Source organism: Gracilinanus agilis, chromosome 1 (assembly GCF_016433145.1).
Source record: "Gracilinanus agilis isolate LMUSP501 chromosome 1, AgileGrace, whole genome shotgun sequence".
NCBI classification, from domain to species: Eukaryota; Metazoa; Chordata; class Mammalia; order Didelphimorphia; family Didelphidae; genus Gracilinanus; species Gracilinanus agilis.
Window position 1 is genome coordinate 476,029,064 of NC_058130.1, and position 72,089 is coordinate 476,101,152.

The 72,089-nt window shown below is 36.1% G+C and overlaps 1 protein-coding gene across 1 annotated transcript; it reads left to right on the forward strand.

The window, feature by feature from the left end:
- Nucleotides 1-25,730: 25,730 nt before the first annotated feature.
- On the forward strand, nt 25,731-39,443 carry LOC123231629 (serpin B4-like). The gene is made up of 7 exons (XM_044657907.1): nt 25,731-25,895; nt 26,428-26,499; nt 27,806-27,940; nt 28,856-28,973; nt 30,684-30,826; nt 35,392-35,547; nt 39,042-39,443. The coding sequence occupies exons 1-7, from the start codon at nt 25,731-25,733 to the stop codon at nt 39,441-39,443; spliced, it is 1,191 nt and encodes a 396-aa protein (XP_044513842.1).
- The last annotated feature ends 32,646 nt before the right edge of the window (nt 39,444-72,089 follow it).

The following is a 72,089-nucleotide window of genomic DNA, read 5'->3' on the forward strand; positions in this document are numbered from 1 at the left end:
CATTAGGCTTTAGGTTGGTCTCTCTGCCTCAAATTTCTCTTTAGTGCTGTCCATCCCATACTTAGGTACCAACATGATGCTTTTAAAGCATAGGACTGATCATATCACATCTCCCCCTCCCTATTCAATAAATTTCAGTGAATTCCTTTTACTTGCAGGATTAGATGAAAATTCCTGGTTGACTTTTAAAGGTGCAAGGATTTTAGTGTTCTCTTCACCCCCATTAAATTGAAGCTCTGGGAAAGCTCAAATCTCCTGAATTCATCTGTCAGTAAGACCAAAAGTAATAGTTGAACGTCTCTTTTCTAGAGTTTAGCTATCTTTCAGTTCCTTAGGAATCTTTCCCTCCCATCCTTCAACTTGAATGAATCAGCACTAGTCTCCAGGTCCAGACTCTTTGCTCTCTGCCTCCAATGTTTGATATTGCTCAATGCAGATAAGAAATGAATGGAAACTTACCAGACTACTGGTTTTGGGATCCAATTCCAACCAGAGCCTGAATCAGTGGACCCAATCTGTTTCTGCCATTTTCCCTGCTTGTTTTTATTGTAAATATGTACCCTCAATAAAACTGGTTTGCTTTACAGTCTTGTGTGTTCTACATTTCCTTGTATTGGACCAAATACCAAGTATTTCACAGCTTCCTAAATCCATTTTGAGGCAAAAGCCCTTTACAACTTGGTCTCTTCCTATCTTTCGTATAATGTTACATTTTAATCCTTTTACATTCTCTGCTATCCAAGGACACTGGCCTCTTTGCTGCTCCTTTATACTCCCATCATCACATTCAGTGCCCATTCACTAGTTTGTCCCCAAGACTGTAATGTTTCTTTTTCTCTCAGCTTCCCGGGGTTTCCTTCAAGGCACTGCTCAAATTCTGTCTTCTGCCAGAAACCTTCTAGTTCCTCTCCATGTAAATACTTTGCCTTTGAAATTATCTCCCATTATATACCTGAATATCTCATTAGGGGCTACTAGGTGGTACAGTGGATAGAGTGCCAAGCCTGGAGTGAAGAAGAGTCATTTTCCTCAGATACATATTAGTTGTGTTGTGAGGGTTATTTAGTTATTAATTTATTATTAGTGTTGGACCTAGCAGAAGGGCTGGAGGATTCCAAGATGGAATGAAGTAGTAGGAAGTGGGGCTGGTGCTCTGAGAGAGACTCAATTAGTGGTTGGGAAATAACTGTTGCTAACCCTGGGAGATCTCAGAGTTAGGGAAAAACTGCATCCAGATTCCCTGGGATCCTGAGAGGTGGAGGCTTTCAGCAGTGGACAATAGACCTGCAGAGCAGCACCAAGTGGGGAAGTGGTTTGTGATCTGGTGGACAGAATTGCAAACTCTCTCTCTCTACCTGGGTACCTTGGATCGCCTAGTGGAGTTGGCTCTTGGCATCCTATGACCATCCTTGGATTACTGTGAGACCCCAATTGACCCTTTAGCTAAGCTGACCAAACCTGGTTGGAACCAGGTTTGAAGGAGCTTTCCCTGTGACTTCAGTACTGCTTCCTTTGGGCCCTGCCTGGCTTAGGTCAATAGGATAGTGTAGTTAAGTCCTTCCCTGCCCAATGTGGTTTGCCCTTAGGTTTCAAGTGTAGAATCTCCTATCCCATCCTTTATTTAGTTACCCTCAATTAAACTGTTACATACTTTACCTTTTGCCTGCTGAGTGACTGTTGGGCCAACTGCCATTCCTTTGTCAGTTAAAAGCATGACATTGATGTTGTTTATGCAAATATAACTGTTTTTGCATGTTGTCACTTCTGTTAGAATGTGAGCTCTTGGAGAACAGACTCTGTTTTTTTTTCTTTGTATCCCTAGTACTTAATATAGTTCCTGATACATAGTAAGTGCTAAATAAATGCTTACTGACTTCTTAACTTCCATAGGGACACATAGCTCAGGGTATAGGTAAGATTTGAATGTAGGTCATTTTGACTGCAAGTAAAATATTCTACCCATCATGTTACATTATCATTTTTTTCTTTTTGAAACTCTTAATTTGTTTCTTAGAATCAATACTAAGTATCAGTTCAAAGACAGAAGAGGGGTAAGGGCTTGGCAATTGAGGTTAAGTGACTTGCCCAGGGTCACAAAGCTAGGCAGTGTCTGAGATCATATTTGAATCCAGTATCTCCCATCTCCAGCCGTGGCTTTCTATCTACTGGTCCGCCTTCCTGCTCCATTCTCTCATATCTTTAAGAGGGCTTTAGATTGTTTCTCTGCCATTGCATCAAGCACTTGCTAGTTGTATTTCCTCAGTTCCAGAGGTCCTATGTGCCCTAGTTCAATTGAAAATCCATACTTACCAAGGAACTTTATGTTAAAGCTATTTCAAAACTAAATATGCAAACATCCATCCAATACCTGAGGGGCATAATTCCCCTTTACACTACCTCAGTCTCTAGGAAGGGGAGGAGAGTTAGGTTCACACCTTGACTCAGCATGATACCACCAATTTCCAAGTTCAAAGCTCTCCTAGGTTTAAGTCTCTAATCTTGCCACCTTGGTTTCTTTGGTCTACTCTGCTGGGCTGGCTGCAACATCTGCCCTGGAATCCTACCTCCAAGAACACCATGGCTTGAGCTCTTGGGCTAGAGGACTCCACCTCTTACAATTAGAACTGAAGAGAATGAAAGAAATAGACCCAAATTCCAAGCCTGTTTTTCAGGGCTACAGGACCTAAAAGTGGAAGGGGCAGCTTTTATCCCCCAACCAGCTTAGTCCACAGTTTGTGTGTAGGATGTCTTCTTTCAGAAGCAGGCCCTTGTGTCCCTTACTGTAGTCTAAGTGAGCAGGGCAGAATCTGTGGGCTTCTATTCTTTTGCAATATGTTGCCTAAGTAACACAGAGTGGAGGTCATTAAAAGCTCTCACTCCTTCCCTTGATCCCAGTGCTCTAAATAAATATTTCCAAATATGAACTGGGAGAGGTACTTTGCTTAGTGTATAAAGAATGGGCACTGGAATCAGGAAGATCTGAATTAAGTCTATCTGTTTCACATACTAGATGTGTAATCTGGATCAAGTAACTTAAACTTCTAGTGTCTTATGCAATTCTATAAGCTTTTGTGTAGAATTTGCAGAAACACTGTCAACTCACACTGGTAGAAGATCTTCGCTGTGAATTCCATATGACAATGGAATATCAAGACTGGTTTGGGGGATAAAACAAACTAAAAAAAAGTGCTGATAGCCTTCAAGGCTATTCCTTCTAGGGAGAGAATTTATCTCAGCAAAACTTTGCAAGGTGTTCTTAACACAGTAAGTGCTTAGAGTCCTTGCTGAATGATTGAGTAATGATGCCTAATGCTGGGATAGGTGCTGTGTGTAATACAAGAGAGAGAATTTTATTTCTACAACCACTCTCATAGCTATCCTCTTCTTTCCACTTCTTCAACTACTGCCTTTGCCGAGGAACTCATTAACTCTCACCTGTATTATTGTAAAGCTCTCATTGGTTTCCTTGATTTTTATTCCTCTGTCTCCAATGCAGCCACCGCAGTTGCCAAATACCCTTCCTAAAGCACAGATCTCATCATGTTATTCCTCTGTTTTTGAATTTTCAGTCACTCCCTACTGATTCCAGGTTAAAATATAAATTCGCATTCTATGTTCCAGATAAACTAACCCATTTTTAATGTCCAGTACTTATAATCTTATCTCCTGTTTCTCATCCTTTGTAAAGGCTGTTGTCTATGGTTGGGCTCACTCAACAGTTTTAGAAAAAGATATTGAACTTCAACCTGATTCCCAATTTCTGAAACCATCATTCCTTGCCCAGTGAGGGCCTGGAGTGTTTCCTACTGCCACCTGCTGCTGAGAGAGAAATACTAATGGGAGAATTTATTTAGCTCTCTATAAGGATTTTCTGCTGAAAAGAAAAGGAGAGAGGACAAAAAATACTTAGTTGCATGAATACCTGTTGTTGAAAGGTGAAAAAGGAGACGAATTTTGCAAATGAGTAGGATTGAGGCAGCTTTAAGATAAAAGTTTTAAGATAAAATCTTTTCCTAAGAGTGTAGCATTACATGGCCTGAAACTGGAAGTGATGATACTACGTTTTCTATTGAGAAGTAAGTCCAGCTGAGCAGAGGAACAACCTGTAGGCAAATAATCAGAGACGTCACCAAGTGGATCAAATAATTTGGTCAGAGAGTATACTCTTACATAATAGGGTTAGCCATAAGATACTGAGAGATGTAGAGCATATGTGGTGTCATTCTCTTTAAATCTTAGGCTTGTTGGTGTGAGATAGCCTAGAGGATTAGTGAAAAGATCCATGACAGGCATATCATACAGATTTTAAAACTGCAAAGCTTTTCCCTTACTTTCTTATCTAAGAATCCTCAGTTCAGGGACCACTTTCTATAGAAAATCTTTTCTGAACCCACTGGCTACACTCTCATCTAATTAACTATTACTTATGTACCTGATTACATGTTGAATTTATAGCCCAATAACATGGGATATCTAGACTGCTCAGTGGATAGAGTGCCAGACCTGGAAGCAGCAGCTCATTTTCCTGAGTCCAAATCTGGTCTCAGATACTTACTAGCTGTGTGACCCTGGAAAAGCCACTTAACCCTGTTTACCTCAGTTTCTTCATTTGTAAAATGAACTAGAGAAGAAAATGACAAACCACTCTAAGATCTTTGCTAAATCTCAAATGTAGACCCAAATAGTTGGACATAGTTGAAAAATTACTAAACAATAAAGATAAATTCCTTGAGAGCAAAGCCTAGTCTATTGCCTTCATTTAATCAAAATTTAATAAAAGCTTGTTGAAAATGAAACACACAAAACAATCAATTGCTTGTAGGAGATAGTATAGGCTTAAGAGCTGTTTTGAATGAGACAGATTGATTTATGATACGGGAATTCAGAAAAAGAAGAAATTGCTGGGAATATTTCACAGATGGAGCAATGGAAGGGTTGGGCTTTTGGGGAAAGTCCATAGTATAATCCAAGGCATGAAGCACAACTTGTGGAAGAACAAATTAGGGTGTAGTCTGATAAAAGAATTGGGAAGTAGTATGAAACTTGATGAGTTCAACAGCATGAGATTGAACAAGATCTTTAAATCCAGGCTGTGTTTAGACTTGTATCTAATATTCATATGAAATTACATAGTGAGTTTATTGATGGATTATATTAATATATTATATATCATATAATTATATTGTAACATATACTTATATATACTATATTAAATTAGGAAATTCCACATAAGCTAGAAATCTGTCTTACAGAAGCTATGTATCTCAATCAATCATCAAGCATTTTTTTTAAAAATTTTTTAAACCCTTAACTTCTGTGTATTGACTTATAGGTGGAAGAGTGGTAAGGGTAGGCAATGGGGGTCAAGTGACTTGCCCAGGGTCACACAGCTGAGAAGTGTCTGAGGCCAGATTTGAGCCTAGGACCTCCCATCTCTAGGCCTGGTTCTCAATCCACTGAGCTACCCAGCTGCCCCTGGATCATCAAGCATTTTATTAAACATGTAGTAGGTGTCAACTAGGGATACAAAAGCATACACAAAATAGCATCTGCTCTTAAGGTACTATTGAGAACATGACATGTTATTGAAGTTTTATATGTTGTCTCTCATTGTCATTCTCTTTAATAAAATTATTGTTTCTATAATTTGTTTCTTGACTCATTCCTTTTTTAGAAGTAGATTAATTAGTTTCCAATGAACTTTTAATTTGTGTTTCCATGAACTCTTGTTGATTATAATTTTTATTGCATTATGATATGAAAAAGATACATTTATTATTTCTGTTTTTCTATGTTTGGTTGTGAGGTTTTTATACCCTAATACATGTTCATTTTTTGGTTTCATAACATATACTGCTAAAAAAGAAGGTATATTCCTTTTTTTATCCCCATTCGGTTTTCTCCAGGGAGCTATTAAATCTAACTTTTCTAAAATTTCATTCCTTTTCTCATCTAGCTGTGAGAGGGTAAGGTTAAGGTCCCCCACTAGTATAATTTTACTCTTTAATTCCTTCTGAAGCTCATTTAATTTCTCCTTTAAAAATTAGGAGGCTATACCATTTAGTGCATATGTTTAGTATTGATATTACTTCATTGTCTAGAGTACTTAACAGATGTAATTACCTTCCTTATATCTTTTAATTAGATCTGTTTTTGCTTTAACTTTGTCAGAGATCATGATTGCTACTCCTGCTTTTTTTTAACTTCAGCTGAAGCATAATAGACTGCTCTATTCCCTTACTTTTACTCTGTGTGTCTCCCTGACTTAAATGTCTTTCTTATAAACAACATAGCATAGGATTCTATTTTTTTAATCCACTCTGCTATGTTTCCATTTTATGTGGGAGTTCATCCCATTTACATTCATGACAGGTGATACTGACAAACATTCGAAGTCCTGGAGGGGTGAGGAGAATGAAACGTGGTGAGAAGTTGGTAGCAATTAGAGGCAAGTATATGACAGCTAGTATTTTATAGAGAAAGTGACATAGGCTAAGGGATTAGGTAAACTTTTAACATAGATAATGGTTGATAATGATTTAAAATCTTAGTAAGATGACTTAGTTTACCTCACCAAACCTTGGACAGAGTTTTCTAGAGGATAATAAATCAATATGTCAATGTGTAACCATCTAACCCAGTTTCTCAGGGAATGCATACATCAGTGTTTTTTTTGGAAGAACATTCAGTTTCTATGGGGAGGGGCAGAAAGGAAAGGTTTTGGGGCCTCATGTGAAGAGTGCTACATGTTTGGCTTTATCTAGACTATGGCTCTTATTACTGGGGGCTACACATTCATAGTTATAATTACCACCTGTGTATTCTCTTCCTTTTTACTTCCCCTTTCCATTCTGCTCTTTCTCTCTCCTTTTACTATGTTTTGTCTCATAAGTGTTCAGCTTTTAATTACGCCTCCCTCCATTCTCTCTCCCTAGTATTACTCTCCTCACCAGCTCCCTCCCCCATCTTATTCCCTTCCTACTTCTTCATAAGGTAAGATAGGATGCTATACTCTAATGAGAATGGTTGTTATCCCTCTCTGAATCAATTCTGAGTAAAGTTTAAGCAGTGTACATCACCACCCTCATTCTACTCTCTACTGTAACAGTTTTTTTTAATGGTTCTTTAGGTGAGATAATTTACCCTATTTTACTTCTCTTTTCCCTTTTCTCTCAGTGCAATCTTTTCATTCCATAAATTTTTTTGCATGTCATCTTAAACAGCTTATTCCCACATCATTTGTCTGTGTATACTTCTACTAACTGCTCTGATGATAACAATTTTAAGAGTTATCAATATCATCTTTCCATGTTGGAATATAAACAATTCAACCTTATTGAATCTCTTAAATTTTCTCTTATTTATCTTTATATATTTCCTTTGAGTCTGGTATTTGGACATCAAAATGTCTATTTCAGGCTATTTTTTCATCAGGAATGCTTAAAGTCTTCTATTAAATGACCACTTCCACCCTGAAAGAATATATTAATTTTTGCTGGGCAGGTGATTTTTGGTTCTAAACCTAGTTCCTTTTTTCTTCAGAATATCATATTCCAAGCCTTCTGATCCTTTGATGCAGAAGTTGCTCTATCAGGGCAGTTTTCCTTGATAATTTCATGTAAAATGATGTCTAGGCTTTTTTTTTTTTTTTTTTTTTTTTTGGATCATGACTTTCAGGTAGCCCAATAATTCTAAGTTTTCTTTCCTGGATCTTTTTTCTGAAATATTTCATTTTTTCTTCTATTTTTTCATTCTTTTATTTTGTTTCGTTATTCTTTGATGTTTCTTAAAGCCATTAGCAGTCATTTTCCAAATTCTAATCTTTAAGAATTATTTTCTTCCATGAGTTTTTGTTGAGAGCCATTGGATGTAGAGAGCCATTGGAGAAATGGGGTCAAATTTAGGGCCTGTTATCTGGATTCCCTACATGACCAATCCAGGCTGAGGCAGTCTTTGTGTTTGGTCCTAGTCACCTGAGCCCTGAAAAGCTCTGGTACCAGCAGGTAGGTTAATCCAAAAACAACTTGACCCCTCTAAGAGGCTATTAGGAGTCATTTAGAGAAACAGAGTCTGTAATAGATATTTTATCTGAATCTCATTACAAAATAATCAGCAAGTAAAACTGTGTGTATGGTTTTTTCTGCACTGCATGTCAGATGCAGATAGAATGGGCTATCTAAGGTAAAAATCTGAGGCTAATCTTTTGACTCATTTTTAGATCCCCACCTTTTCTCAATATTCTTTTTTTTTTAAACCCTTGTACTTTGGTGTATTGTCTCATAGGTGGAAAAGTGGTAAGGGTGGGCAATGGGGGTCAAGTGACTTGCCCAGGGTCACACAGCTGGGAAGTGGCTGAGGCCAGATTTGAACCTAGGACCTCCCATCTCTAGGCCTGACTCTCACTCCACTGAGCTACCCAGCTGCCCCTTTTCTCAATATTCTTATTGGAAAGCTTTGAGTCCTTAATCAGACCAGCAGCTACTGAGTTAACAATTCTCTCCTTGACAATTTCTCTCCTTGATAATTAAGAAGCCTGAACCCTAAAAAATATATTACTTAGATAAAGACTGGAGCCAGACAATTTAGTCCAGACTATCTGACCAGGTGCAGATCTGTAAATCAAGGCAGAACTCAATTAGTAAACATCTCCATGAAATATATTTCTGCTCCCAGAATTAACCCCTACTAATTGGTTGTTGGAATTTGGCCCTTGTCCTTGTACCTATATCTCTACTTTTTAGACTTTAATGGATTGTGTATGATTTGTAACCCCTTTACAGCTATGACTCTTTCTTTGTTTTCTTTGAAACCAGTATAAAATAAAGTACAAATCCCATAGCATTGGATCAGCATGGGCTAACCACTAGCTTGGCTGTTCTCAGTTTCTTTTTCCTGTCTTAACAATCTGATGCCATAAAACGCCACTCAGAACCCCTACCATATAGAGCTGGCTTTCTATAAGCTTTGGAGCCTCCTTTTTTCATTTGGTCAATTCTACTTTTTAAGAAATTCTATTTTTTTCCCCATTGGATTTTTGTGCCTCTTTTTCCATTTGGTCAGTTCTTCTCCTTTAGCTGTTATTTTCTTTTTGCATTACTTTCATTTCTCTTCCCTATTTTTATTCTGCCTCTCTTATTTGATTTTTGAATTCCTTTTTTGAGCTCTTCTAGAGCCTGAAGCTATTTTCCATTTTTCTTTATTTTTTTTTGTGTGTTTGCCTCAGTTTCACTGTCCCTTTTGAGTTGGTATCTTGCTCTTCTTTGTCTCCATAAAGTTTGTCTATGGTTAGGTGATTTTTTTTCTGTTTACTCATTTTCCCGGCCTTTTTTTAAAAAAAACTTTTATCTTAAAATTGAGCTCTGTTCTCAGGGTAGCAAGTGTACTTTTTTAAACTTTAGGTTTTCCTTGCTGCTACTCTCAGCTTCAGTGCTGGGTTTCTTCAAGTCTCAGTTTCCAAGGTGGTATGATGGCTTGTGGGCTATGAGCTCTGAAAGTCACCACTCATTGTTGATTCGGACTCCTGTAGGGATTGTGGACTGCCCTGCAGTGGAGCTTAGAAACTCATGACAGGCTTGGGCAGAAGTTCTGGGCTTCCCCATAGGCTAGAACAGGCTAGGTGCTAGGGACTGCCTTGCATAAACATTTGATGCCTTATTGCAGGCTTTCACTAGGGTTTTAAACTTTAAGAGGTGGGTGTGGGATGCTCTGCTATTGGTCTAGGCAGGGTCTTGGAGTCTCAAAGTTGGCTTGGGCCCAGGTTTAAAACTTGGAGCAGGAGGTGGGAAGTGGGTAGCTTGTATTTCTTGGAGCACAGTTTTACTTCTGTCTGTGCTCACCCTTACTACAGAGAAATAGATCCTCTCTGTCTACTTTTTATAATGGTTAAATTGGGATTTTGACTAAATAAGAGAATTATAAAAAAGTGGTTGCCAATTATTATCCCTTAAGTCTGGAAAATTATTAGCAACTTTTAACAATTTTGTTTAACTGGAATATTAGTAAAAAGAAGGAAATGTGGAAGGGAGAGAAGTAAGGAGACTGCCTAGCCTCATGTGTGTTTCTTGTAGACAACATATGGTAGGATTTTGGTTTCTAATCCACTCTGCTAGTTGCTTCCATTTTATGGGCAAGTTCATTCCATTCACATTCAGAGTTATGATTGTCATCTGTGTATTCCCCAACATTTTGATATCCTCTCCTAGTTCTGCCCTTTCTTCTTTTGCTATTTTCTTTTAAACCAGTGGCTTGCTTATAATCAATCCCCGTCATCCCCACCTTAGTTTACTTCCTTTTCTGCCCTTCCCTTTTTGTTCCCCTCTTATTATTTCTTTAGGGTCTATTAAATTCCCTTATCCTCTTTCCGTTCCTTTTTTTAATTCCCCACCCCAATACCCCCCTTGGTTTTTCCCTTCTGACTTTCCCCATAGGGTAAGATAGAATTCCCTATTCCAATGGATCTAGCTGCTCTTCCTTCTCAGAATTGATTCCACTGAGAATAAGGTTTAAGTATTACCTATTAACACTTTCTTCTCCTCCTTCTTATAATAGTATTCTTCCCCTCCCCTTCCCATGCACCTCTTTGTGTGGTATAGATTATCCTATTTTTCTTATTCCTTCAAGTTTCTCTTCTTGTCATCTTCTATTCCTCCCTTTTCTTATTTTTGCATATCTTCTTAGACCACTTACTACCCCAACCTTCTCTCTATGAATAATTCTTCTAATTACTATAATAGTGAATACAATTTTTGAGAGTTACACATAATATTTTTCCATTTGTATAGGAATACAAATAATTTGATCTTATTGAAGCCCTTAAAGGTGCAAATTAAAAACATTTTTCTTTCCCCTCTCTTTCTTATTTACCTTTTCATGTTTCTCTCTCTCTCTCTCTCTCTCTCTCTCTCTCTCTCTCTCTCTCTCTCTCTCTCTCGTTGCTGAATATCAAACTTTCCACTTAGTTCTGGTCTTTTCTTTACAAATAGTTGGAAATCTTCTATTTTGTTGAATGCCCATACTTTCCCTTGGAAACATATAGTCAGTTTTGATGGGTAGATGATCCTTGGTTGTAGACCCAATTCTCTTGCCTTTCTGAATATCATATTTTAGAATATGATATTGTGGTCTTTTAGTGTGGAGGCTGCCAGATCCTGTGTAATCTTGATTGGTGCTCCTTGATATCTGAATTGTTTCTTTCTGGCTTCTTGTACAATTTTCTCCTTGCCCTCTTGAATTTGGCTATTATATTCCTGGGGGTTGTCTTTTGAGGATTTAATGAGGGTGACCTATGGATTTTTTCAATGTCTATTTTGCCCTCTTATTGAAGAATATCAGGACAGTTTTCTTGGATAATTTCTTGTAGTATGGTGTCGAGGTTCCTGTTAATTTCTGATTTTTCAGGAAGACCAATGATTCTCAAATTGTCTCTTCTAGACCTGTTTTCTTGGTCATTCATTTTCTCAGTGAGATATTTCATGTTTCCTTCTATTTTGTAAGTCTTTTAACTTTGCATTATTAATTCTTGCTGTCTTGTAAGATCATTGGCTTCTACTTGCCCAATTCTAGTCTTTAAAGACAGTTTTTCAGCTATAATATTTTGATTTTCCTTTTCATTCTGCTCTTCATGGCTTCCAGCTGGTCATTTCTGGTCTTCAATTTGCTTATCATTTCATTTGATTTCTGAACCTCAATTTCTAATTGCAAAAGTTTGACTTTTAAACTGTTATTTTCTTTTTGAGCTATTGCCCACTTTTCTTGCCAGATCTCTTCCACCTTTCTCATGATCTTGGATTTGAACTCTTCAAGAGCTTGTGACGAATTTCCATTTTTTTTGGAAGGTTTGGATGTGTTTACTTGTTTGTCCTCCTCTGTTATCTCCTCTGGGGTCTGGATTTTTCTCTGTAAAAATTATCCAGGGTTAGTGCCTTTCTCTTGTTTTTTTTTTCTAGTGGTAGAAGGTTGTATTTCATTGCTGGCCATCACTATGCTGGTTTTTCCTTCACAGCCAAATGTCTGAGTAAGGAGGCAGGCTCTCTGTTTATGGAGCTATGGAGCAGTTTTTGCCTGAGGCTACTTTTCAAGTCTGCACAGCTTCTATTGTGTACCACGTCTATCTCTGTGCTCAAGGTCCACACCCTTTAGCCTCCTGGGGTCTCAAGTCTAGCTGCTCCCCAGGGTACATCCCTGGTGCTATTGGTCAGCTGCCAAGAACTCAGAGATTACCTCACACTTGCTCTTTGGCCTGAGGCTACTTTTTGAGTCTCCCTGTGACTTCCACTGCCTGCTGCCCTTCCCAGTTCCAAATCTTTGCCCAAGGTCCACACTCTTTAGCCTCCTGGGGTCTTGAGTCCAGCTGTTCCCAGAGGTACATCTCTGGTGCTCTTAATTAGCTGACAGGAACCTAGGGATTACTCCATGCTCCTTCTATTTCTGGTTCGCTGGCTTTCACTCTGGCACCATAGGTGGGGTGGGGGAGGTTTGGTCAGCTTGTGTTTTTGTGGGAGCTATTTCACCCCCTTATAGCATGGAAATGCCCAAATACCACATACTTTCAATGCTGTGCCCTATTGTAGAGTCCCTTCATTCATCTGGATTTGTTTTTTTTTGTACTTTTGATGTATCATATATGGTTGGTGGTGAGGAGAGTAAAGAGTCTTACTACTACTCTGTAGCCATCTTAATTGGGAAGTCCCTCGAGGTATGAAATTTTAACCTCTTATAGACCCTGCCCAAATTCCTATGAGTATGAACTATAAAATGTCTGGTCAATATCTTGGTTTGGAGAGGTTTGGAATATAAATTTTCCACAAGAATTTGAGTTTTTCATAATGGTATCACTTTGTGAGAACTTTTAAAAATCACCTTTTAATCCTTTATACTTGTTTAGCTAAAAATCATCTATCATTTTGGGGAATTGATATGTGAAGAATCTGCACTCTAGTTTTATATTTTTTTATTGCTTGGCCCCCCCAACCTATCCCTTCCCACAACTCACATTCCTAGTATGAAGGGTGCTCTCTTTTCAGAAAGGACAAACACTTGGCAAGCCTATAACCCTTTTAAGAAATCTGTGGTTAGCAGTTTGATGTGCAATCTGAGGGCATGGCTTCTTCACACTCATTGGACTTACCTCTAGAGGCTACTTGTTGGAATTCAAAAGTGGCTTTTTGCATTATTGTTAGTTTATTTTAAATATTAATTCAGCAGAAGAGGAGGCATGTTTTCTTTTCCCCAAGATATCAAGCAATTCAAGTTCAAAATGGGTTGGCATTATTCTTCTTCTCTGCTGCCCTTAATGCTGCCACTGCTTTAATCTCATTTATCTCTTTCTCATTGGCTCTAGAATTTGCCTCCCTTCGCTGTTTCCTAAGGCTTTCAATTAGGGTATTTTTCTCATCATTTCCCCTTTCTTTCTCCTGTGCAAACACATAAATGGCTTTCTGTTTTAACTCATCCAGGCTCAGAAGTTCCCAATCCGGGTAATTATCTATAAAGAACTTCTTAACCTGGGGAACAGCATTTCTTACAAATATTCTCTGTATGTGTTCCACGGTGGTATCCTCCAATATGTTAATACCCAGATACATCTCAGCTGCCTCAATAATTCAATCTAGGAATGTTGCTGGGGTCTCTTGTGCAGTCTGCCTGATTCTTTCAAATTCGGACCATGAATTTGGACACCATGAGTTTTTCTCCATGACTTTTATTAATGACTTTCTTGCCTGCTTTAACATTCTGTATATTGGAACTGAATTGAGGTCCAGTTCCTCCCAGGCTACTAGCCATGGTGTCATCCCCTCTGTGTTCCTGGTCTCTTCTATGAACTTATTTCTATCGTGGTTGGACAAGATATCACCCAACACATACCAGCAATCCTCAAAGTCAGGGTCATGTGCTTTGATAAATGCCTTAAAGATCTTTACAAACTTGCCAAAAATCGTTGTGGAAATTGGGGATTATCCTTTTTAAATTTTCTACATCCTCTGTCCTAAACCTAGTGTGCTGTCTAACGTGGAAAATGCCATCATCTCGAACAACCGGAAGGTCGCAAAGGGGAAAAAAGTTAACAGGCCTGTCACCCTTATTCAGTTCCTGTTGTTCTAACTCAGCCTTAGATTTAACATTTTTGCCAGAATTTCCTGTGTGTGAAAGTACAGCCACATTGCCAGTATTATTAGGACTAGGAGCTTGACTTTAAACACCACCATGTAGTATATACAATTCTAAATTATCCATTTTAATTTGCATCATCCATAATATCTGTTTTGTCTCTGAATCCCTACAACACCAGGTCACTACAACCTTACAACAATAAGTGACATGAAAAAACATCCACCTTAATTTATAAACAATATATCCAGTAAGAACAATGATTGGTGTGTGTGATATTACATCGAGAACATTAATAGTAAGAATGGGTTGGGCCATTTCAATACTTAGCATACCCCTACAATACCTAGGTATGAGTTTGAACCACATGTAGGGAATAGCTAACACCCCTTGCCATAACCCCAAGATGAAATAATCTATTCAATCTTCCAGCATCATTGTTCCCAGCATCGCCCAAACCGTCCAGTTGTGTACAATCTCAGTGGTATTAGTAGCCACAGTTACTGACTAATAACAATAATTAATAATAATAACCAATAACAATAACAATTACAATTAAACACAAACAACAGAGAGCAAAACAAAAAAAATGGTGAAAAACCCTTTCTCTGGGACTATTCTAGCCCTTATAGTACAATGGTTTCCCACAGAGAATTTATCTTTCACCTGGGGTGGGGGGTAAGCAGGTCTGAGTAACTCACCACTGGCTGAGAACTTTCAGCTCCCAGCCAATGGCTGTCCCCCTCCCCTCCCCCGGAATGTTCAGAGGCCCCTGACTTCCAGTCCAATCCTGTCTGCCCAGGATAGAACTTCCTGCCTGTCTCTCTGTTACCCAGTCATTTGGGAGTGACAAACTGTAAAGGTGAATTACCAGAGAAGTTAACTAACTTACCTGTGGGTTCACAATGGGGTGAGGGAGACAGGAATGACAGATGGACAGGACCAAACAAGGTTGGGAGACCAGGGTTTACTGCCAAGGAGGTGACTGCTACTGAAGTGGCAGGTGGGCCCAACTGCCATCCTGCAGTATCTAGTCTAGGCCTATAGAAACCAGCAAGTAAAACGCAAAGGTTTATAACAGTTTAAATGTGGGAAACAATAATAAAGGATGGGAATAAGGGATTCTACTCTTACAAGCTAAGTGCAAACCACAGCATCAAGGGAGGGACTTATCTACACTAAGACCTAAGCCAGGCAGAGCCCAGAAAATAACAGGACTGGAGTGGGAATCCTCACAGTAGAGTCCAGAGATGTTTTCAGGATGCCAGGAACCAACTCCTCCAGAACTGATGGTCCAAAGTAGCCCAGTAGGGAGAGGAAGTCTACAAGCTGTCCATCAGATTGCAGATCACTCCATGCTGTCATGCAGGATAGATGTCTTCTGCTTCCAACCTTCACCACACTCTAGGATCCCAGGGAATCAGGGTGCAACTCCACTAGCTCTGAGGTCTCCCAGGGAATCTGTTACTACTTGTCCCAAACACCATAAAGTCCTTCTCAGAGAGCAAGAGCCACTTCCTGTTTCCCCATTCCATCTTGGAATTCTCCAGCCCTTCCTGCTAGGTCTAATACTAATACTAAGCTAATAACTAAGTAATAATCCACCTCACAACAGTTACTATAGATCTGTCTTTAGAATCTTTTTGTTTACATGTAGGGTAAGAATAGGAAAAGGGTGACCTAGTTAAATTTTTTAAAAAATCTGTTGTAAAACATGAGAGAGAAGCCAAACTGAGTTTTTGTTTATTTTTGTAAACTTTTATTAGATCTCTCTCACTGGATCCTCATAAATGAACAGTTAAAAAAATCTTCATGACAAGCATGTATAGTCTAGCAAAACAAATTGTTACATTGATTATATCCCAAAATATATCTTATTATATATTTTAAGACCTTTTAGCAAGAGGTAGATGACTTGGTTTATCTTTAATCTTCTGGACTTATAGTTACATAAAAAAGATCTCTTTTCCAGGATTCTTATTTGTTATCATGGAAAGCATGTTCTTTGCATGCTAATAAATCTCTTCTTTCAGTTTGACTTCTATCTTATTTATAGTCACAGTCATTGGGCATCATTTTCCCTCATGTATATACCACTAAACACTGGGGAGATAAAGTTAAAAGATACAGCTACCTGCCTTCAGCACACTTACATTCCACTGGCAGAATAACTTGTGACTCCCTGTGTCCAAAACGAGTGATTGCATGCAACAGAAGTACAAATGAAGTTGGGAGTCTACTGAGAAAAGGATGGAGCTATTTGAACCAGAACAACTTGTTCTGGTTCAGATAAACTTTGAAATGGTAATTCTATGTATTCCATGAGTAGTCATTAAAGTTCTGTACCTACTTTAAGGAAAAAAATGTCTGATGATGTGCCTCAGGAATCTGTGATTGGTTCTGTGTTTGTACATTTTATTAAGGATTTAAATAAAGTAATTGATAGCATTTAACCAAATTTGCAAATGACATGGAGTTGTGAGGGGTAGACTCCCAACTTCAGATGTGACAAGTGACATAATAATCTAAAAATACAAGATTTGTTAACACTGACCACTACCAGAAGCCTGTTGGTCATAATCACATGTGACCAACCTTTTCCTAGAACTGAATTTAAGAATAATTCTGACTGCCAAGCTGGTATGGTCCAGTCTGGGTCCTAGCAGTTCACTGTTTTGTAAAGTTTATTTTAGCTGGTTCCTGTACAGACTTGTTTTTAAATAGAATGGGTTTGTTAGTGTTCTTTTTTATTGTAGTACTCTTACTGACTGCCCTGTGTCCAAAACGAGTGATTGCATGCAACAGAAGTACAAATGAAAAGGATCCAATACTAGTTCTCCATATTTTTTTGTTGAGTAGACACAGGTTTCTTTTTTTATGTTTTTTTTTTAAGTACCATTTTCTTTTAGAGAGTTACTTGCATACTTTTTTAAAAAGTTAGATCAATGTTTCTTCCAAAATGTTAAAAAGCATCACTTGCTTCTGCATTGAGCTTATGGTGTCAGCATAAAGGTGTGGAAAATCCATCCCAAGCTAGTTCAGTTATATGTATATTCATACTTTTAAATTTTTATGCAATCCAATGAATAAATGAGTTTAGATTTAAAATTTTAATAAAAACACGTTTATTGTAACAAGAATTATTATGTATTAATACTTCAGTTTACAACAAAAATTGACTTATGTTGCTGGAAAAAAACAAACCAAACAAAAAACAGTTTAGAAAATTGGGCTGAACAGGTCTCCTGGTACAAACAATCAAAACTTGTTTTCTACTAGGACAATTCTTAAAACACCTTACAAACATTGATAGTATATATTTTTCACTCATACTTATAAGAAGAGTCTAATGGTCTACACAGTCAGGGCCAGAGCCTTTTGGGAAGCCATAGATTGGCTCAACCCAAGGTATATATGACCAACCAATCAGAAGATCAGTCACATCCTCATCTTTCTGTGCCAGAGCCCATTAATGACTTTTCTGCCATACAATTATACCTTCCCTTTGAAACTCCCTTACTCTATCCCTTCCTGGTCCTAGGTGTGGGCCCCTCAGGTTAAAGCCTAACCCAAGCACTAAAAATAAGCAGAGAATCCAGTCCTACTCCCCAGTCTCAGCATCTCTGTTCCTTGCTCCCACATAATCTTATGGCTGTACTAGGTGAGCAGGTAGTGACTAAGATTGAGTAAGATCCCTTCCTAGTCTCCACAACCAGGCTTTTCATTTTTTTTTGGTATAATGGATAGTTAAGAATAGGGTATGATTACATTATTTACCCTTACTCCCCCCAACTTTCCTGTATTCTTGAACCTTTCTGTTTCCTAAGGATATTGCAATCCTTCTATTCTCCCATGTTCTCAACTTCTTTGTTATTCTGGACTCCTCACTGCAAATTCTTTCTTCAAAACTATCAGTGATCTCTTATGTACTTTTTATTTTGTTTTATTTTTGAATTTCTATTGTGCAGTAATATTAATTTTTTTTTAAATCTTTCCCATGGTTACATGATTCTTGCTGTCTCTCTCTCCTCTTCCCTTCCCCCTTCTAAAGTTGACAAGCAATTTCACTGGGTTATACATATATTATCACTCAAATCCTATTTCCATATTATTCATTTTTGTAAGAGTAATTTTTAAAAACCAAAACTCTAAATTATATACCCATATAAACAAGTGATGAATCATGTTTTCTTCTGCATTTCTACTCCCTCAGTTCTTTCTCTAGATGTGAATAGCATTCTTTCTCATGAGTTTTTCAGAGTTGTCTTAGATCTTTTAGTAGCAAAGTAAATCATATTTGATCATCTCACAATGTTTCAGTTACTGTGTACATTGTTCTCCTGGTTCTGCTCACTTCATTCTGCATCAGTTCATGGAGGTCTTTCCAGTTCTTATAGAAATCAAGCAGTTCATCATTCATTATAGCACAATAGTATTCCATCACTGTCATATACCACAATTTGTTGAGCCATTTCTCCAATGGGGGGACATCCCCTCATTTTCAAATTTTTTGTCACCACAAGAGCAGTTATAAATATTTTTTTATTTATAAATAGAATCTTTCCCATTTTAAAAAATCTCTTTGGGATAAAACCCTAGTAGTGGTATTGTTCGATCAAAGGATATGCATTTTTAAAAACCCTCTTATGTACCTTAAAAAAAATACCCTATGTATTGATTCCAAGGCAGAAGAGCAGCAAAGGCTAGGCAGTGGGAGTAAGTGACTTGTCTAGAGTCAAACAGCAAGGGACTTTCTGAGTTCATATTTGAACCCAGGACCTCCTGTCCCTAAGCCTGACTTTCAATTCACTTAGCCATCTGTCTGCCCCCTTATATACCTAATTTGATGGCCTTTTCTCAATCTTCATTCTTCTTACCTTCTCTGAAGCATTTGACACTTTTCCAGTCTTTACTTCTGGATTTTTACTGTCTCCTTTCTGCATCATCATGACACTGTTCACTCTTTGTTCTCCTATCTCTCTGATCATTTCTCCCCAATCTCCTTTGCTAGACGATCATCCATATTCCTCTCTCCAGCTGTGTATAATCCTCAAAACCCTGCCCTGCTTTTCTTTCTGTACATTATCTCACTTGGTTCTAAGGCAGAAGGGTGGTAAGGGCTGGACAATGTGGGTTAAGTGACTTGCCTAGGGTCACACAGCTGGGAAGTGTCTGATTTCAGATTTGAACACAGGACCTCCCATCTCTGGACCTGGCTCTCTCTCCACTGAGCCACCCAGTTGTACTCCACAAAATGGTATTTTTTAATGTGCATTCAGACTCCATCAATTCCTTCTATGGCAGTAGATAGCCTTTTTTTTCCCATCATGAGTCTCTTGGAGTTGTCTTGGATTTATGCATTGTTAATAATAATTAAATCATTCACAATTGATCATATATCATTGCTGTTACTGTGTTCAGCATTTGCCTGGTTTTGTTTACTTTACTTTATATCACTTCACATATGTATTTCCAGGTTGTCTTTTTTTATGATTTTCCTATTTGCCACAGTTTATGCCCTAATAGATTCCGTTATAATCATATACCACAATTTGTTCAGCCATTCCCCAATGGATGGAAATTCCTTCAGTTTCCAATTCTTGAAGGCATTAGTATTAAGGAAGTTCAGGAAAACTTCTCAGAGAAAGTAACATTTTAATTGGGACTTATATGAAGCCACAGACATCAGAAAATGGAGCTGAGGAGAGAAAATTCTAGGCATGAGGGAAGCCAATGAAAATGCAGGGAGGTGGGAGATGGGATGGAATCAGTGCCAGGCACTTTGTTACAGAAGAGGAGCCTAATGCCATCTAATACTTCTTTAGTTAGAAGTTTGACTAGAGAGTGTTTCACTTCAACCTGAAGTTTATGGCCATCAGCTTCATCATTGGATGATCATCTGCTGAGAACATTATGAATCACTCAATCTATCTCTGCAAGATCATGTACTTATCACTGGTTCAGTGTGGCTCCATTAGCATTGAGTAATTGAGATGCACCAGAGGTCTTTGGCCCATAAGTAATCTTCAGGATCATTGAATCACTTTGGGTTGCTACTATCAAGATAAAACTGAATCACCTTTGCCTTCCTGCTGAGCCAAGAACCCTAAATTTCTCTAAGCTTAGGTTGCATTTTGTTTTGATGGAATTAAATGCTGACTTCTTAGAGATGGATGAACTCTCCTGCTGGTAAACTCTGTAGAGTTCTTTTTGTTTAGTCACTTCTAATTTCCCCATCATTTTTGCCAAACCAATCTTGATATTTGTGAGTGTTTTGGCCCAGATGAGTAACTGTAGTGCTATGTACTGAGTCTCTCTCTCTTTTTATTAATTAATCAATTTGTTTGTTACCTTAAAGTTCCTGGAATTAAGAAATTGAGAAAATCCTTCTCTCTTTCACTACCCTGCCACTAGAGAAGCCATCATTTGAAAAGAAAATACTTGTGTATATATAAAACTATGCCAAGCCTGTTTTTATTTTTCAGTTCTTTCTCTAGGGGTGGGTATTCACAGTTATTCATTAAACAATTTTTTTTGCTGTATATAATGTTCTCTTGGTTCTGCTCATTTTGCTCTTCATAATTCCATGTAAGTCTTTCAATGGTTTTAAAAAATTAACCTGCTCATATTTCTTACTGTGCATGACACAACTTGTTTAGCCATTTCCCAAGTGATAGGCATCCCCTGAATTTCCAGTTGTTTGCCACCACAAAGCTGTTAAACATATTTTAGAAATATAGATTCTTTTATTTTTCCCCTAATCTCCTTGGGAAACAGACCTAATAATGCTATTGCTGGATCAAAGAGTATACACAGTTTGATAACTCTTTGGGCATAATTCCAGATTACTTTCCAGTATGGCTGGATCATTTCACAGTTCCACCAACAGTATTAGTGTTCTCATATTTCCATATCTCACTAACATTTGTCATTTTCCCTTGTTATCATTTTTAGCCAATCTGATAGGTGTGAGATGACATCTCAGAGTTGTTCTGATGTACATTTTTTTATTTGGTCTGATTTAGAGAAATATTTTTTGTATGGCTATATATAGCTTTTATTTTTTTTTATCTCCTGTCTGTTTATATCCTTTGACCATTTATCATTTGAGGAATGGCTCATATTCTTATAAATCTGACAGTTCTCCATATTTGAGATATGAGTCTTCCATCTGAGGAATTGTCTAGAAATTCCCCCTTCCTCAATTTTTTTCTTTTTTTCTAATCTGGGTACATTAGTTTTATTTGTACAAGAACTTCTTTCTCAATTTAATGTAATCAAACCTATCCGTTTTACATTTCACAGTGTATCTTGTTTATTCATAAATTCTTCTCCAGTGCATAAATTTGATAGGTAATATGTATCCTATTTTTCTAATTTGCTTATGATATCTCTTTTTATGCTAGGTCATGAATTCATTTTTATCTTATCTTGCTAAATGGTGTAAGTACTGGCATATACCTAGTTTTGACGAGACTATTTTCCAGTTTTCTCATCAACTTTTACCAAATAGGGAGTTTTTATCCCTAAAGCTTAGATTTTTACTTTTGTCAAATAAAAACTTACTATAATCTTTTGCCACTTTTTGTTTTATGCCTATGTTGTATCACTAGTGAACCTTTCTATTTCTTAGTTAGTACCCAATAATTTTGAAAACTGTTGCTTTATAAAAGTTTAAAAATCTGATAACTGCTAGACCACCTTACTTTATTTTTTTAAAATTAATTCATCTTATATTCTTGACCTTTTGTTCTTCCAAATAAATTTTGTTATTACTTTTTGTAGTTCAACAAAATAAATTTTTTTTGTAATTTAATTATGATGGCATTGAATAAGTAGATTAGTTTAGGTAAGATTACCATTTAAATAATATAGGCTCTTTGTACTCATGAATAATTAATATTTCTCTAATTATTTAAATCTGACTTTCTTTTTATAAAATGTTTTATAATTATGTTTATGTAGCTTCTGGGTTGATTTTGGCAGATATTTTCTGCATATTTTATTTGTCTGGTTTCCTTTAAATAGGGTATCTCTTACTATCTCTTCTTGCAAGACTTTGTTAGTGATATATAGAAATGCTTGTAATTTATGTGGGCTTATCTTATATTCTGCTACTTTGCTAAAATATTTTTTATCTGCCTTTTTAACTGAACCTCTAGAATTTTCCACATATGCCATCGTATCATATTCAAAAAGAGATAGTTTTATTACTTCTTTGCCCATTCTGATTGCTTCAGTTTCTTTTTCTTTTGTTACTTTTGCTGTCATTTCTAGTAAAGTATTGAATAATATTGGTGTTAATGGGCATTCTTTATTTCACAACTGATATTACTGGGAAGGCTTCTAGCTTATTCCTGTCACAAATAATATTTGATGATAGTTTTAGGCATAGTTTTAGGATGCTTCTTATCATTTTAAGAAAAAAATACATTTATAAATATATTTTCCAGTGTTTTAGTAGATTTGAGTATTGTATTTTTCCAAAGACTTTTTCAGCCCTATTGATATAATCATATGACTTTGGTACTTTTGATATATATATATATGTATATGTGGATATATATATATTTGATTATGTTAATAGTTTTTCTTATATTAAACTAATCCTATATTCCTGTATACATCTTGTTTGGTCAGGATGTATAATCTTTGTGACATACTATTGTAGTCTCCAAGGTAATGATTCATTTAAGACTTTTGCATCCATATTCATTAATAAATTAGCCAATAATTTTCTTTCTTTTTGTTTTTGTTTTTTTTTGTTTTGTTTGAGTTATCAATTCAGTAGTTGTTTCATAAAAGGAGTTTGGTAGGACTTCTTTGTCTATTATTCAAAATAATTTATTTAATATTGAAATTTGTTGATTTTTAAATGTTTGGTAGAATTCGTCTGTAAATCTATCTGGTCTTAATTCTTTTGCATTAGGAAATTCATTTTTTGCCTGTTCAATTTCTTTTTTTCTAAAATAGCTTCCTTTAGACATCCTGTTTCTTCTTCTGTTAGTTTAGGCAATTTATAGCTTTGTGAGTATTCTTCCATTTCACTTAAATTGTTAATTTTTTGCCACATAATTGGGCAAATTAACTCCTAATAATTGCTTTAATTTCATTATTATTAGTGGCTTATTCACCCTTATCACTTTTGATGATAATTATTTTTTTTCTCTTTTTAAAAGCATATTAACTAATTGCTTACCTATTTTGTTGATTTTCTCATAAAGCCGATTTCTAGTTTTATTTACTAATTTAATGGTTTTCTTAATTCAACTTTATTAATCATACTTTTAAGTTTTAGGTTTTCCAATTTGGTGTTTAGTTTGAAATTTTTAATTTGCCCTTTTTCTAGTTTTTAAAATTGTATATCCAATTAATTAGTTTATTCTTTCTCTATTTTACTGATATAAGCTCTTAGAGATATAAAATTCCATTTTCTGCTTTTGCTATATTCCATGGGTTTTGGCATATTGTTTTATTATTATCATTTTCTTTGATAATTATTGTTTCTATGACTTTTTTGTTAACCCTCTCATATTTGTGATCATCATTTAGTTTATAATTAAATTTTACTATTTCTATGGTCCCTTATTAAATATTATTTTTATTGCATTGTGATCTGAAAAAGATTCATTTAATATTTTTGCTTTTTTGTATTTATAAAATTTTTGAGCCCCAATATATGATCATTTTTTGTAAAGGTACCATATACCACTGAGAAAAAATATATTTCTTTCTATTCCATTCAATTCTCTCCAGATAGCTATCATATAAGATTCTCTTGATATCCTTGACTTCATTCTTTATTTTTTGGTTGGATTTATCTAGCTCTGAGAGGGGAAGGTTGAAGTCCCTCACTATTATATTTTTGCTCTCTCTATTTCTACCTGTGACTCATTTAGTTTTCCCTTTAAAAATCTGGATGCTAGAAGATTTGATGTATATGGGATTAATATTAATAATGCTTTATCAGCTATAGTACCTTTTAAAACATAATGTAGTTTCCCTGTTTATCTCTCTCTCTTAAAAAGAAACGAACAACCCTTATCTTCAGTCTTAGAATCAATACTGTGTATTGGTTCCAAGGCAGAAGAGTGGTAAGGGCTAGGCAGTGGGGGTTAAGTGACTTTCCCAGGGTCACACAGCTAGGAAGTGTCTGAGGCCAATTTGAACCATCTCTAGGCCTGGCTCTCAGTCTACTGAGCCCCATTTATCTCTTTTAGCTAAATTTATTTTAGCTTTATTTTTGTCTGACATCATGATTGCTACCCTTTCTTTATTTTGCATGGGCTAAAGTTTAACATATTTTACTCTAGCCCTTAATTTTACTTTGCACATTAAGTCTCCAAAAGCTGCTCACTCCTTTTCTCACCTATTGTTCCTAACTGTGCTGACTTAGCTTTCTTCTTCCAGCAATTACGCTTCCTCTTCCTCAGTTCCCACTTCCATAAGATGAAGAGATGGGATTTTATGACCCCTAGAATCCTCTTAATCTCTAAAAGTCTGGTTTGACATTCTAAGTATGTGATTGTAAAGTGTATATTTGAATGAGTACACTCAATGGAAATCATATTCAAGTGAACTTTGTCTTCAGAGTCAATTTATAAGGCACAGCAGAAAATCAGTCCTTTTTCACACTCTTGTTTTAAATAAAAATGGATATTATTTCATTTGGAACTAGAAGGTAAATTCTTAGCATCAGAACCAACCCCCATATCTTATAAGTGAAAAACGAGAGCCATAGAGAGATGAGGCAATTAATCACACGACCTTATATGACATCCTTCTATTACAATGTGATTCACATTTGCATGCAAATGTTTCCTGGACTTTTAACAAATATGAAGCTGAATCACTGAGGATATATATTACAACTTGGGTGGAGCTCAGGGTTTATATACCAATTACTATCTCTTGTCAGAATGTGGTTTCATAGTCACCCAAGGGATTGGTAACTTTGTGGCTGAAGAAAAGAAGGTAAATACTTTTATGCCTTTCTATTTATTGACTTTTCTTAGTAAAACTGGCCAAGGATGCCAAAAGCAAAAGATTGGACTCATAAAAAGCCTGGAGTTTAAGGGCACAAACAAGAATAGAAGCATAGTAGAAGGCAGGCAGGGACCACTAGGGGAGAATATAACTAATATGGGTCTTACATAGGTTTGCCTCATAGAAAAATGAGAAAGAAGGTTGAATTATGTTATTAAGAAGAAGCTCTTCATTCAGCAAGCTTCCAGCTTCCCTTTCTAATTGCTCTTTGAAATAGTGAGGGAGATGACTGGGTCTCATCTGCTTCACCAGTACCCTACCTTGAACTTCTTCCTTGCACTTGGACCAAAAATTGGGCCATAATATACTCTGGCTTATTTGATTCTTGCAGAAACCCCATAAAAGGTATTATCAATATTAATATTTCCATTTTATAGATGAAGAAACTGAGTTTCAGATGGATAAAATGAAGTCATAGAGCTACAAATATTCAGAGGTTTTTCTAAATCTAAGTCTAGCACTCCATTTAATAGACCTCCTTTTCATAAAAGCAGTTCCTTATTTTAATATTCAGGTTTTAGAATTTCTTGTTTTTTCTTTATTCTTGTTTTTATTTTTTAGGCTTCATCAGCTCTAAAATGAATTCTCTCAGTGCAGCAAACATCAAATTTTGCTTTGATATTTTCAAAGAATTGAAGAAGAATGAAAAAGGAAATGTTTTCTATTCACCTTTAAGCATCTCAGCAGCAATGGGCATGCTATTATTGGGACTCGGAGGTAACACTGCAAGTCAAGTAAAGAAGGTAATTGCCAATAAATAGCATCTGATTTCCTTTCCTCAAAGGCCTTTCTAGGTTGTTGATGCAGAAGAGGTGTTTTTAAAAAGGCTATATTCCAAAACCTATTTCAGGGTATTTTTGCATTAAGTCTATTATGGTATAATATAAACAACCATGTATATTTATATCGATTCTTTCCTAATTGCATTGGACTTTGATAATTCTAGAGATTTGTTTGCATTTTGTGATTATATACCAGATCAAAGGGAAATCAGACTGAAAATAAAATCTAGCTGAATTTAGAGGTCTAGATTTGGAGACTTGGGTTTATTGCTGATGTTTTCCCCACCTTATTTGTGTGTCCTTGGGTAATTCACCTATTGCTCTGGGCTTTAGATTCTTATTGGAAAAATTAGAGGAGCGCACCTAACAGTTTCTTTAATCCCCATCGAGCTATAAATCTGTGATCTATGTCCTTATAATACACATGCTGATAACTCAGTTTATACTTTTTCTTTCCATCTGGCCCCCCCAATGATGTTTCAAATCTCTTTAGGTCCTTCATTATGATGAAGTTGCAAAAATGAAAAGACCAAGTGTCAAAGAGAGTCCCAGCACATCACCAGGGGTAAGTTACATGATGTCAGGAAATAAGGCAGTCCCTACACTAGTTTTTCCAAATTACTCAGAGTGTCTGGAAAATTGGATTCCCGAACATGCCTATTTTTCCCTACAGAACAGTATCAGATAAGAAAATTATCCAGGTTCTGGGATCCTTCTGCTGACTCAGAGGAGGAGTCTCAGGGAAGAAGTTGTCTCTTTAGTGTTTCTTCCAAGTCCAGAGCTAGTTTTTCTTCATTTGAAATGTGGAAAATGCCCAACTTTGCTGTGGCAATAGGCTTTTGGTGTGGAAAAAAGATACTATAAGAGATCAAAGGCAAGCATTTCAAGCCAACTCTAAGCATCCCAAAAGTATGGATATGGAAGGATTTTTTCAACTTATAAAAATGATCTGGCTTAAATTTTATGCAGTTTAGAACTGGGACATTGTCTAAATAAACTCAAGTATACATCATTTGGTATCTTTGTAGGTTGAATCAACTTTTATGTACTTATAATAAACACTTGAACTAAATGAGAGTAACTCCTCCCTCATCTGTCCAACTTTGAAGTCATGCAAGGGTTGGGTTATAGTTTGAATTTCAAAAAGGAACAAGTTTTGACTCTTGGGTAGATTAGAATGGTGTAAAGAGGCTTAATGGAAAGAAATAGCTCTCCACTCTAGAGATCTGGGATTGAATCTTGCTTTTGACATGCAACAGCTTATTGATCATGGGCAATTCTCTCTTAATTTCTTCTTTATCTGTAAAATAAAGGATTGGACTGTTCCAAAAGGATGTGAATATTTTGTCAGACTGAATTGAGAAAAATGACTTTCCTGAGAAGTCAGTGACAGCCGATTTTACTCATTGTCAGTATCCAGTGGGGGGAAAAATTGGTTTTGGATTCTGAGGACCTGAGTTCAAATCCCTTCACTGGAATTATTTGTATGATACTGGGCAAATCACCTAAACTCTCTGGTACTCAGTTTCCTCATCTATAAAATGACCAGGTTGGACTAGATGGTTTCTCAAGTCCCTTCCAACTCTAGATCTATGATTCTATAGAATCACTGCAAGTTGTACATTGTCTAGCTTATGAAGAAGGAACACTGGAGATCAATTCCATTATAGAAAGCCTGGGAAAGTTAAATAACAAGTTAGAAAGCAAATATAGAATCAAGATTAACGTCCAGTCCCCTTTCCACTATATTTGTTTAATTCCTTGTAATTGAAAATATTTGGTGTGATACATATTCTCCCAGTCTTCCTTTAGGCTACCTTTATAGTATTCCTAGGCTGAGATTAACTCAAGAATCTTTCCTTTGTTTGAAGGCTGCCTGTGATAAACATGGAGAGTTTCATTCCCAGTTCCATGCTCTTTTGGAAGAAATTAATGAGCCCAATGATGACTATTCACTGGCCATTGCTAACAGTTTATTTGGAAACCCGAAATTTCCGTTTCTGCAGGTAACTTGTTCTGATGCTATTACTGATTTAGGTACTGAATATCTGAATATAAAATACTGAATACAAAAGCACATCACTTTATGTGACCCAGATAAGAGAGAGGGAAGAGGTTCTTATCTTTGTGTATGTGTATGTGTGTGCGTGTGTGTATGCATGCGTGTGTGCTATGGAGAACTTTGGTAATCTGATAGAGCCTATGTATCCTGCTTTAGAATAATATTTGTAAATAGAGTACATGAAATACGTGGAATTACAAAGAAAATCAATCATATTAAAAATTCTCAAAATATTTTAAAAATCATGACAGGTTAAGTACCCTTGTCTAGAATATATTTTTTTAAAAATTGGATTCATCATAAGTTGAGGGTCTGATGCAGGTTTTAAGGTACAGATTTCTGAGTCTGACTCTATGTTTGCTTTTTTCAAACCTGTTCAAGGCATTTGACTCAGGTTGTTCTAAAGTACTCACAACCCCAGAATCCTTTAAGTGCCCTATAGCTCCACAAATAAGTTCTACTTGAATTCACAGAGCTCCTAAGGTGGGATATTTCAAATGCCTAGAATCATAAATCAGTATTCTACAGTGAAAAGAGTACTAGATTTGGAGGCCAGAGAATCTCTGTTCATTTCTTACCTTTGTGTAACCCTGAATAATCACTTAACTTCTCTGTGCCTCAGTTTCTTCATCTGTTAAATGATAGGTTTGAACCACCTAAACTATAAGGTACCTACCAGCTCTAAATGTGTGATAATTGGAGTCATATTTTCAGATAGCTGAGCAGATAGATCTATGGATCTAGAGCTAGAATTCTATAGTGCTTTAGATTAGGTGCTTTTCCCCATGATACAAGCTGTTTGAATTCTGTTTCTAGCCAATTTGTGGATGTTAATTTATGTTTCTCTATTGCTTCAAAGTCATATTTAGATTGTGTAGAGAACCTTTATCAAGCAAGCCCAGAATCAATGGATTTTTCACAAGCTCCAGAAGAGAGTAGGGAGAAGATTAATTCCTGGGTTGAAGACCGAACAAATGGTAAGGAAGACAAAGAAGCATTAGTTTCCCCAGTATTTCAGAAGGATAATATGTGGGTAGGCATTAAATCTACTACTCAGAAATCTAGTAGAAAAAGTAATGGACTAGGGATTTTTAGGAAGACTGGGCTTTTTTGTTTGTTTGAAACTCTTACCTTCTGTCTAGATAGGAAGTATCTGATGCCAGATTTGAACCCAGGACCTCCCTTCTCTGGGCCTGACTATCAATTCATGAAGCCAATTAGATGTCCTGGGTTTTAATGGCCTTAATTCTTCCTTTTTACTAGATGAATAATCCTAGGTAAGTCACAATATTTTGGGGTCTTAGTTTCCTATTTAGAAATGAGAGATTCAGTAAGATAATATTTCAGATCCCTTCCAACCCTAAATATCCTATAGTTCTCTGTTCAGGAAGGACTGGTTATGACCTGGTTAACATCTGGCAAATGAGTGATATCAAAGTAAAAATCAAAGATACTTACATTTATATTTTTCTCTGGAATGTTTCCCTTCTGATAAACTCTTGAATATTGAAGAATCTCTGTCTCAAGCTGATGATCCTGCTTCTGGGTGCTGAGTAGGACCTTCACTTACAAGGGAAGTCAGTTATTCATGTCTTTTCCTAAGATTGGGGCTAACTGTTCTAACATTCCTAGAATCCCAAGTCTTCAAGTTTATATTTTGAACTTGACATAAGATAAAGATTCAAATAATCTCAAGGAGAAACTATGGCTATCAACAAAGCAGATTGACTATTAAGGGAGACACACATAACCTAGTCATGAGCACCAGTCAACAATGTAGTCCAGGGAATATGGCTTCAAGCCTGAACTCCAGGATCTCTCTCTTTTTGGGTTATCTTACTCACTCTATCAGCAACCACTTTGGCATATCAGAGTGGCTTTCCAGAAGGGTCAGGATATGCTGTTGAAATTTATTTCTGAGTATTCTCTAATCTCACTCCATCAGGGTTAGATGAGCTCTGACAGAGTTCTAGCAATACACTGAGTTGTTGCTGTTTCTTTTCTATTATATTATTAATTTGTAACTCCCATTCTGATTGTTCCTGCCACTGTTTCCCATTAATACCTAGCACCCTATTTCCATTTAACCAATTAAAATCAATTAGCTTTTACAAGGGGATATTTTCATCTAGGTTATTGCAAGAACAAAAGGACAAATATTCCCCCCCCCCCACCTGTTGGGGCACACTTTCCCTTTTATTACCTCTGGCTCTGGAGAAAATGGGTTCAGACTTGATACAGTTTCTTCATACCATTAGTCCCATCCAGTTGAAATCCTATTTTGGCATCACTGCTATATGAGCTCTTTAAATAATTCTCACATTCATCCCCTACCTTTCTAAATGAATAAATGTTTATTTTACTGAATAAATGTTGGTTGAACTGAATTGAATAGGCATGATCTTTGGTACTCCTTGTTGATATTGTTTGGTAATGATAGCCTTCTAAAAGCTGGGTTCTGAAATTTGTGTGGTCAGAGATTGTGGACAAATATTTTTCTTTCCTCCATCTTTACTACATAGAATTTGTTCATTATTTGGATGTCCTGGGTAGAACTACTTACCAATAATAGTTCTTGCCAAATGATATTGCAATCTTTGCTGGCAAAGTTCTTAGCACAGCTTTGTAAATTAAAAAAAAAATACTAAATGTAACCTTTACTCTTTTGCCTCTTCATTTACTTAAAGGAAAAATCAAGGAACTATTTCCTCCAGGAACTATTGATGCATCTACCATCCTGGTGCTTGTGAATGCCATTTATTTTAAAGGAAAGTGGGCAATGGAATTCAAGAGAGAAAGTACTAAAAAAGAACTTTTCATGACAAACAAGGTACTGAACAGTTATTTTATTATGGCTAAATTTTTTCTTTACTTTTGTCTTACTTTTATTATTATCTCTTATTTTTATATCAGCTTTATTTAAAATATATCAGTCTTTCCCATGATGTTCATCTTTGGTGTTTTATTTTTTGTCTAATTATCTGTAGTAAGAATTTTTGACATTTGTTTTTCTGACATTTTGCAATTCAGATTCTCTAACCCCCCTCCTTCCCCTGCTTCAAGGCAGCAAATAATCTAATATTAGTTATGCCAGTGCTTTCATGCAATACATATTTCCATGTTCCTCATTTTGTGACAGAAGACATATCACATATACAATAAAAAAACTCTTGAAGGAAATAAAATGGAAGATGGCATACTTTGATCTGCAGCCAACTCCAGAAGTTCCTTCTTTGGCTATGGATAGCATTTTTCATAATGGATCCTTTGTGGATATCTTAGGAACTTGCTATCCTGATAATAGTTTAGTCTATCACAGTTGATCATTGTACCATATTTTTTATTACCCGTGTTGCTCTCCTAGTTCTGCTTACTGCAGATTTGCATCAGTTCATATGAGTTTTTCTAGGCTTTTCTGAACTCATCCCTGTTCTTTATTTCTTATGGTACAATAGTATTCCATTACATCCACAAACCATAATTTGATTAGCCATTTTGTAATTGATGGACATCCCTCAGTTCCTAATTCTTTGCCATTACAAAAAAGGGATGCTAAAAATATTTTGTAACAGATAAGTCCTTTTCCCTTATCTATTGTCTCTTAGGGATACAGATGCAGTAGTGGTGCTGCTGGATCAAAGGGTATGCATAGTTTTATCGATGTAGTACCATATCACTCTCAGAATGGTTGTATCAGTTCATGGTTCCACCAAAGGAGCATAATGTCCCAATTTTCCCACATCTCTGCCAACATTTATCATTTTTCTTTTTTTGCCATATCAGCCAATCTGATAGGAAGTGATATCTCAGAGTTATTTTTGATTTGCATTTTTCTAATCAATTGTGATTTGGAGCTTTTTTTATATATGACTATAGATAGTTTTAATTTTTTCCTCTGAGAAGTGCTTGCTTAAATCCTTTGTCCATCTATTTTTATGGAGAATGCTTTACATTCCTATAAATTTGAATTAGTTCTCTATTTATTTGAGTGATTAGGCCTTTGTCAGAGATACTTACTTAGGACAATTTTGCCAATAATTTCCCTAATATTGAACCGTCCCTGCACTCCTGGTATAAAACCCATCTGGTCATGGTGTATGATCCTTGTGACACAATGATGTAATCTTCTTACTAATATTTTATTTAAAAGTTTTGCATCAGTGTTCAATAGGGAGATTGATTTATAGTTTTCTTTCTGTTTTAACTCTTCCTGGTTAAGGCATCTATTATATTTATGCCATAAAAGAAATTTGGAGGGATTCCTACTTCCCTTATTTCCCTCAAAGGTTTATATTGTATTGGAGTTAATTTTTCTTTCAATGTTTGGTAAAATTGGCATGTGAATCTTTCTGGCCCTGGGGCATTTTTCTTAGGAAGTTTTTTTGTAGTTTCTTTAGTTACTTTTCCTGTGATATTGTTTAAGGATTTTCATTCCTCTTTTGTTAGTCTGGGCAGTTTACATTTTTGTAAATATTCATTTATTTCACTTAGATTGTCATATTTATTGGCATATAGTTTGGCAAAATAACTCCCAATAATTGCTTTAATTTCTTCTTCATTGGTTGTGATTTTACTTTTTTCATTTTTGATACTGGTAATTAATTTTTTTCTTTATTTTTTAAATCAAGTTAACCAATTATTTACCTATTTTGTTTATTTATCCATAAAATCAGCTCCTTTTCTTATTTAGTAGTTCAATGATTTTTTAGACTATCAATTTTATTCATCTCTCCTTTGATATTCAGAATTTCCAATTTGATCTTTAATTGGAGATTTAAAAATCTGCTCTTTTTTTAGTTTTTTTCTTATTTATCTGACCAATTCATTGATTCCCCTCTCTCCCCTCATTTTATTGATGTAAGCATTTAGAGTTATAAAATTTCCCCTAAAAACAGTTTTGGTGGCATCCCATAAATTTTGGTATATTGTCTCCTTATTGATATTTTCTTTAATGAATTGTTGATTCTTTCTATGATTTGTTCTTTGGCTCATTATTCTTTAGGATAAGACTATCTAGTTTCCAATTAATTTTAGTCTTTCTATTGATATTTGTAGAATGTAATTTTTTTGCATTATACTCTGAAAAGGATGTATTTACTATGCCTGCTTTTCTATATTTAGTTTTGAGATTTTTATGCACAATTATTTGGATGATTTTTGTGAAGGTGTTGTGTTATTTAAATAAGTTCTAGGGTTCCATTTAGAGGTATTTGGGGCTCATTTGAGCCTTAAGATATGTAGATATATGACAAACTTCCTGTGGACATTTTGGGGACTTTGGAAACTACATTTCCCATGATTCCTCTTGTAAAAATGGAGGCAGACAGGAAATGTGATGATGTAAGAGAATGATATAAGACTCCTGGGTTCATGGGAGGTGGGCTCTTTGCTACCTGAGCGCGTTCTTTGGGGGACATAGAAAGGATTAGGGAAGGTATGGAACGTAATGGTGGAGGCGGGATTTTTGAAATAGCCAGGCGTGTGGTCTGATTTTATTCTATCAACACGGGCCTAAATAAAATATTAGTTATCCTCATAATATCAGCCTTTATCATTTTTAAAAATAACAGTGCCATGTACTACTGAGAAAAGGTATATACCATTCTATTTCCATTAAGTATTCTCCAGAGGCCTTTCATATCCAACTTTTCTAAAGTTGTATTTACCTCCATAACTTCTTTCTTGTTTATGTTTTGGTTGGATTTACCTACTTCTCAGAGGGGATGGTTAAGGTCTCCCACTAGTAACATTTTACTATTTATATCCTCCTGTAACTCATGGAACTATTCTTTTAAGAATTTGGATGCTATGCTATTTGATACATGTGTTTGATATTGATATTGTTGCATTGTCTATGGGACATTTTATTAAGATGTAATTCCCTTCCTTATCACTTTTTCATTAGATCAATTTTTACTTTTGCTTTATCCAGTATCATGATTTCTACCCTTGCTGTTTTTTAACTTTGGCTGAAGTACAATAAATTCGGCTCCAGCTCCTTACTTTTACTCTGTGTGTTTCTTTGTACTTTGAATGTGAATTCACATGCTATAGATTCTTGGAACCACAAATGAAAGTTGGATGACAGGCAAACACCAAAGGTGGATGAACAACACTGAAAAGAGCTTGATTAAAGAAAAGCTTTTAAAAAGAGCTTCACCAGAAGTGATTATGTTCCCTGTCTACCCCACATACCACACTGCTTTTTCTACTCAGCAAGCAGTACTCCTTAACTAATATTTAGAAAGAAAGATAAAAGTCACTTAAAAACATTTTTATATCCATAGCAGTTGAGACACAGAATTAGAATCTGAGAACTGAAAGGACCCTCAGAGGCCATCTTCTCACACTTGTTATGCCTAACCCAAAGTGTCTGATTGTTGATGATGATGATGATTTGTGGTAAAGCAAAAAGAGCAATGGCTTGGGAGTCAAAAGACCTGGATTCAAATCTCATCTCTGATGCTTATTATGCATATTACCTTGTGTAGGTCACTTGAATTTTCCAGATCTCAGTTTTTCCAACTATAAAATGACAATGTTGGACCAGATAACTTCACAGGGTTCTTTGTACATAGTTCCAAACTGCCTTCCAGAATGGTTGGCCAATGAACAATTCCACTGGGTTTTACATGTGTCATTGATCAAGACCTATTTCCATATTATTAATATTTGCAAGAGTCTACACCCCCAATCATATCCCCATCGACCCATGTGATCAAGCAGTTGTTTTTCTTCTGTGTTTCTGCTCCCACAGTTCTTTTTCTGGATGTGAATAGCATTCTTTCTCATAAGTCCCTCAGAATTGTCCTGGATCATTATATTGCTGCTAGTAGAGAAGTCCATTACATTTGATTGTGCCACAGTGTATTCGTCTTTGTGTATAATGTTCTCCTGGTTCTGCTCCTTTCACTTTGCATCAATTCCTGGAGGTCATTCCAGTTCACAACGAACTTTTAACAAAAAATATTTATTCAAGTGCAAAGGAAGAATAGTAATAACACATCATTCCAAAAATAATTCTAAGATTACTCTCTCACCAGTGCACATAATGTTTGTGAAAAGATTGTAACTGGATGGTAATGTCCATATTCTGTAGAGATTCTGTGGTTAGGGAAACTCGTGAATCTAGAAGTAAGCATTTCAATAATTCTAAGTAGACCAGTTACTCCTCAAAAGTTCTGATGGAATTTTACCTGATGTCCAGGTTTAATTTTAAAAGTGATCAGTGAGTTAATTTTATACAGCCATAGCCAAAACTGGATAGTTCACTGGAGACAGTTTACTTTTTGAAAATATACTGGCATTTTTATATTATTGAATTTTTAAACTGCAAAATTATGAGAGAAACAATGTATTTTTTTGATAATTGTGAACTTTTTGCATTTCTTGTAGGATACTAGCAAATCTGTTCAGATGATGAAACAGAAAGATTTCTTCAATATTGGATACATCCAGGAATGTCAGGGGAAGATAATTGAGCTACCATATACAAACAACCATCTAAGTATGTTTGTACTGTTGCCAACTGAAACTGATGGTTTAGAGAAGGTAAAGAAATGGTGACTTCCTTTTTCAACATATTGTCATATATCTTGGCAATTTTTTTTAAACCCTTGTACTTCGGTGTATTGTCTCATAGGTGGAAGATTGGTAAGGGTGGGCAATGGGGGTCAAGTGACTTGCCCAGGGTCACACAGCTGGGAAGTGGCTGAGGCCGGGTTTGAACCTAGGACCTCCTGTCTCTAGGCCTGACTCTCACTCCACTGAGCTACCCAGCTGCCCCCCCCTTTTTTTTTTAAACCCTTAACTTCTGTGTTAAGGTGGAAGAGTGGGCTCCTAGGTGGAAGAGTGGTAAGGGTGGGCAATGGGGTTCAAGTGACTTGCCCAGGGTTACACACCTGGGAAGTGTCTGAGGCCGGATTTGAACCTAGGACCTTCCGTCTCTAGATCTGACTCTCAATCCACTGAGCTACCCAGCTGCCCCCTTGGCAATTTGCTTTTAAGTTACTGAAAACACAAATAGGCATAATGACTTTCCTTATGATTACAATAAAGAATATCAATATTGAAATGTAGGTTAAGCATATGAGGGGACAATTTTAAGGTACAACAGTACATTGCCAATGAAGTTTCAATTTTTTAAAAAAGAAAATGAAAATCTTTAATTTATCTTCAGTACATAATGATACTATGGACTTTGAAAATCTTCCCCAACTTCATAATGAACTAACTGCCACCTGCTCATATTCTCCATATTTCAAGGGTTCTCAGCCTATTGGATGACCATGCCCACCCCATTTCTCAACCACATTACCCAAATATTTTTTTCTATTGCCTTCAACATGTCCCAAAATCCCAACCAAATGCTATCTACCCCTTCCACTATGCCCTCTGAATGCTTGTTCCATAGACAATAAACTTGTTCTCATCTTAAAATCATTTCCTTTCTTACTCCTTTCATCTTCTGTCTCTCACTAAAACCTGATTCTACTTATGACACAGATATACTGGCCACCCTTTCCAGTACTAGCTTTACATGAATTCATTCCCTTTGACTTTGAGATGGGTTAAGGAGGGGTAGTTGAAATATTATTTGTTTCTCATTACATTGTCCAGGTTCTCCTCATACCACAATTCGCAACCACCACGTAATATCCTGGTAACTATTGTTTTCAGACCTTCTGAACACTCCCCTTTTTTCTTCAATGAGTTCAATATACCCAGCTCACAATCTTTCTTTCCTGCCTAACTCTTGCTCTTATGCAAGGGGACTTCAATATACATATTGATATTCTTCCAAACACTCTACATTTCCAATTCCTCAACCTACTCATTTCCTATGTCCTGCCCCTACACACAAAGATGGTCCCACTCTTTGCTATCTTCTATAAATGCTCAACCTCCATGTTCACAAATTCTGAAATTCCCTTCTTTGACTATAGTCTATTGACCTCCTATTTTTCTCCCTGACATCCAGAAACCTTGCTTTTCATCCATACTATGTTCTCCAATCCCTTAACTCCTCTCACTTCTCCCCCAGGTCTTGTCCCTTGAACTAGCCAAACTGCCCTCCTTTATTCATTTTGGTTCTTGGTGAACCACTTCAATTATATGCTGTCCTTTTCTCTTGAGTCCTTTGTCCCCTTACCATATTATCATTTGTTTCTGACAAAGCTCAGCCTTTGGTCATACTCACCATTTGCTATCTTCTCTCCTTCATATGCTACCTTCTCTACCTTCACTCCAACATATATGCTGTGGAAAAAAGGAGAAAATCATGTAACTGTTCTGACTGAAAACAATACATATTTATGTTACATAAGCTCAACTGGACCCTCAGTGCTGCCAGGTTATCCTTCTATGTCTCAGTAATTAGTTTACTATCTCTCTCACTACAGAGGTTCTTACAAACTCTTATCACTCCAGAGATCTCTTTAGGTTTTCCCAGTTCCTGTCCTCTTAGCTGAGAACTATGCTTCCTCTTTTATTTAAAAAATATGAGGCCATTTGCTGAGAGCTGCCTATTCTCCCCTTCTCATATGTTCACTCAGATTCATTCTGTGACTATTTCTTCCTTCATCCTTGTTTTACATGAATAGGCAACTCAGTTTTTTGCCAAGGTCAACCTGCAGAGACTACCCATTACTTTTTATCTTTTCCAGCAGAGTTCCCCTTCTGCCAAACCAACTTTCATTTAAATTCAAATTCTCTTTGACCACTGACTGCTTCCCTATTGCTTACAGACATGTCCATATCTTCCTTATTTATTAAAAATCTCTCAAATTTGGATAAAAAAATCTTAATCTTTTTAGCCCCAATAACTATTATCTCATATCTTTTCTATCTTTCGCAGCTAAACTTCTTGAAAATGCTATCTCTAATAGATGTGTCCACTTCCTCCCCTTTCTGTATCTTCTTAGTTCTTTATATTTTGGCTTCCAACCTTACCATTTAACCAAGATTTCTTCCTCCAAAGTTAACAGTAAACTCCTAATGGTCAGATCCAATGGTCTTTTCTCAATTCTCCTCCTTCTTAACCTCTTTGCCACATTTGACACTGTATACCATCCTTTCTTCTTGTTACTCTCTTCACTCTAGGTTTTCTGACCACTATTGGCTCCTGGCTCTCCTTCTACCTATCCGACTGCTCCTTAGACTCTTTTGCTGATTCTTCATCCAGGTCATGCCCACTAACTGTGGGTTGTCCCAAGTTCTCCCTTCTCTTTTCTCTCTCTTTAGTACTTGGTGATCTTATCAGCTTCCATGGATTACATGATCATCTCTATGATAATGATTCTCAAATCTACTTCTTAAATCCTAACCTCTCTGCTGCTCTCCAGTCTTGAATCTGGAAATGCCTATTAGAGATCTTAAATTGCATTTCCTGAATAAAGACAATTTTAAATTCAATATGTTCAAAACAATTCACCGTCTTTCCTTCTAAACTTCCCTATTATTGTAGAGGTAAGTATCTAAATATCACTGTGGACTTATTGCTATCTCTTAACTCTCATAAGACACTTCATCCTGGCTCTGGACATTTTTACTTTCTGTCTCCCATGCCCGGAATGCTCCCCAATCTCATCTTGCTGCCTCCTTGCTTCTCTGGCCTCCTTCAGTTTCAGCTAAAATCCCCCCTTCTATAGAAAGCCTTTTCCAACCCTTCTTAATCCTAATGTTTCCCCTCTGTTGATTATTTCTTATTTATTCTAGATAAAGCCCATTTGCATGTTGCCTCCCATATTAAATTGTGAGTTCCTCAAGGGTAGGGACTGTTTTTTACTTTGTATCTGCTGCAGTTAGTATCAGTGCCTGCCACAAAGAAGGCACTTAATAAGTGCTTAGTGACTGGGAAATGTGAATAGAAATCAGATTCGTGAGTATAATTCCCAGTTCTGCTGATTTAAAACCTTCTTATTAATCATATCATTTATTCCCAACTCCCTTCTAATTAGAGTAGCATTCCTCCAGAAAAAGTTCATGGTTCAATTGATTAAAAACCTCCATTAACATCATGTCATTTATCCATTTTGTCTTTATAGTTGGAAGAAGAACTAACTTCTGAGAAATTAATGGAGTGGATAAATCCTGAAAATATGACTAAAAAGGAAGTTTTTTTAAGCTTTCCTCGGTTTAAACTAGAACAAACTTACTCTCTTGGTTCCACATTGGAAGCTATGGGAATGAGAGATATTTTTGATGCACAAAGTGCTGACTTTTCAGGAATGACAACCCACAAGGGCTTGTCTGTGTCTAAAATCTTACATAAATCCTTTGTGGAGGTGAATGAGGAGGGCACTGAAGCAGCAGCTGCCACTGGTATTGCAGTTGGATTAAGTGCTTCTCTTGCAGAAGAATTTAATTGTAACCAGCCATTCCTGTTCTTCATTAGAGACAACAGAAGTGAAAACATTCTTTTCTATGGAAGAGTTATTGATCCTTGATAGAGAGCAGATGGGGATGGATAAAATGTAAGCCCCTTGAGGGCAAGAACTATTTGGCGTTTGTCTTTCCATTTCTGCCACCTGTCCCAGTGCCTGGTCTGGATTAGGAACTTAATAAATGTTTAGATCAATTGGTTTACAAAAGCTTATTTTTGTGGTAAAAATACACAGGATTATTATGTTGAAATCACTGAACACACTAGTTTCTTCTCTTTTGCATGTCTTTTGCTTCCCAATAAAGAACTCTGGAATTATAATGTCATCTGTTTTTTCTTTGCATTCTATCTTGGTCATACTTTAGAAACAAAGCAAATGTTCTTTCAAGCTGAAATATATGAAGGACCTGGGCCAAATTTATATGAATTCTTTTTAAAATGATGGAAAAAATAATATCCATAAAGGAAATTACTATCTTTAGTTTCAGTTCTGCACGTCTTGACTTTAGTGGAATTTAATTTTAGACTTGCCCACAAAGACATTCTAATTTCTTATTGATTGCAATCAATGTCATCCCTTTAAGTTGTGCTTTTAAAAAGAACTCTGTCAGGGGCAGCTGGGTGACTCATTGGATTGAGAGCCTGGCCCAGAGACGGGAGGTTCTAGGTTCAAATCTGGCCTCAGACACTTCCTAGCTGTGTGACCCTGGACAAGTCACTTGACTCCCATTGCCTAACCCTTACTACTCTTCTGCCTTAGAACCAGTGCACAGTATTGATTCTAAGATGAAAGGTAAGGGTTTAAAAAAAAGCTCTCTGTTCTATTAAAAACAATAGAAAGCATAGGAATAAATGGGTCATTCCTTAAAATGATAAATATCATCTGTAATGGGATAAGTTAGAAGCCTTCCCAGTGAGATCAGGAGTGAAACAAGTATGCTCATTATCAACACTATTATTTAATATTCTATTAGAAATGTTAGCTGTAGCAATAAGAGAAGAAAAAAGAAATTGAAGGGATTAAAGTAGGCACCGAGGAAACTAAACTATCATTCTTTGTAGATGATATGATAGTATACTTAGATAATCCTAGAGAATCAACTAAAAAACTAGCTGAAATAATTAATAACTTTAGTAAAGTTTCAGGATATAAAATAAACCCATCTAAATCATCAGTATTTCTATATATTTCCAACAAAGTTCAACAGCAAGAGTTAGAAAGAGAAACTTCATTTAAAATCACTAAACAATATATAAAATACATGGTGATATATTTGCTCTGGCAAACACAGCAATTATATGAATACAATTACAAAACACTTTTTCACACAAATAAGTTAGTTCTAAACTTTTGGAAAAATATTAATTGTTCATGGATAGGCCGAGCTAATATAATAAAAATGACAATTCTACCTAAATTAATTTATTTATTCGGTACTATAGCAATCAAGCTACCAAATGATTATTTTATATAAGTAGAAAAAAATTAATAAAATTGATCTGGAAGAACAAAAGGCCCCAAATATCAAGGGAACTAATGAAAAAAATGTGAAGGAAGGAGGCTCTATAAACTGTACTATAAAGCAACAATCATCAAAACAATTTGGTACTGGATAAGGAATAGAATGGTAGCTCATGGGAGCAGATTAGAGCCACAATATGTAGGAGTAAAAGACCTTAGTAACCTAGTATTTGATAATCCCAAAGATCCCAGTTTTTGGAATAAGAACTCATTATTTAACTGCTGGGAAAATTGGAAAACAGTATGGTAGAAGCTGGGTATAGATCAATATCTCACACCCTATACCAAGATGTAGTCTCTCTGTCTCTGTCTCTTGTCTCTGTCTGTCTCTCTGTCTCTGTCTGCCTGTCTGTCTGTCTGTCTGTCTCTATCTCTCTATATATGTATAAATGCATATATATATATATATATATATATATGTATATATATATATATATATATATATGGTTTAGATATAAAGAGTGATACCACAACCACCAAATTAGGGGAACACAGAATAGTTTACCTGGCAGATCTTTGGAAAAGGGAAGAATTCATGATCAAACAAGCAATAGAGAGTATTATAAGATATAAAATGTATAATCTGGATTATAATAAATTAAAAACTTTTACATAAACAAAACTAATCTAACCAATATTAGAAGGGAGACAACAAATAGGGAAAAACATTTTTATAATAAACATCTCTGATAAAGGTCTAATTTTTCAAATTTATAAAAATATAAGCCGTTCCCCAGTTGACAAATGGTCGAAAGATATGAACAAGCAATTTTCAGAAAAGGAAATCAAAGCCATCAAAAACCACATAAAAATGTTCTAAATCACTCTTGATTAGAGAAATGCAAATTAAAACAACACTGAGGCATTACTGAATACCTATCAGATTGGCCAATATAACAGTAAACGAAAGTTATAAATGTTGCAGGGGATGTGGCAAAATTGGGACACTAATGCATTGTTAGTGGAGGTGTAAACTTATCTAACAATTCTGAAGGGCAATTTGGAACTATACCCAAGGGGCTATAAAACTGTGCATACCCTTTAATCCGGTAATACCACTACCAGGTTTGTATCTCAAAGAGATAATAAAAAAGGGGGAAAGACCTCTATGTTTGAAAATATTTATAGCAGTTCTTTTTGTGGTGGCAAAGAATTGGAAATGAAGGAGACGTCCATCAATTGGGAAATGGCTAAACAAACTGTGGTACATGTTGGTAATGGAATACTATTGTGTTATAAGAAATGCTCAGGAAGTTGATTTCAGAAAAAGTCAGAAAGATCTACAAGAACTGATGCAGAGCAATGTAAACAGAATTGGGAGAACATCGCATCGTACAAAATAACAGCAATATTGGATGATGATCATCTGTTAAAACTTGGCTACTCTCAGCAATGCAAAGATTTGGGACAATCCTGAAAGACTTTTGATGAGGAATGCCTTCCACCTCCAGAGGATGAACTGTTGAAGTAGTCTTTCACATCAATATATCTTTGGTCTTATTTGGGTTTTTTTTGTTATATATGAGTATAATCTTACAATGATGACCAATATTGAAGTGTGTTTTGTATGACAATAAAAAAATAAAAAAAATTTTAAAAAGCATTCTGTATATGGTAAGAAATGATCAGTAGATTAATTAAAAAAAATGGAAATACCTGCATGAAATTATGAAGAGACCAAACTTTGAGGGAAACTACTTTTCTCTACAGTTGTCAATTCTATAAAATTAAGCTATTTTTATGAAATGTAAAAATAACTGGACCATGAAAGGCACTGCTCTTCTGTTTCCTGAACTATTTGTCTATTATAGACAACTTTGGGTTTCCTCCTGTTTGGCCATGAGTTATACTCCATATACTCAGAAGATTTGAGGTGCTTGCAGGACATCCAAAAAGCAGTTAGTTGATGATGTGTGACTATATCAAAGAGAGGGACTAGGGCTTGATTTATAGATCTGAGAATTATATTCCTAAAGGTGATAATTGAATCTATATGACCTCATGAGATTGCCATGTGAGATAAAAAAGAAAAAGATAGCACAGAACCTTAGGAAACAACTTCTTTAAGTGAGAGTGAAATAAAGAACCAGCAAGAAAATTGCTCAATATGATAGTAGTCAGTTTTCATCCAGTAGAGGGCAAAAGTGCTTCAGCTTTGGAAGTCTTTTGCTTTGAAATATCAGGTGTGAGGTAAATTGTCTTTTGCAATCACTTGTTCATAAAAATGGAGCAATTTTAATAATGGTCTTTCCCCCTGAGAACCAGGAGATTTGTTTTGGTGACTTTTTGGTGTTTATATTCATAATTGACGGAAATTTTTATTTTTATTTGGAGACTAGAGAAAATAAAGATCTGCTTTGTTTCCCAACTAAGTTCAGGAATCCTTTGAAATTTATTCATAGACCCTGCAGGGGCTTCCTGGGTCACACAGACCGAGCATTATCAAGTCTTCTACATATTGAATTTAAATCTACAAGGAAACTTAGAAACTGCCAAATCCAATCAGTTCTTCATTTATAGATGAGGAAACTGAGTCACAGAGAGGCTAATTTATTCTTCCACATTCACTCAGGTGGTAAGTATAGGAGGCTGTATTTGAACCCAATCTTCCTAATGAGAAAACTTATACTCTATTTCTATCTTGTGTGACAACTTCCTAAAACTTAATCTCATCATATTATTTCCCTGGTTAAGAAGTTTCAGTTGCCTGTTGACTCCTGGATAAAATGCAAAACACATATCTGAAATGTTAAGATTTTCACAATTGGGCTCTAGCTTACCTTTCCAGATTCAATTCATATTACTTCCCATAACTCACTCTATCATCCCAGAAAAAAATTAGTCTAACCTCTAATTGTTAAAATTCTATTTTCTCCCTTGTTGTCTTTATCCAACTTGTCCCCAGGCTCTGTATGATAGTCCTTCCTTAATTCCTCCTCTTAGAATTTTTAGTCCAGACAGGAGGAAATACATAGTCAAACTATATTAGTGGAGTACCTCAACTTTCCCCTTCAGAACTAGATAACCCTAGCCAAAACATAAACATCTCAAGAAGTTAATAAAACAGATAGAATTCTATAAAAGTTCTATAAGTAGATATCTGGAGAAAATTTAATGGGGATAGAAAGGAATATACTTTTTTTCAGTGGTATATAACACCTATGGAAAAAATTAACCATTTATTAAGGGTATAAAAATTTCACATCCAAATGCAGAAATCAGTAATATTAAATGCATCATTTTTAGGTAGCAATGAAATAAAAATAGGTTCAATAAAATTCTATAGAAATATAGATTAAAATTGATTGGAGACTACCTAGCCTAATCCTAAATAATGAATAATTCAAAGAACAAATCATAGAAACAATAAATAATTTCATTAGGGAGAATGACAGTAATGAGACAAGAAACCAAAATTTATGAGTTGCAGCCAAACAATACTAAGGGGAAAGAATATATCTTTAAATGCTTACATCAAAAAAAAGAGAAAGAGGAGATCAATAAATTGGGCATGCAACTAAAACAACAAGAATATAGAGGTCCTGCTCTATAAACCAGAGATTTTCTGAGTGGCCTTGTAATGATTAAAAATGATAAAGGCTAATATTATAAGAGAAATTAATATTTTAATTGCCATGGCCATGTTGGTAAAATATATATGACCGCACCTGTATCTTTAAAAATGCCACCCATTTGTATCTCCACCCATCTTACTAGTCTCGCACACCAGAGAGAGCGTCTCAAGTCTGACGTCTGAATTTAAGTGGAGCTCAACGTTGGTTCCCGTTCTCTGACGTAATCAAGTCAGAAATTGGAAACCCATTAGGTCACAGGAAATGTAGTCTCAAAGTCCACAGGAAGTTTGTAAATACTTTTAAATGGCACCTCCCTGAATTCCAAACACACAGCTTAGGGTGGTTGTCAGATGTAAAGAAGGAAACAGATTGGAAGCACGGCTTGTTAGCTCAAAGTGCTCCAAGGTACAATGGAGTCACAGGTTTATTATATATAAAGTTAAAGATCCCTTTCACCAAAAAGCACAAGGAAAGTTTCCCACAACTATACAGCTTTATTTTTACCATAGACAAAACAAAAGCCTTAGAAGCTTCAAGGTGTAGATAAAACCTATGCTCACTTTCAACTATATTTGTTATCACCAAGCCAAGTCTGGGAACATTTTGGTAGGATGGAAAGCCCCTGAATTTTTCAGCTTTGATTGTCTCAAACAACTTTTTTGGGGCCCATTAGTTTATTCTAAATCTGTGCAAAGTGCCCCTGCTAAGGGTTCAGCCTTGGCTTTATGAAGCAGCTGCATTCCTGACCAAAGGGGAAGAATGTTAAACTCTTTACTGTTGGTTTGCTGAGAGCTTAAAGCTTTTTCAGTATGACTATGTTGCTTTTTAAGAAAAGGTGTAAATTATGAAAAGGAGTCAAAGGAGGAATCTCAGATTTTTATCTTAGATAACCCAATCCAGTATTACTCTGATAAGAGCAGTGGGTTCAACACATGGCTCTGCCAGGCTGTGTTGACCTTTTGATGTGGTCCAGATGAAAATATCTATTTGAGATTCTAATTTCTCTTAATGGCTTTCCACACAAGAACATGAACAAATTAAAAAAACCCATTGAAATATTAACATCAAAAGTAAGAGAACCATTGAACTAATGAATAAAACTTGAAATTAGTTTTTTTATGAATAAGACAATAAAATAGTTAAATCATCGATTAATTTGATTAAAAAACAAAGAAAACCAAATTACAGTATCAATGATGAAAAGTGAGAATTTACCACCAATAAAGATGAAATTGAAGCAATTATTAGAATCTCTTTTGCCCAATTGTATGCCAAAAAATCTAACATTCTAAGTGAGATGGGTGAATATTTACATAAATATAAATTGTTTAGATTAAAAGAGGAAATAGGTTGATTTTTTAAAATCTTGGAAAGAAGTACATGATGTAATGAAGAGTGAAATGAGTAGAACCATTATATACAGATTTAATATTTGAAGAATAACTTATGAATGTCCACCTCCAGAGAATGAATTGAAAAATAGAAACATGAAAGATGTAATCTATATATACATATTTGTTAGTGTAATGCAAAAGTTGCAAGAGGGTTTTTTTTTTTGCTCTTGCAGAGGGCCAGCTGAAAACTTCTGGCAGTTAAGCCTTAGAATTCTGAGAAAGTTCAGTTGGTCCCTGATGCTTGAGCAGAGTGCAAGGTCTAATCAGAACTCTGCTTGGCTTTAAGTTTTGCTTTGGTTTGTGCCTTGTCTTTGGATAATTTGAACCTAGCTAATTTCTCTGGACCTCTCTCTGACCTTCTCCATATAGTTTCCCTGTTTCCCCTCCCTGTTTTTCCGGGGCTCTGGGAGGCAGGGTGGCTTTTGGGTTTTTAGTGAAAAGACTTTGTGGGTTTAGTTTTCCCCAATAGGCAAGTAGGACATCCTTGAATTCAAACTATCCCTTTAATATACCCTCTACCTTAAAAGCAGCCAAATCTTCCTCAGCTGAGAGAGCAGGTTCTCTCTCAGTCTAACTCATTCCTGAGACCCTCCCCCATCTTGAGTTTTTCCCTAGTAGTTGTCAGAAACCCCAATCCCCTCTCTCCTTCCAGACCACCCTGAAACATTAATAAACCCTTGGTTACCTAATTAGACCCTCTGGAGAATCTTTGTGTTGAAGAAACTAGGCAAAGGTGAAGGGGAGGAATAATTATCTTTTATTTTCTGAGGGAAACTGGAGGCATCCATCTTGGGAGGAAGTAGTTGCCCAACACTTCCTCCCGAATCCCTTCAGTTTCATTGACAGGGAGGAGCCTTGTGGTTCCTCCTTTGAGGACTTGAGAAACTGACAAGAAAGCCCTCAAGTCAGATTCAAACCATTTCTGACTGGTCCTATTCCTTATGTCTGTAAAAGTACCTTTCCTGCCTGGAAGGGTTCAGTCTATTACTCCAATATCCTCTGTCTCTAGCCTGGGTGTCTAGTCTATGTCAGCTGCCTCTCCTGAATACCTCACCTGTACTCTTACCATCCAAACACTGCCTTGTACATTCCTCCCTAAACTCAGCTGTCCCTTTCATTCCTCTCTTATCACCACAATCACCTGTACACCTCCATCACTCAGCAAGGGAAGATCACCCCTGAACTTTAGTGTACCCCGCCTTTTTATCCATTACATTAGTCAGATGATGCCTTCTGTGGTATGGGGAGGAGACAAGGGACTGAGATACCTGGAAAGAAATTCTATTAATAAAAAAGAGGAAATAGAATAATTAAATAAATGTTTATTTAAAAAAATTGGACATGTCATCAATGGACTTTATATGAAAACTATTGGTTCCAATATGTTAACCACATAGTACAGAGGAGCCGTTTTGACTGACTGTGCAACCTGATCTGGGATGCATTCAAAAGGCACTAATAAGCTTAGGCAAGTTTGTATGCCCATCTCCTTCTGGCTTTCTGGCATTGAAGGAGGACAAATTATGGTGGGTCACCAGGAGTGGAAAGAACTTTTAGTCCTCATTCAATTGGAGCCAATCTGAAGTTGAGAATGTATGACTTTGTGTTTCTCTCTGTCTCTGTTTCTAGCTGTGTCTGTCTCTCTGTCTTTGTCTATCAGTCTTTCTTTGTCTCTGCCCCCCTCTATCTCTCCATTTTTCTGTGTCTGCCTCTATTTCTTTTTTGTCTCTTCCTTCCTGCTTTTAGGTGAAGAATATTGGAATGGACTATGACCTTTTGGCTTCAAAATGTCAGGAGAGGTCCAGGAGCTGTAGTCCATGTCATGATTTTCTAGAAGCCAAATAATGAGGAACACCTGAGCAATTTACCTGACCTTAGAGATGCAATGTATCCATCAATGTGTTAGTCTGCATTTGGAGGGCCCATGGAACTTGGAGGGCACAACGTTATGAAGAAAATGCTTTTTAAGCTTGAGCCCATATTTCTTCAGTCCCTAGGAAGTATGAGCTCACCTCAAATCTTAAGGGAAATGTTTATATTTGTGTTTTTGTAATAGCCTTTTAGAAAATATCCCTTTGTAAATATTAATTGCTGCTAAATGGAACTGGGGCACTAATCCCTGGCAGTTACCAATATGGGGTGGCAGATTGGGTCTTGATTCTACAGGATTAGAGAAACACACACACAATCTCTCAGGAGTACCCCTAGAACTCTGAGGAGAGTTCTGGACATCTTCATTCTGGAATGGTTAGTCCAGAGTCCAGCCATGAAAGACAACCTATATAAAGGTAAATAGAGAGGACAGGTATACATCATTTGTGTGGAATAACAAGTAAGCCAGTATGGATTGGTCAGAGGAGGGGAGCAATGTATAAGAAGATTGGAAAGATAGGAAAGGATCCAGTTATGAACACATTTAAGTGTTAAACTGCGGAGTTTATATTTTACCCTAAAGGTAGCAGATAACTACTTTAGTTTATTGAATAGCAGGTATAATGGAATCACATGATCAGACCTGCATTTTAGGTAAACTGCTTTGGTTACTGTGTGAAGAATGGTTTGGAGTGAAGAAATGCTTGTACAAAATAGGGAAACCAAATCAGAGTCTAGACAATAGTCCAGAACAGAGATGTTAGTCATTTGGACCACAGACTGCATTCAGATCCCAACTCTTCCCAGTAAGGCTAGAATCAGATCAAAACATTAATGGGAAATATTTCCAGAAATAAAATATTATATAATTTAGATAAAGTAATGATGTGATTTTATAATTCAACATGTGGCCTATACAGATCTTTATATATGTTTTAGTGGTTCATTTCTATTTGAGTTTGATACTACTGGTTTAGAAGAAAGACGATGAGAATTTTCTATGTGGATATAATGGTTCTAACTACAAGTCACTAGTTCTTACCTAAAGAATTTATAGTCTCCTCACTGTTTTTCTTTTTCTGCCTCTATTTTTATCTTATACCTCTTCAAAAGTCTACATTCCTTTAACCACCCCTTCTGAGTCCCTCCCTTATTCCCTTTCTTTGCCCTCCTAGTTCTAATTAACCATCTCTAGTAAGGGGTCTTCTTTTCTGCCCTCCCCTTACCCTCCAAGTTGTTAATTTATCTACCCTTTTAAAGGTCCCTTCCTTATCCTCTCTCCTTGCCCTTCTATTTTCCTATAAATTAGGAAATCTTACCTTTCTAGATGACTCAGATATGATGAGAAGAAGGTTCTAGCACTGCCAACCCTTCACTCTGTCCTCCCTTTCACTGTAATAGTTCTTCCATCGACACCTCTTTTGTTTGAGATAATTGTTACATTTACTTCTCCCTATGCAATTTTAATTTATTTTTTGCCTCATTCTATTATATTCACTGGACACCAAGACTTCTATCTACATATACTCTTTCAAACATTACTTTAAAAAAGCAATGACATCATGCATAAGGGTTACAGATAACATTTTTCCATATGAGAACTAAAGAGTTTGACCTTATTTAATCCTTTATAATTGGTCTTTCATGCTTTCCATCTTGTGTTTCTTCTAATTCTTGCATATCGAATTTTCTGTCAGTTCTTTTCCTCAAGAATACCTGAAAGTCCTTTATTTTGTTAAATATCTCTTTTCCCCCTTGTATTATTATATTCAGTTTTGCTTGCTAGGTTATTATTGGTTGTAAACCCAGATTTTTTGCTCTTCAAAATATTGTATTCCAGGCTTTTCATTGTTTAATGGAGAAGCTACTAAGTCTTACAATATCTTGACTAAAGTTCTACAGTTTTAAAACTGTTTCTAGTTTCTTAGAGTATTTTCTCCTTAATATGGGAGTTAGGTAACTTAGCTACAATGTTCCTGGAAGTTTTCATTCTGGGGATTCTTTCTAGTGGTGATTGGAAGATTCTTTTAATTTCCATTTTAACATTTAGTTCTAAAACTTCCAGGCAATTTTCTTTAATTGTTTTTTGAATGATAATGTCTACTCTTTTTTTGGTCATAACTTTCATGAAGTCTAACAATTCTAATATTATCTCTCCTCATTCTCTTTTCCTGCTCAGTTGTTTTTGTAAAAAAAATTTCAATATCTCTTCTATTTTTCATTCATTTGATATTGTTTTATTACTTCTTGTCTTAAAATGTCATTAGCTTCATCTTACCTAATTCTAATTTTTAGAGAATTATTTTCTTCTGTGAATTTTTAAATCTCTTTTTCTAGTTAAACTTTTTTGGGATGATTCTTCTTGCATTGCTTTTATTTTTTGTCTACTTTTCCTTAACCTCTCTCATTGGGTGTTTAACATCCTTTTTAATTTTTTCCAAGAACTCTTTTGGGCTCATATCCATTTTAAGTTTTTCTTTGAAGTTTTAGAAGTGTTTAACTTTACTGACTTCTAAATTTTAACCCTGACCTTCTCTATCAATATAATACCTCTCCATAATTGGGTTTTTTCCCCACCTACTTATTAAAAAAAACCCCTTTTTTTAGCCACTCATTTCTTTTTTTCTTTCATAAAAAAACAAAAAACTTCTTAGCTTTCATTTTATTTATTTTTTAAAATATTTATTTATTTAGAATATTTTTTCCATGGTTACATGATTCAGTGATCTTTTAATGCCAAAACCTCAATCATATCCCCATCAAACCACGTGACCGATTATGTGTTTTTCTTCTTCATTTCTACTCCCAAAGTTCTTTCTCTGGATGTGGACAGCACTCTTTCTCATAAATTCCTCTGGATTGTCCTGGATCATTGCATTGCTACTAGTAGAAAAGTCTGTCACATTTGACTGTACTGAGGTACAGTGTTTCAATTTCTATGTACAACTCTCTCCTGGTTTTTGCTCCTTTCACTCTGTATAATTCATGGAGGTCTTTCCAATTCACATAGAAATCTTCCATTTCATCATTCCTTTCATCATAATAGTATTCCATCACCTTCAGATACCACAATTTGTTCAGCCATTCCCCAGTTGATGGACATACCCCATCATTTTCCAATTTTTTTCCACCACAAAGAGCATGGCTATAAATATTTTTGTACAAGTTTTTCTCTTTATTATCTCTTTGGGGTACAAACCCAGCAGTGGTATGGTAGGATCAAAAAAAGGACAGGCATTCTTTTAAAGCCCTTTGTTACCTTCCATTTTAGAAATAATAATGTGTATTAGTTCCAAGGCATAAGAATAGTATGGGCTAGGCAATGGAGGTTAAGTGAGTTGCACAAGGTCACACAACTAAGAATTGTCTGAGGTCGTATTTGAACCCAGGACCTCCCATCTCTAGGTCTGGCACTCAATTCACTGAGTTACTTAGCTGCCCCCAGTCACCTATTTCTCAATTATTAATTTTATGGTAGGTTTGGACCCTGCTTCCAGGGCTTGGAGGAGGGGTCGGCAACGTATGGCTCTTTCTGCAGGAGCCATAAAGTCAATTTTTTTTCAGGCGCTGTTACAGGAGCGGCACTGTGAGCACTGTACGGCTCTCACGAAATTACATTTTAAAAAAATTTTAAAAAATGTGGTGTTTATGGCTCTCATGGCCAAAAAGTTGCTGACCCCTGGCTTGGAGGATAATGTCTCAGATTTCCGGGGTTTTTTTGTGATGTTCTTTCTTGAACTGTCTGCAGGACTTCTGATTCCTTGGTTCTTTCAGTTCCTATATTCCAGGGCCCAGTGTGGTCACATCTCAGTCTGAGAGATCGCAGGTTCTCCTTTCCACCCCTGACTATCAACCAAAGCCCTTGGCAATGCTACCACCTCAAACCCTATTCTCTACATTCACTCAGGTGGCTGTAAATGTCTGCCTACTCTTCCACTGTGGAACCACAACTAGGAACTTCACTCTCCTAGGAATGCCCACAAACAAAAAGGGCCCTCACTTTTCAGTCTCTGCACTCACCTGGATGTGCTTCCTCCCCCTTGCCTGCATTCAATCTAGTATTATATCTTGTTAGTGTACTGGGGCCCTTTTCTCTTCTCCTGATCAGCTTCTCAGCCCCAACACAGTAGGTGGTTGAAAGCTTTGTAGCTGAGGCTGTTGCTTACATAGCTGTCCTTAGGGCTTGTTATTTGTTGATTTGCATTATTTGCCTGAAAGTATCTGTACTTCAATCAGGTCAGAGAACCAGCCTGGGAGATCAGAGCTTTACCAGCATTCTCCCAAATTGCCCTAGACTGGATGACTATTTCACCCCACCTCATCTATTCTGCTGCATTAAGGTTTGCTCTTGAAGTATTAATTTTAATTATTTGGCATCTAAATTTATATCAAGTAAAGAGCTCAGCATATATTTTTTTGCATGCTAGCCAGTCTAATTCAAAAAATACTTTAGAATTGATGCCTTTTTCATTCTCTTAATATGCTTTTTCTATTATATCCTGCCCATTTTAATATCAAAATGTTCTTGTTTAGGTCTTTATATGGTTACATTTTTCTTTAGGTGCTTGTCTGGTTATCTTATAATAATAATAAGAGCTTATAAAAAGAAATATTCAATAAAGCAAAATCTTCTCATTTTCCAAATCTAAAAGTTAAATTCAGCTTTTTTGTGAGATTAAGAAAAAATATATGAATTTGGGACATAAATTATTTGGTGCTGCAAATCTTTTTAGAGATATAAGAACCAAAGATTTAATGTCAATTTAGTTTAGTGGAAATTATGAAGGAAATTTCAATGCTTAGTCTGCAACAGTTTAGAGGACTGGGATTAAATACTGCTTCTGATCTTTGTCTTTCAATTTTGTAACTGCCATCAAATTGCTTAACTGTTCTGAGTATTTGTTTTTTCAAATGTAACACTGATAATATGATGATAACCAATGGAGTTGGAATCACAGTATGTGGGTTTGAGTCCCAGCTCTGTCACATCCTTCATATGTGATCTTTGGCAAATCATAATGTTTCTGGGCCTCACGCAGATAATTTGAAAAATTAAATAGATGAAGTGCCTGGAGACTTATCCCAATAAGTGAGTCTGAACCAACAATGCAAAATGCAAAAGGATTTTTATTGTCTAGCTCTAACTAAGGTCTCTCATGGAAGGCTGGTGTGTGACCACGAGCTGTGCCGATTTGGGTTTTTATAGAGTGGGAGGCAGCAGGGGGCAGGATAGGGGGATGTCTTCAAGGTAGGCGGTCCTTTAGATAAGGGGGAGAGGTCTGGAAAGAAGGAATTCCTTCAGATAAGGGGGAGAGGTCTGTAAGCCAAAGGTCTGTAAGTTAGGAATTCCTACAGACAAGCCTGTTTCATTATAATGTTATACAGGGGTCTGGATTTTTAATTATGACTCTCTCTAGGTTCCACACTAGAGAATCTCTAGGATCCTTTCCAGTTCTAAAAGTATGATTCTGTGACTCTTAGAATTAGATATCTCACAGGGTTGCTGTGAGAAGAACCTTTGAAAATTTCAAAAATACTATGGGGATGTGAGATTTGGCTGTCTGTTTACAGATAATAACAAAAGTGATTATTTGTAAAATGCTTAAAGGTTCACAAAACATTATCCATTCTATTCTATTCTCTTTTAGTGACAGTGGCATTCTCAGAAGTCAGACTATCCAGGGGTGTTAAAAAGTGAGAGATTAGACTCATAAAAGACCTGAAGACTGAGGAGACAAGAAAAGATGGAAGCATAGGAGGAAGCAGGCAGAGAGCACAAGAGAAGAATTCAACTGGTGTGGTCCCTACTTAGTTTGCACCATGGCAGAATGAGAAAGAAGGTTGAATGATAGTCTTGGGAAGAAGCTACTCCTCATTCAGCAAGCTTCCAGATTCCCTTTCTAATTGTTCCTACCAAACAATTTGGGAGATAGCTAGTTCTCATCCCCTTCACCAGGTCCATAACCTGAACTTTCTCAGTACTCTGGGGAGAAGGATTGATTCTTTCAAGACCTGGGCTATAATATTCCAAGAGTCTAGCTTATATGATCATTATAGCAACTGTGTAAAAAGAAATTATAGGTATTAACTCATCCATTTTATAGATGAATAAGCAGAGTCTCAGATAGGTAAAATAAATAGTGCCAGCAAAGATCAGAGCATATATTTAAACCCATATCTCCCTGAATTCAAGTCTAGAATTCCATCCATTAGGCTATCTTCCTTTTTATAAGCACGGTATCTCATCTGGAGGTTCAGGTTTGGGGATTTCTTGTTTTGTTTTTCCCTGTTTTTTCTTTTCTAGGCTTCATCAGCTTGACAATGAATTTTCTTAGTGCATCAAACACAAAGTTTTCCCTTGAGATTTTCAGAGAATCAAAGAAGTATGAAGTTGAAAATATTATCTTTTCACCTTCGAGCATTTCAGAATCCATGGCCATGATATACATGGGAATCAAAGGTTGCACTGAAAGTCAAGTAGATAGGTAATTGCCAGCAGGGTCTTATTTCCTTTCCTCAAATGGACTTTTTGAATTGTTGGTAGAAATGAGATATCTTTAGAAAGGCTTTATTTCCAATTTTAATTCAGGATTATTTTGCATTGTCTATTATTATTCAATATCAACTAATGTCAGATCTGACTGAGGCTTGTTTGTATCAATACTTTCCTAATTGCATTTAGGCTTAAGTCAAACATTGAGATTTATTTGCATTTTCTGATGATATACAAGATCAAAAGGGAAATTCAACTGAAAATAAAATCTAGCTGCATATGTAGTTCTAGATTTGGAGACCTGGATTTATCTTAGTTCTGTTTTGTTTTCTATTTTTCCTATCTGTTTGTCCTTGGGTAAGTCACTTCGTTTCTCTGTGTGTCAGGTTTTTATCAGTAAAATGAGAGGGCTGGACTCAATGATTTTTTGGAGGACACAAGCAGGTTTGTGCAGATAATGCAACAGACAGATTTCTTCAATATAGGATTCATTGAGAAATCTCAGGGGAAGATAATTGAACTACCACATAGAAACAAAAATCTAAGCATGTTTGTGCTGCAGCCAACTGACCCCGATGGTTTAGAGAAGCTAAAGAAATGATTACTGTTCCTTTCCCCACATTCATCAAACATTTTCTTGGCATCAATTTGCTTTTAAGTTTGTGAAAACACTAGGCACAATTACTTCCCTTATGATTACAGTAATGGATATAAATATGGAAATACATGTTAAACACAAGAAGGAATAATTTTAAAATAAAAAACATACTGTTAATGAAAATCTCAGTTTTTTAATGGAAGATGAATATTCATCCATAGGACATGATGAAAGTATGGACTTTGAAAATATCTCCAAAATGTTCACTTAATTATGAACAAACACTTGTGAGTTCACATCTTCCATATATCAACAAATCTGAACCTATCTAGATCCTTTCATCCTCAATCACCATTATCTCAGATCTTTTTCTGTATTTTATAGCTAAACTTTTTGAAAAGGCCATCTCTAATACATACTTCCATTTCCTCTCCTCTCTGTCTCTTCTTAGTTCTTTATATTCTGGTTTCCAACCTTACCATTCAACCAAAATTCTCCCTCCAAAATTACCAATAGCATCCTAATTGATGGCCAAATCCAATGGCCTTTTCTCAATGCTCCTGCTTCTTGACCTCTTTGCAGCATCTGAAACTGTCGGCCATCCTTTTTCTCCTTGATACTCTCTTCTCTTTAGGTGTTTTGAAACACTACTGGTTCCTGGTTCTCCTCCTGCCTATTTGACTGCTCCTTAGTCTCTTTTGCTGACACTTGATTCAGGTCACATCCACTAACTGTAGGTTGTCTGGAATTCTCTCTTCTTTTTTCTCTCTTTAGTACTTGGTGATCTTATCAGCTTCCATGGATTAAATGATTAACTCTATGCTAATGATTTTCAAATCTACTTCTTAAATCCTAACCTCTATGCTGACCTCCAGTCTGGCATCTCCAAATGCCTATTAGAGATCTTAAATTGCATGTCTTGAATGAAGAAGATTAAACTCAATATGTTCAAAACAAACTTCACTGTCTTTTTCTCCAAAACTGCCTCTGCCTTCCAAACTTCTCTATTATGGTAGAGGAAAGAATCAATCATTATCAACTTGTCACTATCCCTTTCCCTGCCCCTCCCATATCCATAAGCCTATAGATTTCTCCTTTGCAACATCTCTTGAATATACTTTTCTCTCTTGTCTGATGCTGTCATTACTCTAATAGAATGTCTCATTATCTCATTGAAGGACTAATTTAATATTGACTGGTAAGTGTTGTGTTATTTGGAACCCTGGGGGTCCCATTTAAAAGTATTTTACAAACTTCCTGTGGACATGTGGGGGACTTTGAAACTACATTTTCCATGATCCAATGGGTTTCCAGTTTCTGACGTGATGACGTCAAACAACAGGAACCAACGTAGAGCGCGACTTAAATTGAGGGGTGGAGCTGGGGCTCATTCTCTCTGGCATAGTAGACCAACAAGATGGGAGAAGGTACTGGAGGCAGGATTTTTTAAATAACCAGGCGTGTGGTCCGATTTATTCTATCAAAATGGGCCTAAATAAAATATTAGTTTTCCTCATAATATCAGTCTTTATCATTTTTAATCCTTACAGTGTGTCTGAATCAGATCTCTATCCAGTTCAATGCAGTTTCCATTCTTCCACTAAAGTGATTTTCCTAAAACACAGGTCTGACCAGGTGACTCCCTTCCTCCATTCAATAAACTTCAATGGCTTCCTATCTCTTCCAAGATCAAAGAGAAAATCTGGTTTGGCATTCAAAGTTTTTTATAACATAGTTCACGTCCACCTTTGGAGTCTTCTTATACTTTATGTCTCCATACTTCTTCCTCATCCCTGCTTGTACTGTGATCCAGTAACACTTTCTTCCTTGCTGGTTATTCCTCAAAGAAGACATTCCATCTTGGCTCTAGGCATTTTTACTCTCTGTCTCCCATGCTGGAAATGATTTCCCTCCTCTTCTCTCTGCTTCCTAACATCCCAGGGTCCCTTTAGTTTCAGCTAAATACCACCTTCTATAGGAAGCCTTTCCCAACCCTTCTTAATTCTAGTGTTCTCCCTCTGCTTATTCTTTCTTTCTTTCTTTCTTTCTTTCTTTTTTAAAAAATGAAACCCTTACCTTCCATCTTGGAATCAATACAGTGTATTGGTTCCAAGGCAGAAGAGTGGTAAAGGCTAGGAAATGGAGGTTAAGTGACTTGCCCAGGATCATACAGCTAGAAAGTGTCTGTGGCCAGATTTGAACCTAGAACCTCCAGTCTCTAGGCCTGGCTCTCAATCCACTACCCAGCTGTCCCCTGTTTATTATTTCTTACTTGTCCTAAATAAAGTCTGTTTGAATGTTGCCTCCCATATTAGATTGTGAGTTCCTCAAGGGCAGGGACTATTTTTTTTTGCTTTTCTTTTTATCACTTGTACTTAGCACCAAGGTCTGGTATATAGAAGGCACTTAATAAATGAGTAGTGAATGAGAAATGTGAGTGGAAACCAGGTTTCGGCATGACTATAGCTTACAATTGTACTGATTTAAAACCTTACTTCCACTCATACAATTTATTTTTAATTCTCTTTAATTAGAATAAGATTTCTTCAGAAACAGTTTACAGTTTTATTGATTAAAAATCTCTTAATTAAAATAATGCCATTTATCCCTTTTCTTCTCTATAGTTGGAAGGACTGCCTTAAAATTAGAGGAGTTGATGAAGCCTGAAAACATGACCAGAAAAGGAGTTGATTTGAGATTCCCTCAGTTTAAACTAAAAAAGGTTTTGTCTCTGGGGCCTACATTGAAAACTATGGGAGTGACAGATCTATTCAGTGCAAAAAATGCTGACTTTTCAGGAAGGACAACTTCTCTGGGCTTGGCCATATCTGAAATCATGCATAAGACCTTTGTGAAGGTGGATGAAGAGGGCCTGGAAAGAGAAACACCTACTGGTTTTGATGTACTGAATGTTAGTGTTCCTGTTAGGGAAGAATTTAAAATGTGACCACCCATTCCTGTTCCTCTTGCTACACAACAGAAGCAACACTGTTCTCTTCTTAGGTAGAGTTGCTGCCCCTTAATAAATAGTAGTTGGGGACTGATAAGATGTAAGTTCCTTGAGGGCAGGAACCAGTTGACTTTTGTTTTACATTCCTGGCACTTGCCAAAGTGCCTGGCATGGATTAGGAATTTAGTAAATGTTCAAAATTATTGGTTTATATAGTCTTATCTTTATGGCAAAAACCCATAATTATTAAGTTGAAATTAATGATGAAAGATGCCAGTTTCTTACCTCTTTCACATTTCCTTTACTTTGCAAAAAATAACTCTGGAATTATAATGTCAAACAGTTTTTCTTAGCCCTCTGTCTGGGTCATATGGCCAAAATATAGCAGGTATTCTTTCAAGCTAAAATGTCCTGAGGGAACTGAGCCAAATTATTCCTAGTTCTCATTGAAATGGTGCCACAATCACACAAGGGAAATGAACAACTTTAGCTTCAGCTCTGTAGATCTTGACTTTAGTGGGCTTTAGTTTAGATGACCACAGAACTTAATTCCATTCCATATTAATGACAATCATTATTATCCCTTTTAGTTGTACTTTAAAAAAGCACCTTGTTACTTTATTATGTTGTCTGCTTACTCTTGTGTCATCATGATTGTGGCTCCTTGGCACTTGAATCCTTTTTTTCTGACTACTAGCTTTGATCTAGACACTCTGGCTTTTGGATATGATGTACATAGGAGTTTTCATTTGGAAGTTTATTTTAGAAGTGGCTGGTGGATATTTTCTATTTCCATTTTATCCTTTGGTTCTGAGATATGGGCACTTAAAAAAAGATTTCTTCAAGATGCTTAATAAATGTTTATTGATTGAAATAAGATATCTAAGTTCTTTTTTTTTATTCATGGCTTTCAGGTAATCTAATTATATTAAATTTTTTCTCTTCAAATTTTTCCAGGTCAGTTATTTTTCTTATGAAATACTATACATTGTCTCTTTTTTCTAGTCTTTTGACTTTCAATATTTCTTTTTGATTTCACAGAGTAATTGATTTTTATTTTGTCCATCTTACATTTCTAAGGAGTATGTTGCTTGTGCAAGATTTTGTACCTTTTGTGCCAAGCTATATTACCTTTCTACTTTATTCTTCCATAACTATAATTTCTTTCCTATCTTTCCTTTTACTGCTCCCACTTTATTTATCAAATTATTTTTTACCCTTATAAAATTCTTCCTTCATATATTCTAGTAATTGTAGTTGAATTTAGTGGAAGTAGTGCTTTTCTTTGAGCATTTGCTTGAAGATATTTGGGAATCACTCATTATTCTGGGTTTATATTGAGCATCTCTGTTACTGTTTTTTTAATGTTGGGGTTCTTTGTTTTCTTCTTGTTTTTTTAAAATTTAAATATTTTGTTTTTTTAGAAAAATTTTCCATGGTTACATGATTCTTGTTTTTACTTTCCCCTTCACCACCACCCCCATATCCAATCCACATTTTGTTATAAAAAATTAAGTAATCTGAGTGGGTCAATGAAGGCAATTTGGGTGTAAGGAAGGATAAAGGGAATATTAAGTGATTATAAGGTGATTAGAGGAGGAAAGAACATACGGGAAGGTATGTAGGAAATAAAGGAAATGGGGTATGTAGGAGAGGACAGCTCAAATAGGTTTATTCCCAGAGGCTTGAGACAGAGAATAGAGAGAGGAAACTAGGGCCAATAAGAAATGTTTAGGTTTGGCTGGAGAGGTTTTCTTGTTAGTTTCTAAAGTCTCTTGAGGGAGGAGTCGAGAGGGCCCCTCCCTGCCAGTCAAACTGATGGCTGGAGGAAGTCCTTGGGTAGGTACTTCCTGCCAAGATGGATGCCCCCAGCTCCCCTCAAGGAAATAGAAGAAAAATGATTTCTTCCCCTTGAGCCCTTGCCTTAATTTTCGACACAATGATTCACCAAAGGCTCTGAGTAGGTAACAAGGGGATTTATTAATACCAGGGTCAGTCAGAAGGGGAGAGGGGTTCAGGGTTTTCTAACTGCTGCTAGGGAGAGGGGTGAGGGTGGGGGATGGGCCACAGGAGAGGTTTAGACAGAGAGAGTCTGGTTCTCCCAGTCAGGAAGATTTGACTGCCTTTTAAATAAAGTCTTTATCAAATCATTAAATCTAAGGGTAACTTATTTGAGGATACTCTACTAGCCTATAGAAACTAAACCCACAATGTCTAATCACCAAGACCTCCCTTCCACCAGGACTCAAAGGAAATTCAGGGAAGGGGAGGGATGGAGATGGGAGATCAGGGAGAGGTCCAGAGAAATGAGATAGGTCCAAATTTCCCCAAGACAAGATAAGTACAGGCCAAGGCCGAAGCAATTAGGCCAAAGCCAACAGGTTAAGCCAAAGCAAAAGCCTCTAGCCATAGCGAAAGCCAGAAGGCAAAAGCCCCTGTCAGTTGGAACTTCACCTCTATTTAAGCTTCAAGTTCCAACTGACTTTCTGAAGATTCTAAGACTTCTAACTCATTTTTTGGTGACCATTAGAAATTACAGAAGCAAAAGGTTTTTGTTAGCCACCTTGCATTACAATTTCCACTGGTTTTAACATGTGCGATCAATCAAGACTTATTTACATATTATTGAAAGTTGCATTGGTGTGGCCATTTTGGGTTTACATCTCCAAACATGTCTGCATCAACCCATGTGTTCAATCAGTTATTTTTCTTCTGTGTTTCCAGTGCTGTAGTTCTTCCTGTGAATGTGGGTAGTGTTCTTTACCATAAATCCCTCAGAATTGTCCTGGGTCATTGCTTTGCTGCCAGTACAGAAGTCCATTACATTTGATTTTACCACAGTGTATTGGTCTCTGTGTACAATGTTCTTCTGGCTGTGCTCCTTTCACTCTGCATCAATTCCTGGGGGTCTTTTCAGTTCACACGGAATTCCTCCAGTTTATTATTCCTTTAAGCACAATAGTATTCCGTCACCAACATATACCACAATTTGTACAGCCATTCCCCAATTGAAGGGCATACCCCCGTTTTCCAGTTTTTAATGATTGCCTTAATTTCTCCTTCATTAGAGGTGAGGTCTCCCTTTTCATCTTTAATACTGTCAATTTGGTTTTCTTCTTTCCTTTTTTTTATTAGATTGACCAGTACTTTGTCAATTTTGTTTGTTTTTTTTAAGTACCAGCTTCTAGTCTTATTTATTAATTCAATAGTTCTTTTACTTTCAATTTTATTGATTTCTCCTTTAATTTTTATAATCTCTAATTTTGTCTTTAGCTGGGGATTTTTAATTTGTTCCCTTTCTAGTTTTTTAATTAGCATGCCCAGTTCATTGATCTTTGCCCTCTCTAATTTGTTAATACATGCACTCAAAGATATAAATTCCCTCCTCAGTACTGCCTTAGCTGCATCCCACTGAGTTTGGTAGGTTGTGTTATCATTGTCATTCTCTTTGATGAAATTATTGATTGTTTCTATAATTTCTTCTTTAACTAACTGGTTTTGGAGAATCATATTATTTAATTTCCAATTAGTTTTTGATTTGCCTGTCCATGTGCCCTTACTAATTTTTAATTTTATTGCATTATGAACTGAGAAGGTTACATTTATTATATCTGCTCTTTTGTATTTGTTTGCAATGTTTCTATGCCCTATTACATTATCAGTCTTTGTGAATGAAACATGTGCAGCTGAAAAGAAGGTGTATTCCTTTTTGTCCCTATTTATTTTTCTCTACATATCTATTAAATCTAATTTTTCTAGGATTTCATTCACCTCTCTTATCTCTTTCTTATTTATTTTCTTATTTATTTTGATTTATCTAAATCTGAAAGAGGGATATTTAGATCTCCCACTAGTATGGTTTTACTACCTATTTCCTTCTTGTGCTCCGCCAGTTTCTCCTTTAGGAATTTGGATGCTATACTATTTGGTGCATACATATGGAGTACTGTTATTTCCTCATTGTCTATACTGCCTTTTATCAGGATATAATTACCTTCCCTGTCTCTTTTAATCAGATCTATTTTTACTTTGGCTTTGTCAGAAATCATGATCGCCACTCCTGCCTTCTTTTTCTCATTTGAAGCCCAAAGGATTTTGCTCAAGCCCATGACCTTACACCTGTGTATGTTCACCTGCCTCATATGTTTTTCTTTAGACAACATATGGTACGATTTTGGTTTCTAATCCACTCTGCTATTTGCTTCCATTTTATGGGCAAGTTCATCCCATTCACATTCAGAGTTATAATTATCAGTTGTGTATTCCCCAACATTTTGGTATCCTCTCCTAGTTCTACCCCTTCTTCTTATGCTATTTCCTTTTAAACCAGTGTTTTGATTTAGACCAGTCCCCCTTGTCCCCTCCTTTGATTTACTTCCCTTTCCACCCCCTCTCTTATTATTCCCCTCTTTTTTTGAAGACCTAATGAATTCCCTCCCCCTTCTCCTCCCTTTCTTTTTTTGACCTCCCCACTCCCCTGCTGCCCTTGGTTAATTCCTTCTGACTTTCTCAGTAGGGTTAGATAGAATTTTATATCCTAGCGGATATAGCTACTCTTCCCTCTCAGAGTTAATTCTGCTGAGAGTAAGGTTTAAATATTACCTCTTAATGCTTTTTTTCCTTTCCTTCTTATAATAGTATGCATCCCCTCCCCTTCCCATGCCCTCTTTGTGTGGTATAGAATATCCTATTTTTCTTATTCATTCAAGTTTCTCTTGGTGCTGTCTACTATTCACCCCCTGTCCCCCCCCCCCCCATCTCATCATATACCATTTAGTGTTCCAACCTCTCCCTATGAATAATTCTTCTAATTACTATAATAGTGAATACAGTTTTTGAAGATTACACCTTACATTTCTCCATATAAGAATACAAATAATTTGATCTTATTAAAGCCCTTAAAAAGGCAAATTTAAACATAAGAGTTTCCTTTCTTTCCTCTCTGTTTCTTATTTACCTTTTCATGTTTCACTTGGTTTTTGTGGTTGGATATCAAACTTTCCATTTAGTCCTGGTCTTTTCTGTGCAAATACTTGGAAATCTTCTATCTTGTTGAATGCCCATACTTTCCCCTGGAAGTATATAGTCAGTTTTTATGGGTAGGTGATCCTTGGTGGTAGACCCAGTTCTCTTGCCTTTCTGAAGATCATATTCCAAGCCTTGCGGTCTTTTTGTATGGAGGCTGCCAGATCCTGTGTGATCCTTATTGGTGCTCCTTGATATCTGAATTGTCTCTTTCTGGCTTCTTGTAATATTTTTTCTTTTACTTGGAAGCTCTTGAATTTGGCTGTTATGTTCCTGGCGGGTTTTCTTTTTCAGGGTTTAGTGTAGAGGGTGATCTATGGATCTTTTCAATGTCTATATTGCCCTGTTGTTGTAGAACTTCAGGGCAGTTTTGCTGAATAATTTCTTTTAGTTTGGAGTCCAAATTTCTATTAATTTCTGCTTTTTCAGGGAGACCAGTGATTCTCAAATTGTCTTTTCTAGACCTGTTTTCTTGATCTGTCAATTTCTTAGTGAGATATTTCATGTTTCCTTCTATTTTATCAGTCTTTTGACTTTGTTTTATTTGTTCTTGCTGTCTTGAGAGATCATTGGCTTCTACTTGCCCAATTCTGGTATTTAGAGACTGGTTTTCTGTTATAATCTTATGATTTTCCTTTTTGGTTTGGTTTATCCTATTTTCCAGCTGTTTAATTTTGGTTTCCAATTGGGAATTTCTGTCTTTTAAACTGTTAATTTCCTTTTGAGCTATTTCCCACTTCTCTTGCCAAATCTCTTCCATCTTTCTCATGATCTCAGATTTGAACTCGTGAAGAGCTTGTGACCAATTTTCATTTTTGGGGGGAAGGTTTGAATGTGATTACTTGTTTGTTCTCCTCTGCTGTTTGCTCTGTTGTCTGCATTTTTCTGTGTAAAAGTTGTCAAGTGTTAAAGATTTCTTCTTGATCTTTCTCTTTGGGGGTTCTTGTGACTGGCTTGCCATTATTATTATTTATTTCTCAGTCAGAAGTCTGGGTGAGGCAGACAGGCTCTCTGCTTATGGAGCTATGGAGCAGGTTTTGCCTGAGTCAAAGCACCGTGCACTGTCTCTGCTTTATCCTCATGCCCAGGGTCTGTCTGCTATCTTTAGGTTCCTGAGGTCTCAGGTCTAGTTGTTCTCAGGGTCAAGCCTCCTGGTTTTCCCCTTGCTTTCTCCTCTGCTTGAAACAGTCTTAGGGAGCTGCTTCCATAGTCATGCACCCCTCTGCACTGGGTCCCCACTCAAAGTCCATGCCTCCATCCATGCCTGAATCTGCGTCCATGCCTGAGTTCAAGGTCTGTGTTCAAAGTCTGGTTCTTTAGCCTCTTGGGGTCTTAAGTCTTGCTGCTCTCCAGAGCAGGCCCTGGTGAGCTGCCAAGAACTTAATGAATGCCCCAAACTGGCTCTAACTCTTGTGTGCTAACTTTGGCACTGTAGGTGGTGTGTGGGGGAGGGGGTTGCTCAGCTCACATTTTAGTGAGAACTATTTCACCCCCTTATAGCAATGAAATGCCTTAATGCCACGTACCTTCAATGCTGCACCCTGTTGTGGCATCCCTTTGTTTGTCTGGATTTGTTTTTATGTCCTCTTGAGGCATTCTGTATGTGTGCGTTAGAAAAGGTTAAGAAGCTACTTTTTACTCTGCTGCCATCTTAACCTGGAACCTCTTCTTGTTTTTTTCCTTATTTTCCATGTGGTTTCCTGACTTCAGAATGGATATCAGGGCCAAGCTCTGTGTACATCTGGAGGGAAGGTATGGGCTGGTTTTGTGGCTGCTTTATTGGGACATTGAGTGTGATATTATTCCATGATCTCAGGGACTGCACAAACTTAGGATGTAAAACCATTCTTTGCTACTGGAGTGCTCTGTCTGATTTACCCCTCTGACCTAAGCTCTGTAAAGAAATAATAAACTGCTACTGGACATAGGTACTCTTAGCCATCTGGGAAGCTCAGTTGGTTGTGATTACAATGCAATAAATACCACATTCAGTAAAATGTTATGGAAATGTAGGTGAAAAATTATTAGAAGCTACATAATCTAATCTTAATGATTGAATGGGTTAAATTATAAACCATAGAAATATTTATTTATAGAGAATGACAATGAGAAAATATTCCAAAAATTTATGGATTGCAGTAAAGGCAGTACTTTGTGGAATATTTATAACACTAAATGTTTACATCAGCAAATAGAGAAAGAGCAGATTGATGAATTAGGGCATGCAACTAAAGAACAAGATAGAGAACAAATCAAATATCCCTAATAAAACATAAAATTTTAAATCCAGAAAATCAAAAGAGAGATTTATAAAATTGAAAGTAAATAAACCATTGAACTAATACATAAAATTAAGAGGTGGTTTTGATGAAGTCAATAAAATAGATAAACGGTTAATTTAGTTGAAAAAAGAAAGAAAAAACAAATTATCAGTGTCAAATGTGAAAAAGATGAATTCACCAACCATGAAGATGGAAGTAAAGCAAATATTAGGAGTAATTTTCATTAATTATATGTGAAAAAAACCCTAATTATTTAGGTGAAATAAATGAATATTTTAAAAATATCAATAACCCAGATTAATATGAGGAAATAGAATACTTAAATAATCCTATCTTAGAAAAGAAATTGAACTAGTCATCAATGAGCTTTGTAAGAAAATATTACAAGATTGATCTGGACTCATAAGTGAATTCTACCAAATATTTAAAGAACAATTAATTACAATACTATGTAAACTATTTCGAAAAATAGGCAGAGTTCTACCAAATTCATTTCATGACACAAATATGATGCTGATATCTAAACCAGAAAGATCAAAAACACAGAAAGAAAATAATAGATCAATTACCCTAATGAATATTGATATTTTAAAATTTTAAATAAAATCTTAGTAATGAGATTACATCAATATATCATAAAGACCACAAACTATGACCAAGTGGGATTTATTTCAGGAATGCAGGGCTGGTCCAGTATTACAGAAACTATCAGCATAATTAACCACATCAGTAATGAAACCAACAAAAATCATATGATTACCTCTAAATTCAGCAAAATCTTTTGACAAAGTACAACATTTGTTCCTATTAAAAACAGTAGAAAACATAGGAGTCAATGGAGCTTTCCTTAAATAAAAGTAGTATCTCTAAAACCCTCAGCAAGCATTTTTCATAATGAAGATATAAACTAGAAGTTTTCCTAATAAGATCAGAGATGAAGGAAGGACATCCTTTATCATTATTACTATTTAATATTGTACTAGAAATTCTAGCTGTAGTAATAAGAAATAAAAAGAAATTGAAGGTATTAGAATAGGCAATGAGGAAATAAAACTATCACTCTTTGTAGATGATATGATGATATGCTCAGAGTATATTAGAGGAATAATTTAAAAAGTAGTTGAAAAATTAAGAACTTCAGTAAAGTTGGAGGATATAAAATAAACCCAGATAAATCATCAGATTTTCTGTATATTGTTGACAAAGCCCAAAAGCAAGAGATAAAAGGAGATATTCCATTTAAAATAACTGTAGGTTATGTAAAATTCCCAGAGTCTGCGTGTTAAGACAAACCCAGGAATTATATGAAAACAGTTATACAACAATTTTTACACAAATAAAATCAGATCTAAATCACTGGAAATTTATTCATTGCTCATGGTTAGGCTGAACCAATATAATAAAAATGACATTTCAACCTAAATTAATCAATTAATTCAGTACCATACTAATTGAACTAACAAAAATTATTTTATAAAGTTAGAAAATAATAACAATATTCAATGGGAAGACTAAAAGGTAAAAAACATCAAGGGAAATATTAAGAAAAAATGTGAAGGAAGGTAACCTAGTACTACCAGATCTTGCACTGTGTTACAAAGCAGTAGTCATCAAAACAATCTGGTACTGGCTAAGAAACAGAGTAGTGCATCAGTAGAATATACTAGGTACACAATACATGGTAGTACATGACCATAATAATAAAGTGTTTGATAAACCCAAAGACCCAAGTTTTGGGAACAAGAACTCATTATTTATCAAAAATTCCTGGAAAAACTGGAAAGTGGCTTGACAGAATCTAGATATAGATTAATATATCATACTGTAAAGCAGTGATTTCCAAAGTGAGTGCTACCGCCCCCCTGGTGGGTGCTGCAGCGATCCAGGGGGACAGTGATGGCCACAGGTGCATTTATCTTTCCTATTAATTGCTATTAAAATTTAAAAAATTAATTTCCAGGGGGCTAAGTAATATTTTTTCTGGAAAGGGGACGGTAGGCCAAAAAAGTTTGGGAACCACTGCTGTAAAGCAAGATAAAGGAAAAATGGGTACATACATGGTTTAGACATAAAAGGTGACATCACAAACAAAGGATACTTAATATTAGATCATATTTAATGGTTAGATCTATGGATAAGGGAAGACTTTCTGACTGAACAAGAGAAAGAAAGCATAACAAGATGCAAAATGGATAATTTTGATTATATTAATTCAAAAGTTTTTTTACAAACAGGGCAGCCAAGATTAGGGGGAAATCAGAAAATTGGGAAAACTATTTTATTGCAAGTTTCTTTGTCAAAGGACTCATTTCTCAAACATATATATATATAAAACTAAATCAAATGTATAAGAATACAATCATTCCCCAATTGATAAATTATCAAAGGATATGGACAGGGAGTTTTCAGAAGAATAAATAAAAGCTCTATATAGTTATATAAAAATACTCTAAATCACTGGTTGGAGAAATTCAAATTCAAATTACTCTGAAGTACCACCTCACATCTTTTAGATTGATTAATATGAAACGGAAAAGGAAAATTACAAATGTTGGAGGGAATGTGGAAAAATTGAAACACTGATAGTAGAGTTGTGAATTGATCCAACCATCCTGGAGAATAATTTTGAACTATGCCTATAGATTGGGGTAGGCAACCTTTTTGGTTGTGAGAACCATAAACGCCACATTTTTAAAAATGTAATTTCATGAGAGCCGTACAATGCTCACAGTGAGCACTCCTGTAACAGCGCTTGAAAAAAAAATGATTTTATGGCTCCTGCAGAAAAAGCCATATCTGGCCCTCAAAAGAGCCAGATATGGCTCGAGAGCCATACGTTGCTGACCCCTGCTATAGATATATAAAACTCTGTATTCTTTATATCCTTTGATACAGAAATACTAATACTAGGTTGGTATCCTAAAGAGAACAAAGAAAAGGGAGCAGGTCCAATTTGTACAAAAATATTTATGGCAGCTCTTTTTGTGGGAGCAAAGAGTTGGAAATTAAGGAGTTGCCCATTAAGTGGGGAATGGCTGAACAGGTTTACTATATGATTGGTCCCCTAAAAGTTACAACCTATTACTCTGAAAACAATGTTAAGATGCATAACTATTCGTGTACAAATTGTAAAATCACCAATTGTATCTTTCCATCCATTATTTCTGTAACTGATCAGATTGTCCTACTGAAACAACCCTCATTTGTAATTCTTCCTGCACAAATTTCAGGTCCTTGGTATTCAGATCCAAATACTTTTACCCTCCAATTGATTTTGGACCATCTCAAAAGAGTTAGAAGATTTGTAGGATGGCTCATTGCAGGAGCTATTACTCTAGCAAACTTTGTTACCTCTTCATTCACAACAATGGTAGCACTCATCAACGCCATGCATACTGCTGATTTTGGATTTAGGGACACAGGAAGCTATAGATTCAAAGTTACAGGCCCAGTTTGATGCATTAGAAGTTGCAGGTTTTTTTTTTTTATTTGGGAGAACAGATAACTGGTTTAAAGATGAAAAATTGCCTCCAATGTCATGGAGGATATAAGTCCATCTGTGTCACCCCACTTCCCTAATTCCTCTCAATACAAGTGGAATAATATTGTACAACATTTGTTAGGAATATGGCACCACAAAAACATTAGTCTTGAGTTACAAACCCTCCACCAAGAAATATTGACTATGTCCCAAAAACAACTCATGCCCACCTCAATAGAAGAAGCAGCAGTACAGATTACAAGCACTCTAACAAAATTGACACCACATCCCAAAGTTGTTTTTTTTCTCTAATAGGAATTGGAGCACTCATTCTTATTCTCTCTCTTTCATTTATAGTTGGCATCAAGTGCATTCACCTTAGAAAGCAGAGATTAATGTCAAGCATATATTCACTCCAGTTTCGTTTATCTGATTTAAATAAAAAAGGAGCAGATGTGGGAGCAGCAAAAGAAGATCAGGGGCTTTCATGCCTAGTGCACCCCAGGACATAAAACTTCTAAGAAGTCAGCAAGGTTGTGGAAACAAGCGCAGTGCACCCCAGTTTGCAAGGCCTCTGGGTAGCCATTAACTTAAAAGCAGTATTACACATAGTCTCCCCCCCTTTGCATGAATGCAATCCATTCTCCTCTCCAAATCCTAGATGTCCTGCCAAGAAAATCATTGAGGCAGGAGTACTGTAAGAAGAACAAACAGTACTGGGTCATACATTGATATGCTGACATGTGCTTTATTATCCTATAGAAAACACTGCTTAGAACCACTAAGGCAATTTAAATCCATTTTTCCCATCTTGTAAATGATTGCCAATCATTGCTCCTGCAAAAGGCTTACCTAATTCTTTAGCCTATGTAATTTTCCCTATAAATTGTGCACCCCAAATCAATAAACTTTGTTGCCATCCAGCAAGAGGATGTCTGTGAATCTGATCTATAAGCCTGGGGGGTTGATCCTCCTGTAATCCCAGCCAATTTCTCTTACCCAGATTGGAGGACCCATGAGCTGTTTGTAGAGCTTGTCTCTCCAAAGAAGGGGGTAGCATTCATCATCATAGTTCTTCTGGGATCATGGTTAATCATTTCATTGATCATAGTTTCTAAGTCTGATTTGTCCTTTTTATCTTCATTTGTTCTTGAACAAATAGAAGTTGTGAGCAAAAAGAGGTCCTTTTTCTTAGTTCAGTATTTTCTACATATTTTTCAAAGTTCATTTTCTAAATTAGAAAGCTGGAGGAACAATAGCTTTGTAAAGAAGGGAAAGTTAGGAGTCTTCATTTTCCCCCAAGCAATAATTGTTTTCATTTGTTGATTAGGCAAACAGTGGGTAAAATATTAGCCACACTGTCAAATTTGAGATATGTTGTCCTTTAAATGTCCAGTGACAGATTCTTCCAGGCTCAACTAAGAACTAGAGTAAGGATATCTCAGAATCTAAAATGAAGTCTTTTAAAATGCAATGTGGGCTAACAGGAACACACACAAAAAAGATTTATCTTTGGCAGATGTGCCAAAACAACAGAACTCTGGCACAGAGCATCTAGTTCTGGGACTTCCAGGCCTCACTTCTGGCTGGCAGAGCAGGAAGCAGCGGAATGCTGTGGGGGATACATCTCTGGGAGCCCTGTGATCACCATTGCCAGCAACCACATAACCATAGCAACCATCATCCAATCTACTGTTTTGGGGTGTTGTGGATTTCTAATTGACCATCATTACTGATATAAATGAGGGGGAGGCTAGGAGAGGCGAGGGCCTGTGCTGTGGGTGCTGTTTCCTGCCATTAGAAATAGCGGTAGCTATCTTAATTTACATAATGAATGCCATCTTGCAGCATAATGCAGACTCCATTTCACCACTATTACTGTTGTGCATCCTTATTAACCCCTATTTCTGTTTATTAATCCTGCCCTTTCCTAAAAGACATGTACCATCTTGTGGTCAGTTAGGCTAGTTAACCCCTAATTGCCTGCAGGGCTAATAGGCTATTTATAATTCTGTCTTCTGTCACTGCCTCCCTGATGGAGAACCCAAAAAATAAAAAAATCAAAATTAAGTAAAGAAAGTGGTAGTAGCAGTAGCCAACTCTTTCAAGAGACATGGACTGAGATGTATGACATTATAGAAAAAAATGGCAGATCATTTTGCATTCTATGTACTGAAATGGTAGTAAACAGAATGTGGAATATAGACATTTTGAAACTAATCATTTCTAGCTCTTGAAAAAAAGTGAGGATGAAAGGAAGGAATACATTTCCAGGCAGCGAAACCTTTATAAGAGCCAATCTAATTCCATTCTTAAATTTGTAAAAGGCTCTACAAATTTAACATATGAAAGTTTGAGCATTGCTCACTCCATAGCTCAGCATGGAAAAGCACTCAGTGAGTGAAAATTTATTAAAGAAACTCTCCTAAGATGTGCAACAATTCTATTTCATGATATGCAGAATAAAGATGCAATTATTAAGAGAATATCTGAGTTACCACTCAGTAGAAATATCATAAAAGACTGAATAATAAGACTGAGCACAAACATCAATTAAAGAGAGACATAAATAATTGTAAATATTTTTCAATCTCTCTTGAGGAACCTACCAATGTCACATCACATGCTCATTTGGCTTTTATTGGTCAATATTCTGATGGTCTCACAATGAGAGAAGATATGATAAAGTTAGTATCAGTGCCTAAAAGTACATCAGGAAGCAAAATATTTAAGGTTGTTATACAAACATTTCATGATCTAAGCATTGATATCTCTAAAGTTGTGTCAGTGATGACAGATGGGGCACTAAACATGGCAGGGAAAAAAAGTCAGATTTGTTAAATTGTTTACAGAAGTTATTGGACATCTGATTATGCCTTTTCATTGTATTATCCATCAGGAGGCTTTATGTGCCAAGACAGGATTCATTGACTTAAACAACTTAATGTCAGTTGTTACAAAAATAGTTAATTTAAAAATAGCTGCTCGCCCTCTTCACAAGTGAGAATTTTCTGCACTTTTGCTGGAGGTTGATTCCACCTACAATGGACTGCTGATATACAATAATGTAAGATGGTTGAGCTGAGGCAAAGTTCTTGAGCGTTTTGTGGAGTGCGTTGAAGAAATTAAGGTGTTTCTTGAGGATAAGGATCTGGGAAACTTTCCTCAGCTCAATGATGATAAGTGGGTCAATACCCTGATGTTTTTTACAGATCCCTGTGTTTATATTAATGAACTGATTTTAAAGTTACAAGGTTTTGGCAAAAGTATTGATGTTATGTTTAGATACATAAAAACTTTTGAAAGTAAACTTAAAATTTTCAAGCAAGATGTAGAAACTAAGACTTATAAGTATTTTCCTTGAGTAACAAAGTATTTTGAGAAGGCCAGTGCAGCTGTACAAAATGAAACGGAACCCTTGCATATAAAGTACCAGCATGTTTTAGACTCATTACTTGACCAGTTCATTTATAGATTTAATCAATTTAGAAGCCTAGAACAGACCACGAAAACAATTA

Coding starts and splice junctions, on each gene's coding strand:
- LOC123231629 (XM_044657907.1), top strand. CDS start 25,731: ATGAATTCTCTCAGTGCAGCAAACATCAAATTTTGCTTTGATATTTTC. Junction 28,974..30,683: donor GGTTGAAGACCGAACAAATG/GTAAGGAAGACA, acceptor ATTTACTTAAAG/GAAAAATCAAGGAACTATTT. Junction 35,548..39,041: donor AAACTGATGGTTTAGAGAAG/GTAAAGAAATGG, acceptor TTGTCTTTATAG/TTGGAAGAAGAACTAACTTC.